The following is a 51,986-nucleotide window of genomic DNA, read 5'->3' on the forward strand; positions in this document are numbered from 1 at the left end:
GCGCCTACTGCTTACCCAGACACGTGGCATCTTCCTTTAAGCTATCCCACTTCCTTGTGGGGTTCTGTGATCTGGCCCCTGTTCTACTGAGGGGGAGCCTGGGGCTGGGTCCCAGGGCGTGATGGGGGGGACTGCCGCTGGACAGAAGGTGGCTGGGCACAGGGATGGGTTGAGGGCCCTGGGTCACAGACTCCCTGTCTCCCTAAGCTGCACCTTCCCCTCTGTGGGCCTCAGCACCCGCCCCCCCCACCCCCCCCACCCCCCGTCCTGGGCTGGATGCTTCCCGGAGCCCCTTTCTGGCTCCAGCTTTCTGTGGGTGGATGGAGGGGATGGTGGGCAGGTGCGGTGGGTTTTGCTGTGCTGGCCCTTGGGTATGCTGGTCGCTCATCCTCAGGGTCTGGTGACTGGAGATGAGCCAGGTGTAGCCAGTGTGTCAGCTGCGCTCTCGCAGGGCCGTCAGCTGGCAGCCTGCTGCTCTCAGAGACAGCTGTCCCAGATCGAGGAGCAGGCGTGAAGGGGCTTAACCCCTTAAACCCGGGAAGCCTGGTGCTGCCTGAGGCCAAGCTTTCCTCCCCGGCCGCCCCTGGCCCCTGCGGTGCAGACAGCACTCCGGCGCCAGTGCCAGCAGCTGCGGGAGCCTGTCCTGCCGGGGGAGCTTCCAGCCTCCCCGCTGCGGGGCTGCTGATCTCACCAGGAGCACCCTTTGCCACCTGTGCCTGCAGGCACCGGGTGGGGACAGAGCGAGGGGGCCCACGAGCCGCCTGCCTGGGAGCCTGCCAGCCCCGCCCCCTGGGGTGGAGGGTGGAACGAGTGCTTGTGCAGAGCCCTCCCTGCCCCCAGCTGCTCCTCCGTGGTCCTTATGGTGCTGCTTATCACCGTGTTGCAATCTGAGTTGCAACCCGTCATTAGCTCATCAGTTACTTCCAGAAATGCTCTGTTACAAAGTACATGTGTGCTAAAGTAACACTTTCCAGCTATAATTTTTTCTTGTGTTGTCTCCGTTTCCTTCTCCTCTGCCCACTTTTGCCTTATTTTTCTCTTCCCCACTGCCCCCGGCTTCCAGCTGTCAGCCTCAGAGCCTTGACCAAATGGTGTACCTTCTCTGAATCTTTGTGGGGTCCCCGGAGGCCTTTCAGAATTGGACCAAACCTACAGACCTTTCTTCCCCCAGAGTAGTGCTCACAGACACCCACTTTTTCCATGTAAATTTAGGGGGCCTTGTGGGCTCCCTGAAGTCCCAGCCACAAGTCTGAGGCTAAGGGCCTCTGTGTGTGTGTCTCCCTGGGTGGTGAGACCTGTAGCCCCTTGAGAGCAGGCGCCAGGCCTCGCACTGTGTAGCGTCTCGGCCCATGGGCCCAGCTGACTGTCGAGACCCAGCGGTGGACCAGGAGCCTTGCGAATGCCCTGGACTGCGGGTTGAACTTTCAGTCTCGCCCCAGCTCTGAGCCTACATCCTGTGGTCCGTCCAGGGTCTCTGTCTTTCTGCCTCCACCTCCCCAACACCCTTGCCTCCTGAGATGTGTTAAAACAATGTTAAAACAAAAAATCCACCCGAGAGATCATCTCTATCTGCTAGAAAATGCCGCCCACTCATGCTTCTCTCTCTTCCAAATAACTTGTCAAAAAAAAAAGAAAAAAAAGCCGTCCCCAAATTTAAAGTCTTGCAAGAGATAGTAAAACGAAAGTAGCCCAGTTCCTCCTCACGTGCCATCCCAGGCCCCTGTGTGTGTTGTTGGTGAAACCTGCTGTTTGAGGAGCTCGGGTGGGGGGAGCAGTGCCAGGTTATGGGGGGCACAGAGGGTCTGCTGAATGCCAAGACGTGGGCAAAGAGATGGTGGATTCCAACTCAAGGGGCCTTGGTGGCCCGGCATCTGGCCTTCTCCAGCCGCAGATGGAGCCCAGACAGGTGTAGGGACATAGCTGATTCAGGTCCCACGGTGAAAGGCTGGCCGAGCACAGGTGGACCCTGGGCGTCCCTTGATGTCAGCCCTGGCCGCCTCTGGCCCCAACTTCCCCCTTGCCAGCCTTGGCCTGTGAGGTAAGGCCCTGGCAGATCTGGCTCAAAACACCCACGGGAGTCTGGACGTCAGCCCAGCCCAGCGCTGGCTGGGTCCTATCCCTGGGGTTGCTGGGAAGGTGGTGGCATCATGGCGGCCCAAGGGAGAGGCAGCCGCGTCAGCAGGCCAGTCTGCGGAATAAATCAGCGTGACCAGGAATGCCTTCACCTTCCTCCCAGCCCCGCAGAGTGTAGCCCTGGCAACCCCAAGTGCCTGCCGATCTCTGCGATCTCTCCGCAGGCAGCCGGAGTGCCTGCCCCACGTCTCCCTCCTCTCCTTGGCTTCTGTTGTGACTTCACTTTTTCATTTCTCCTCCCTGCCTCCCCTTTTCTCTCCCCAGAGGCCATTAACTGTTTGATGAGAGCAATCGAGATCTACACAGACATGGTAAGGGTCGCTGCCTGTCCTGTCCCCGCCCCAGTCCACCTTATTGCCCCAGCCTCACCTCCTCTCTTCCAGCACCAAGAGCAGGCGGGGAGGGGAGTAGGAGCCCCGGCATTTGGTCACCTGAGCTGGGCTGGGCTGGCTGGGTCGTCACCCAGTTCCCCACCAGCGTGGCTCCTGGCAGCAGCTCTCAGCACGTCTCAGGGGCTGATGGCCCCTTCCCACCAACCTCTCCATGGCCTGTCCCTGTTTTCATTGGTAGAAGACATGGTTATTGGGGCGTGTGTGTGTCCAGTGCTTTTCCCCTTGCCCAGCCTTCCCCACCAGCATCCTGTTTGATCAGCAACTGGGGACAGGCCAGAGGGGTGGGGAGGCGGGGCCCAGTCGGCTCAGTCCCGCCCCACCCCGCCCTGCCCCGCCCCAGGGAGCATCCCCATTGACAGAAGAGGCCCAGAGAGGGGGCTGCCAGCCTGAGGCCAGGGAGCTGGGACCGTGGACCAGACCGGGTGGGCTGCTGTCAGTTCTGCTTTCTGCCTCTTCACGCTCCAGCTCTGTGTCGGCAGACCCCTCCCCCAGGCAGGAACATGGGGTCTAGGCAGATGCTCTGGTACCGTAGTTACAGCAGTGACAGCAGCGCCTGTTATGGAAGCAGACACTCCCGGCCGAGGGTTTGATCCTCTTCTCCAGCAGCGCTGTGCAGGGGGCGCTGGTGTTACCCCATTTGACAGTCAGGAAAGGGGGCCCGGACAAGGGACGTGACTTGCCCAGGGACATGCCTACACGCTGGAGTCACTGAGACCCAGAACTAGGCCTGGCTGAGCCAGGGCCTCGGCCTTCCTGCCGCCCTCAGCAAGGGGGTGGCTGTGGGGCAGCGCTGTGTGTGGAACGGTGGGCCAGGCAGCTGGACCCCACGGGGCGGGGGCGGGTGGGGTGCTCAGCCGCTCCGGGAGCTGCAGGCCTCCTTGGGGGAGGCTCTGGGTGTCCACAGGGGAGGCTGGAGAACGGGGGGTTGGCCTGTGAGAAGGGCCACCTCCATGGCCACTCTGGGGGCGGCAGAGGCCAAGAGGGAGGTTGTTCCTTGGGCAGTGGGGACACTCAGGCCCTCAGCCGTGTTTTCTCCAGAGCTTTTACCAGGAGACTGGGCTGGTCTGCCTGCCTCTCTGGACCGTCTTAGCAAATGCTTCCTCAGCCAGGGCTTCTGCCGAGTGCCTCCACATACGTTGTCTCTGGTGCCCCCCCATCTGCCCCTTGGACAGGACAGAAGCTGAGGCTGGATGGAGTGACTTGCCCACGGTCCCCGGTCAGGGCAGCACTCAGACTGGGCCTGTCACTCGAGAGCCTCCCTCTTAAGCCCTGAACCCCTCTGCTTCTCGGTACCCTCCTCGGCACACCTCACCTCAGTGTGGCTGAGGGGTGGGAGTCCACCAGCCTTGGGGACCTGGAGGGACCTGGTTGAGCTGGGGTGGGGTATTCAGATCGTCACTGCTCACAGCTAGCCCCTTCCCGTGTCCCACCCAGGGCCGCTTCACGATCGCGGCCAAGCACCACATCTCCATTGCTGAGATCTACGAGACGGAGCTGGTGGACATCGAGAAGGTGAGTGGCAGTGAGGGGCCCTGCCTGACCGACAGCAGGGAGGGGCTGCAGCAGCCTGTCCTCTGGGACCGGGGCCCCTCTTGTCCTGTGCGCTCGGGGGAGTCGTCTGGCGTCTGAGTACTGGGAAAGGGGCGTGGGCCGCTGGAAGAGCTTGGATGAAGGACAGGCCTGCGAGTGACGCAGGCTGCATTGTTGCCTCCTTGCCCCCTCCTCCCTCCCGGTGTCTCCCCAGGCCATCGCCCACTACGAGCAGTCTGCAGACTACTACAAAGGCGAGGAGTCCAACAGGTACTGGGCGCCGGGCTCCCCTCCTCCTGCCCGCCCCAGCCCCCAGTCAGCCCCTGACCAGCCACCACTGCCCCCCTCTTCTCTCTGCCCCACGCAGCTCGGCCAACAAGTGTCTGCTGAAGGTGGCTGGTTACGCCGCACAGCTGGAGCAGTATCAGAAGGCCATCGACATCTACGAACAGGTGGGGACAGGAGCAGGTGGGGACAGGTGCGGGCTTGCGAGCCCTGCTCCCTGCGGAGGGCACTGCGCCCCATCCTACACGCCCCACAGCGCCCTTCTCCCCGCTTCCCTGTCACCCTTCTCACCCTCACCCCCTGCTCAGCCTGGCTAAACGCTTTCTCCGCCCACGACCCCACTTGGTGTCACCGCCCTCTCCCCCGACGTGCCCTTCCCACACTCCTCACAGAGCTCCTGGGTGGTGAGGCTGACTCTGAAGAACCAGAGTCGGGGAGGGAGCGGGAAGACTTGCCCAGGCCTGGAGTGGGCAGAGGCAGCTGAGGCCCCGCAGGAAGGGGGCCGGGAAGCAGGGTCCCTCACCGTGGTGGGAGGGCAGGAATGTCGCACGGGCGCGCAGGCTCCCCTCTGCTGTGTGGGGAGGGCTGGACAGGGCCTGGGCCGTCCTGGTGGGTTCAGCCTGGCCAGGAGACAGGCAGGCAGCTGGCCTCGGAGGAGAGAGGGGCGGGCACCGCCTCTCATGTTCCTGCAGCCTGCCACCCGTCTGCCCGCCGACGTGCCAGCCTCCTGTCAGGCTTGACAGTGGGGCTGCCTCCTCCCACCATCTCGGGCGCCTCGGAGGCCCATGGACACCTGGCTTCAGCCCTGTGGCGACACCCGCCCCGTCGTGCCCTGGTCCTCGGTGGCTCATGTAGCAGTTGCCGACTTCCCCAGGGCTGGCCCCTGGCCTCCCTGCCCTCGAGGTCCACGACTGAGCCTCATCCGGGGCACAGACCCACTCCCGGCTGTTCCCCAGTGCCTGGCAGTGACATGGCCCTCTGGCTACCCGCCCCAAGCTCACAGCGCTGCCTCCGTGTGCCACAGGTGGGGACCACCGCCATGGATAGCCCCCTCCTCAAGTACAGCGCCAAGGACTACTTCTTCAAGGCGGCCCTCTGCCACTTCTGCATCGACATGCTCAATGCCAAGGTGAGCCCAGGCCAGGGGCCACCCTGAGCTTACCCCACCTGTCCTGTGACCGCCCCTGGGCACCTGTCTGTCACTAGGCCAAGTGGCCCCTTAGCAGGGGCCACTCCCTCACTCACATCTGGCCCCTGACCTTTGGCCTTGGGCGGGAAATGCTTGTTCTCGCTGGTGTGTTTTGGTCTCTGGTGTCACGTGCCTGGTCCTTGTAGCCTTTGAGTTTCCAGTTCCTGGCTTTCTCATTGCCAGGCTCTTTCTTTCATGAGAGCACGTTTTGAATCCTTTCTGCACCCTGTGAGGTCGGCACCAGTGTCCCCCGTTTATAGATGAAGACACTGAGGCTGAAAGCAGAGTCCCTTGTTCAAGGCCACATGCGAACTGTAGCCAGCGTTCTAGATCTTTCTGACTCCCAGTGTCACGATTTGAACCATAGCCTGTGTGCCCACCCCACCCATTTTCAGGGCTTTTTGGCAAGAGGGGTCAGTGCTGGGTGAGGGGGCGGAGAGTGGCTAAGGGGAGAGGCTGGACTCTGCGGAGCCCGAGATTTCTGGGGTCTCAGCCATCCCACCGCTGCCGCAGCCCTGCTCCCTGCATCCGGCAGGGTGGGTGAGAGCTTGGGCAGATCCCTGCTGCACCCCTTACCCTGTGCCCTGAGCAGGTCACTGCCCTCCCTGGGCCTGTTCCCCACTTTCAAAGTTGGGTCACCATCCTTGGACCCTCCGTGGGTCCCCGTGGTGGTTCCCTGTGAGAAGTGCCTGGCACCTGGCCTGACGTGTGAGGTGCATCATAGGGGGCGCTTGTTCTCACCTGCCCCCTACCCTGGGGGGACCAGGTGCGGGAAGGGCACCGGGCACCGGCCTGGGAAACCCTCCCCGGGCCCCCACCCTCCTCCGCCTGCAGCTGTCTCTGCCGCCAGGCTTGTGCTGAGCTCAGCCCGGTGGAGGTGCTGCCAGGCTCAGAGCCAGGTGACACTGGAGGCTGGGAGAGGGCGCAGAGAGCCCACACAGGGCCCAAGAGTCCCCAGATCCCCTCGGCTGCTAGGCCAGAGGCTCCGATGGCCCTTCTTCATTAGCTTGTCCCCTTCCTTCCTTCCCCCCGCTCCGTGCTCAGCTGGCTGTCCAGAAGTATGAGGAGCTGTTCCCTGCCTTCTCCGACTCCCGGGAGTGCAGGCTGGTGAAAGTGAGTGCTGCGCGCTCCGGCCGCCCCGTTCCCGCGTCTGGGCCTGGAGGCGGGTGGCCGAGCCTTGGGTGGGGTGGGCTCCCGTGAGCATGAGACACATAAGGCTCAGGCAGCGATGGAGCCAGGGGTGGAGCCAGGAGACTGCGTGATCACGCACACGCGTACACACACGCATGTACACACACAGGAGATTCTATTTCAGTGAGGTTGTGAGCGACTTCTGAAGCCAAGGGCAGGACTGGAACATGGTCCCTTCCTTCCTGTCAGCATGGAGCCCCCCCGGCTTTCCCCGACCTAGATGGGGTGTGTGTGGATCTAGTCCAGGTGAGGCCTCAGGCCAGCCTGGTCCCCGAGCCCTGCCTGCCATTTTCTTGCAGAAACTGTTAGACGCCCATGAGGAGCAGAACGTGGACAGCTACACCGAGACGGTGAGTGGCTGGGGGTGGCCGTCCTTCTCAGACACACAGTCTTGTGAACCTCACCCTTCCTCTCTGGCGCCGACCCCTGGCTGTGAATGCCTCGCTCCAGTCGCCCCAGGATCCTCACAAGTAGCCCCGAGAGGTGCAGGGAGTGTCCCCCATTTGGGAGCTGATGCGCTGAGGCTGAGGGGGCTGAGGAGACTCGTCCTTGGCGCCTCGGGGCCAGAGCTGGGATTCGAACCCACACCTGTGTGCCCCTGAAGGCCAAGGTGTGCAGCACTCGGAGCCCCCCAGTGGGCAGTTGAGGGCTGTCTCACGTCGGGTGCTTTGATGACCCCCGGGGTGCAGATGGGGAGGGAAACGAGTTGTGTCATGCCTCCTTCCTCCCCCAGAGAGGTGGGAAGGAGGAGGAGGGAAGTGGGGCTGAGGGGCAGGAGGTGGAGCTCAGGCGCGGCCAGCTCGGTCCTCATCCGGTCCTCTAGACTGTGTCTGTCAAGCGGGTCTCCCTGGGTGCCCCTCAGGAATCACAGGCCCCTAAACGACGGCAGAGACCCAGCTCACTCTGGACCCTCCTGCCCCAGTGTGGGTTCCCTCTCTGGCCTCTCCCTCCCCGTGGCATGCGGAACAGGCCTTTTCATGCCTCCAGGCCTCAGTTTCCCATCCTTGAAATAAGGAAGCTGGACTTCTTTCTTTTAAGCTGCAGAATCTTCCCGCACCCGAGGGAAGCCTTATGCCCAGCCGGTGAAGACACGAAAGGGAGCCGCTCTGGCTGGGGTCGGGGCTGCCACCTCCCTTGCTCCTGTTCAGGGACTGAGGCCGACAGGGACACAAGAGAATCTCGGGCCTGGAGATGGTGGCCTCGGGGATTGGGACAGGGAGGGAGCCTTGGCCAGGCATGGGACTGGCCACCCGTCACGTTGCCCGCTGTGCTCTGCGCAGGTGAAGGAATATGACTCCATCTCCCGGCTGGACCAGTGGCTCACCACCATGCTGCTCCGCATCAAGAAGACCATCCAGGGCGACGAGGAGGACCTGCGCTAAGCCCCCTGCCCCCTGGCGCTCTTCCTGCCCCGTCAGCTGTCCCCGGTGGCCCTCCAGCGAGGATAACGGCGTGAGCCCAGAGAGAGGTGGAGCCTGAGACCCTGGCTGCGGAGCCCTTCCCTCCCTCCCCACCGAGGAGCCTCGCTGGCCACTGCGGGCTCAGCGCTGCTTCGGGGCCCTGAGGCCGGGCCCGCTGGCCAGACGGTCACCCTCTGTTCTCGCTGCATCCCTCGCCCCGCCCATTTATTTAAGCCCCCAAAGGTGCCCTTCTCCACCCCAAAGCAGAATCTTTGACACAGATCTATTTGCTGAAGGTGCTGTGGGGGTTGGGGGTCAGCACCCGACCGCCGTCTCCCGAGCAACTGAGTTGGGAGGTTGGTTTCCATCTCCCCACTTTGTCCCCCAGCCGAGGCTTGAGCACACGTAGCCACCGAGATGTGCTCTCAGCGCTGGGGGTGGTCTCCCTCCCCCCAGCCTCCTGCAGCCCCAAGCTCTCAGGAGAGACCCCAGGCCCTGGAGCGCAGAGGATCGGCCCGCACCCACCCCTCCGTCTGCTCCTTTCCCTAGTGCTTTGAGGTTTTGTGAGTTGGAAGCTGCAGCTGGCTCAAGAAAGGAAATAAAAGACACCACTTTTGCATGAGTCTCTCTTCCTCCTCACCTCACCTGTGCTGTCCCTTCCCCTCAGGGCCTGTGTCTGTCTTCTGTCCCTCTGGTCCCCTCGGGCTCTGGGCACACTGTGGGAAAGAGGAGGCACGAGTCCTCTACAAGCTTGAGTGGGAGACGGGGCGGGGTGGAGGTCTGGGGTCGAGAGGCCCGGGGAGGGTGGGGAGGAGCTCCCGAGCCCGGGAACGCCTGTCTGGATCCAGCACTCTCTGGGGGCCTTGGTATCCTCAGCTGGGATGGCGGGTGGCAGTGCCGCCCCACATTGCTGGCTGGAGGAGGGGATGCAGCAGTGGGGTAAGAAGGGGTGGAGGAGGCCCCCCGAATCTCCCGTCCTCGCCCCATGTCCACGTTTCCCTGAGTGGCGCTTGTTCCTTCTGTCAGGGCAGGGAGGAAGCGGCTTTGGTGGGCAGAGTACAAGGAGCCAGTAGGTACGGGGAGAGGAAAGGAGATGGCAGGAGCCCTCTGCCCCAGAGTGGGGCAGGAACCACCCTCCTCCACACCCCACCACGCAGGCCTGCCTGTCAGCTGAGCAGCGCCACGTGCACATGCTCCCAGGGCCCTGGCCCCGCCCTCCCCACTGGGGGGACAGAGCTGGAGGCAGGCAGTGTCACCATAGGATGGGATGATGCCAGGAAGTGAACAGGGCAGGGACAGTGCAGAGAAACCAGGGCAGGCTCCTTGGGGAGGTGCTCCAGCCTAGAGCCTGGAGGAAGTCCAGGAGAGGTGCAGGTTCACCATGTCAGGAGAGAGTGACCTGCCCTGCTCCTCTGTCCCCTTCAGCTCCCCCAGCTCCAGTCGATTGATAATGGCTGCTTAGAGGCAGTGAGGACTCCTGAGCCCTGACATTGATTACCGATGCCTGCCGTGGGCACAGGCTGGAGGGTAAGTGGTGAGTCTGTTTCTGCCCTCAGTGACCTGAAAAGTGATTCTCAACCCTGGCTGTGCTTCAGATCATTGAAAGTACTCAAGGTTCCGTCGCACCCTGATCAACTGTTGTTTGAGTGAGGTTCCCCACCCTTTTGGGGTTTTTTGCTTTTTCCTGAAAGTTCCATAGGTGATTCAAATGTGCAGCTAGGGTTGGAAACTACAGGACGGTCCTTCCCTTTTCAAGCTACAGTTTACTTCCTTCCTTCATTCACTCAACAAATATTAAGTGGACATAGTTTCAAGGTTACCACGTGAGGTAGAAGAAGCCTGAAGAAAACCTTCTTCATAAGTGGCAGAACTAGACCCCACGTTCTGCTACTGAGCGAATATTTACCAAGCACCTGCTGGGTGCCGTGCCCTGGTCTGGCCCTGGGGACACAGCACACAACACCACGGCCGGAGCCTGCCCTCCGGGAGCTTGAAAGCTCACCAACACCAGAGATCCGGAGTTGACGCAAACTCCTCTCTCCTCACCGCCCTCCAGATCCAGTGTGCCCGTGAGAACCTTCCTCTTAGGTCTCTTAGGTAACGGGGTCCTAGGTGCTTGGCAAAGGGCGTCGCACAGTGCATGGGGTTTTAATACGTATTTACTGAACGCTCGCTTTGTGTCAGGCCTTGCGGCCCAGGTGCCGGGGATCTGACTGTGACCAAGGGAGAGCGAGTCACTGCCTTCATGGATTGTGTAGTCTGTGCTGTGCACATATGTGTGTTTCTGCATGGAGGAGGGTGACGAGATTACTCAAGGTGGCCAGAACAGTTGGCCAACTCATGGTTTCCGGAAACGAGATACAAGTGTACACAGAGTCCGAAAACCCCTGATGCCCTTCTAGAGACAGGAAAGCATATACAGGAAGCCCTCGGGGTCAGAAAGACCTGGCTTACGTCCTGTCTCCACCACCTAGTAGCATATCAGTCAAGGGACTTTCTCTCTCTCTCTGGGCCTCAATTTCATCCTCCATAAATTGGGATGATAAACCCCTTTCCAGGCTTGTTGCAAGGGATGTCTGGGCACGTAGTAAATGCTGAGTAAATGCATGCGGGGTAACAATAGCAGGGTGGTTGTGAGGATTCCATGAGATGATCAGGGCCAACGTGACTGGCACAAAGTAGGCGTTCGATAAAGGAGGGGGTCATTATTTGCCAAAACAGATGGCCAGATCTTTTTCCCTTGGGGTAGGAAGAATGCATTTCATCATTTTAAAGGTGATGTGATTAAACTAATAAACTATGGAGCTGTCTTGTTTGGGTCCCAGTACTGACTGCTTCTTACTAGCTGCGTGATCTTAGACAAATTAATTTACCTCTCTGTGGCGCAGTTCCTTCACCTATAAAACAGATATAGTACCTAGCTCAGCCGGCCTGTGAGTTTTAAATAAATTGACAGAGGGAAAGCGCTTAGAACGGGTCCTGGCACGTAAGGGCTATATTGAGTTTTATGATTTTTATCATTATTCCACCTTCCACACAGCCCACAGCGAGGGCCACCACCTCCCATCTTCAGACCACAATCGGGAGCCCCCTTCTTGGCTCTGACAAGGAACAGGAAGGAGCGCGCAGGCGCGTGGGGCAAAGTCTCGTGGGAAGCCCAGGCAGCCCCGCTGGCGGCCATCTTGGTAAAGGGCAGCGACGGCAGCTTCGCTACATCATCAGTCTGCGCGACGGCCGGGCACCCGGCGCTCCGGGTCGCTTCGGGAGGGTGCGGTAGGGCGGGCCGCGGCGGGGGCCGCCGGGGGTGAATAGTTGAGGGGCGTGATGGGGGAGGCGGCCGTGGCCGCGGGGCCTTGCCCGCTGCGCGAGGATAGCTTCACGCGCTTCTCGTCGCAGAGCAATGTGTACGGGCTGGCGGGCGGCGCGGGCGGACGCGGGGAGCTGCTGGCCGCCACCCTTAAAGGCAAGGTGCTGGGCTTCCGCTACCAAGACCTCCGACAGAAAATCCGGCCTGTGGCCAAGGAGCTGCAGTTCAACTACATTCCCGGTGCGTGGCGCCGTGGGGCTGGGGGGCCTGGAACGCGGTGTTGAGAAGGCTTCTGAGGCTCTGAGCCGAGTCACCATGATGGTTGAATGAGTCAGGGTGATTGAAGGGGTCAAGGGTGATAATCAGGAGGCATTGGGTCAGAGGGCAGGGATAATAGGAGCCTGGAAGTGGTTAGGGTTCCAGATTCCTCAGACTCAGGTTAGAAGCCTTCATACCATGGTGATGGTGATCAGGGCTCAGTCGGACCCAGAGGTCACGGTAATTAATTGCGGTGGTCAGAGATTACGGAGTCCTAGAGGTCAGGGGTCCCCGTGATTGGGGATATGGGGTTCTCGAGCCTGCCTGAAACGCGACCTTTAAACTGTCCCCTCCTAGTGGACGCCGAGATTGTCTCCATCGACACCTTCAACAAGTCGCCCCCAAAGCGGGGCCTGGTTGTGGGGATCACATTCATCAAGGTACCCAGGCCCCCTCCACCTGCCCATGCCCTCCCCACTACACACACGGTGGATCCCACTGATTCTGACCCAGGTCCTTCTTGCTGCGTCTACTCCCCCCTGAGGCCGGTTTCCTTCCCCAGGATTCAGGGGACAAGGGCAGCCCCTTCCTTAACATTTACTGCGAGTATGAGCCTGGCTCTGAGTACAACCTCGACTCCATTGCCCGTAAGTGTGGCCTGGAAGGAAGGAGGGGTGGGGAGGGCGGAAGGGGGGCCTGGCGGGTCCCCGTGCCCATCTGCCTGTGCTCCCCTTGCAGAAAGCTGCCTGAACCTGGAGCTCCAGTTCACTCCTTTCCAGTTGTGCCATGCAGAGTACGTAAGCCGCGGGTGTCACACGCTGAGTGTGTGTGTGTTGGGAGGGATGCTATAGCAAACTAGAGATCACAAACTAGTCACTAGACAGACAGACTCTAGTTTTGGTTTTTAGAGCATCATTTTAAGGCGGCCATGGACCAGACTTGGCTGGTGGGCCACCGTTTTGTTATCCCTGAATTAGATAATCTGAGAGTTAATTGAGCACCTGTGTTCTAGACATCTAGAAGTCTCAGGTTCTAATGTTCTAGATTTGGACATTCCAAGATCCTGAGATGCGAAATTTTCTAGAATTTAAGCTCTGAGATTCCAAGATTCAAAAGTTCTACAGTTTGCTTAAAGTCCTAACAATTCTCATATTTCAAGGAGATAGAATACAGACCATCTAGAATACTGAGGTTCTAGAACACTGAACTATGAGAATTCCATTCTAGAGTTCTAGATTCCATTCTAGAACACCAACAGTCTAGCACAGTGGTTGGCAAACTTTTTCTGTTAAGGGCCAGATGGTAAATATTAGGCTTTGAGGGCCAGTCTCTGCCACAACTTCTCAAGTCTGCCATTGTAGCGAGAAAGCAGCCATTGACACGGTGTGAATGAATGGGCATGGCTGTTTCAATAAAACTTTATTTACAAAAACAGGATTTGGCCTGCAGATCATAGTTTGCCAACCTCTGGTCTAGCAGGTGAGAATTCTAGAAACTGATGTTCTGGATTCTAGGATTTGGATGCTGTGCCATTTCATGAGTCTGAACATCCATGATGGCAATTTCTAAAAGTTCTACTGTTTCAAAGGAGTAGGAAAACAGAACTTCTGGAACAGTGGGGTTCTAGGTTAAAGAGGTTTTAATGTTCTGAGGTTCTGCAACCCATTCTAGAGCTCTGTGTTCCATTCCTGAATCCACATCCAGAATGAAGATTCGAGCAGGTGAGGGCTCTAGAAATGGAAGCTTCTAGCATGCCAAGTTTCTGCGATTCTGAGACTGGAAAGTTCTACAATTCTGTGATTCTGAGATTCTGTAAGGGCTAGTTTCTCCAATTCTGCATTTCAAGGAGATAGAATACTAAAGGGGCCGGCCCTGAGATTCTGGCCCTGGACCTGGTGTCTGGATCCCAGAATGTTAGGCAAGGATTTTTGCAAGAGGAGGGTTTTAACACACATGGACCCTGTCACGCTCCGGCTCTGCTACACTGGGGTTCTAGATCTCTCTGCTTTCAGGGTTCAGGTCGGGGATCAACTGGAGACCGTGTTTCTCCTGAGTGGGAATGACCCGGCCATTCATCTCTACAAGGAGGTGAGGCGGGGGGCGTTGGGTGGGCACAGCCCTGCTGGGGTCACCGTGGGCCGGCCACTGACTCCAAGCGGGGGCGGGTCTTCGTTCCCCCAGAACGAGGGGCTGCATCAGTTTGAGGAACAGCCCGTGGAAAACCTCTTCCCAGAGCTCACGAACCTGACCAGTAGGTAGGAGAGCCCCCAGAAGAGGCCAGCAGGGACCAGAGTAGGCGGCCTCAGAGGAATCAGGTGGTGGGAAGTGACCCCTAGAGAAATTGGGGGGTGGGGGTTACCTCAGAGAAGTCAGGCCCGGCGGGGCCTACAGGGCGGGGATGGATGCTTCTGGGGAGGAAGGATGTGGAGCTGGGACCTGGTGACCGCCCTCTGTCCACCCACCCACCCCCCAGCGTCCTCTGGCTCGATGTCCACAACCTCCCTGGCACATCCCGGCGGCTCTCCGCCCTCGGCTGTCAGAGCGGTTACGTCCGTGTCGCCCACGTGGACCAGCGGAGTCGAGGTGATGGCCGGGGCGAGGCTGGGGTGGGGGCTGAGGGCTGGGGGCCAGCCCTGAGTCCTCGCCCTCCACGCAGAGGTCCTACAGACGTGGACGATCCTGCAGGACGGCCCCATCTCCCGAGTGATCGTGTTCAGCCTCTCAGCCCCTGAGGGTGAGCCCTGGGCGTGGGGGGCAACTCTGCAGGCCCAGCTCCCCCACCATGTTTGTATCCCTCTCCCAGAGTGTCCAGCTCCCCAGCCCGCCCTCCCGTGTGCCCCACTCCAGCCCTAGAGCTACACCGTGCCCCTTCCCTCCCCTGTACTCTCCTGAATTTCACTTCCGGCTGCTCGCCCCGGTGGGCTAATCTCAGAGTTGACCTGCCTTTCCTTTGGTGGTCTAGCCTTCCTCCCCACATTCTGACTTCCTCTGATCCCCCTCGCTGGCCTCGTCGCTGTGTTTCTTGCTGCAATCTAACCCAGGCTTTTCTCGCAGACTCAACGCTGTCGCATCCCTCAGGGTCTCACCCTCCCCCCATGTTGCTCTGTCCCTCCCCCTGTGGTCCGTCCTTCTCTGGTGTTCCCTTGGCCTGACCCCTGCAGTCTGTCTTCTGTCCCTCGGGTTGGTCTTCACGCTGCTCCTCCCACTGTGGTTTGTTCCCGGACACTCCCAGTATGGTCTAACCTCAGACATTTCTGCTGTCGTCTAACCTTTGTCTCTTCCACTATGGTGGTCTAACCTCGGCCTTTTTTACTGTTGTCTAACGCCTGTTCATTGAGGTGTCTCATACCTCAGTCATTCTCTCGTGGTCTAACCTCTAACCCTCCCACTGTAGCCCAACCTCAAGTCTTTCCCCTGGGTTCCTCTGACTGAAGGGGGCGGGGTACGAGGAGGAGCCTGGAACCTGTCCCCTGAGATCCACCCCCACATTCCTGTTCCTTCTCCAGAGGCCAAGGAGAGGCCACAGGAGGACGAGTACAGCGTGCTTGTGACCAGCATGTTGGAGCCAGCAGTGGTGTACCGGTGAGGGGCCTGGGCGCATGGGTGCAGTCTGACCCCATACCTTTGCACCGGGCTCTAACCTCGTCATTCTCAGCAGAAGGTCTTTCTCGGGGAGGTTGTTCAGGGTTGGGCAGGTAAAGGTGTCCGTGATCCAGGGAGGGGAGTGCGAGTGTGTAAGTCTGGATATGTCAAGGCCTTGGGATGGGAGCCGAGATGTCCACCCCTCCTGGAGTCGGTAGGCAAAGGGTGCTGGCAGATGTTTAACAACCGGCTCCGCGTGTGAGAAAGCCTTGGTGTGTAGCATGTGCCGACTTCCGTGGTGTAAATACTCCCACCGTGGCAGATTTTGAGCCGCTGACATGGTGCCAACCGGCGTGCGAAATTTCTGAAAATTTCCCAGTCGGCTCTTGGGAGCTGTGGCACACGTGGTGGGCAGCGAAGATGTCCACGCTGGGGACGAGCTCTCCAGGCTCCGTGGATGTCCAGGCTGGGACAAGGGTGTCTGACCCCCAGAAGGAACGGTGTGGGTTTCCATTGGGAGTGAGATGGTCCCGCCTCCAGGGGGACAGGGTGGGTGTCCAGACTGGGGAGTAGGGGGTTGCCAGTCTGAGTGAACGATTTGAGTTCCCCTTGGTGGATGTGAGGATGTCCAGGTTGGAGACGAGGGTGTCCAGGCTTCAGGAGGAACAGTGTGTCCAGACCTGAGAAGGGGAGCACAGTGGGCGCCCCACCTAGGGCCTGGCACTAAGGGTGCAGGCATTGCAGTCTGACCTCAGTGTTCCCGCCGTGTCTGGGACCCTCAGGGACCTGCTGAGCCGGGGCCTTGAAGACCAGCTTCTCCTGCCCGGCAGCGACCAGTTTGACAGCGTCCTCTGTGGCCTGGTGACCGACATAGACTTGGATGGGCGGCCGGAAGTCCTGGTGGCCACCTACGGACAGGTGGGACCTGAGGGCTGGGGCTGCCACCGCCTGTCCCCTCCTCTGCCCCTCCTCCCCGTGTGACCCCCACCCCTCGCCCCTGCAGGAGCTTCTCTGTTACAAGTACGGTGACCCGGAGTCCGGGCTCCCCGAGGCCGAGCGTGGATTCCGCTTGCTGTGGCGGCGAAGCTTCTCCAGCCCCCTGCTGGCCATGGCTCACGTGGACCTGACAGGGGACGGGCTGCGGGAGCTCGCCGTGGTCTCCCTGAAGGGCGTGCACATCCTGCAGGTAGCCGGGCTCTCCGGCGGGGTTCCCTCGAAGCAGAGCCTGAGATGGGGGGTTTTGCACACCTGCTTTATGGAGGGCGTGTTCTCACGGGAACGTGTCAGTCGAGGGGAGAAGCCACGTGACAAGGGGGATCTACGGGCAGTCGGGCCTCAGCCCGGTCCCAGGGGGAGCTCTGGAGCCTGAGGCCGCCTTTGGGCGAGGGGCTTGTTGGCTGCAGGCCCCCTCCTGGGGGGGCGTGACCTGTTTCCAGGAGGCGTTCCTCTTGGCCAAGGACAACTCCCAGGAGAAAGGGATTCCGGTGCGGCCTCTGTCAGCCCCGGCCTGCCCTCAGCCTCCCCAACTCTGTCCTTCGTCCCTCATGCTTTGTCTGACTCTGTCCCTTCACCGTGACCTGGCCTGGATCCACCCCTCTGATCTAGCCTTGATCCTTCCGCTGTGTGTCAGGCGGTGACTGCCTTGCTTACCACACCCTCTTCTACGGGGGTGACCGGCGTCCCTCTGGCTGCGGGCTAGTCTCCGCCTTGCTGTTGAGACCCTGACTTCCGAGCCACACTTCTGCCCTTCCGCTGCGGTGTAACCTCCAGCCCTTCTACCGCCGGTCTCCAGCTGTCTGCTCTAGTCCAACCTTGAACCCTTCCACTTTGGGCTAACCTCTGAACTTTCTCTTGTGGTCAAGCCTTTGAACTGTGGTCTCTTGTCCAGCCTTCTGCTGTGCGTTGACCTCTGACCCCCCCATGGCAGCCTAACTGCCATGACACCTGTATGGTCTAATATGCAACCATTCCAATGGTCCATGGTGCAACCTGGAACTCTTTATTGCAGTTTAACCCCCAACAATATAGTCTGACCTCTGACCTTTTCCTTGGGCCCCAACCCTCATCCTTGAGGCTGTGATGTCCCTTTGTTTCCTGATCTGGTGTTTGCCTTCTCCCTCCCTCTGGTCTGGCTCCAGGATCTTTTCCTATGTGGTCTAACGTGGGTCTTTCTCCTGGAGTCTGACCTTACTGCCTCCTCTGCAGTCTTTGCCTGAGCCTTTTCCTACCATCTGTTCTTTAATGGAATGGTCTAGGTTAGACCTCAGGAGAAAAGGTCCCTGGTGGAAAGATCTGAGGTTGAACCACAGTGGATGGAACAAAAGTTAGACCCAAGTAAGACAGAATGAGGTTAGACCCAGTGGAGAGGTCTGAGGTTAGACCCTAATGGAAAGGGCATAGGTTAGACCACAGTGGAAGAGGCTATGATCCAGCTGTGGGAGAAAGCACTTCCCTTTTACTGTGGGACATCCCATCGTCCCTCATTATGGTCTGTTTCAAGCCATTCCACTGTGATCTCCCCCCTGTCCCTTCTAGTAGGGTCTAACCTCAGACCCTCCAACCAGGGTCTAACTCCATCCTTCATGGGGTGATAGATTCTTTGCTTCTCCACTTTGGTTTGCTCCTCCTCTATCCTGTTGGCCTGTCCTGTTCTGCGGGGTCTCACATTTGTCTCCCCTACTGTGGTCTAACCTCAGCCTCTCTCCAGTGGTCAAACCTCATGCCCATATAATGCAATCTCTCATATTTTATCCATCCCCTTCCCTTCCATTGAGGTCTAACCTCAGACCCATACATTTAGGTCTAGGCTTTGTTGCTCCCCCTGGAAATTCACTGAAGACCGTCCCCCTGGGTCTAACCTTCACCCGTCACAGGGACCTGTTCCCACCCCGGGCACTGTGGTCTGCTCTCTGACCTCCCGCCGTGGCCGAGCTCCCGCAGTTGGGATGGTCTAACTCCAGACAGTGCAGTGCCCTGTGGCCTCCCCGGCCCCCTGCAGCTCTGTGTCAGCCCCGCCCTCCTCCTCCTCTCGTTCCCGCAGCACAGCCTGATCCAAGCCTCGGAGCTGGTCATCACCCGGCTTCGGCATCAAGTGGAGCAGAGGAGACGTCAGCCACAAAGGCTGGGGGACACGGTGGCTCCAGGGCCTGCTGAGACCCCGGCCCCCTGAGCACCCACCCACCGCCCGCCCCAGGCCTGGGCACAGTTGACTGGGGCAGTCACCTCCAGCCGCTTCTGGTGGGGGAAGCATCCTGAAGGAGGGGATGGTCTCCCCAGGCCCCCCGGGGCGGTGGAGCTGTGGGTTCCTGTCCTGCCCCAGTGTGCCCTGTCACCCTGGCTCACACGCCCCTCTCTCTGTGCCTCGGTGTCCCCACTGGAAAACGGGATGATCTCACCCGACCCCCCTCCGCTCCCGATGAGAACTGGTCAGCTGACAGTTATTTTATACGTCCAGAGGAACCAGACTTTCTGTTGTCTTCATTCTTTGGTTTGGTGTGCATTTCATGAGCGCCTGCTGTGTGCAGGCTCTGTGTTGGGTGCTGGATTCGCCCGGAGGAATGGAGGGAGGGGGATGTGTGGAGAAAGGATCCTCGGTTAGACCCAGAAGCAGGACTGAGGTGAAATCACAGTGTTGACCTCAGAGGAATGAAGTGAGGTTAGTTAGGCCCTAGCAGAAAGGCCGAAGTCGAACCACCGTGGAGAAAACTAGAAGGTAAGGGAAAGAGCTGAGGTTAGATGCCAGTGGAAAGACAAGGAAATTGAGCCTCAGAGGAAAGGTTATGAGTGGAAAGGACTGTTGTGGGAAAGTCATGGTCAAATTGCAACAGAGGGTCTGAGGCTAGACCGTCTATGGGTAGTGCCGAGGTTGGACCCTAACAGAAATTACTATGGTTAGACCCTGCACCAAGGACCAAGTTTAGATGCCAGCAGAAAGTAATTGAGGTTAGACCCCAGTTGGGGAGTACTGAGACGAGACCCAGGCAGATAGGACGCAGGATGTAGCATGCTGGAAAGGACTGAGGTTAGACCTAACTGAAAAGCCCAGGGGATTACGGGACCAGGGAATTGGAGACAAGCTTGATTTCCCTGACCTGTGGCTGTAGGAATTCCCCCTCCCGTGGCCCCTTCTGTGGCCCCAGGAGGAGGAGTCAAAGGCCTACATCTTAGGGACCAGTGGACAGCGGGGATGGTGGAAGAAATCTTGCCCTCCCCCACCGAAGGCCAGGAATAGAATCCGGGTCGGGACTGGGGAGTCATCCCTGAGCAGGGTCCAGGCTGGTGGGGAGGGTGGGCTCCTTCCTCCCTGAGGCAGGGGTTGGCTGGGACTCCTGCTTCCTGGGGGAGAGAGGCCAGCACCACGGTCATTCTGGCCATCCGTCTGCCTCCTTCTATGGAAGTCCACCCATCAGTCTGACCACCCGCACTGACAATGAAGACCAAGCCACCTTTCTCCACACAGTGGGTTTTTAGGAGTTGGGAGCCCACCAATTCTTGGCCACCCCTGTCTTCATCCGTCTCCCAGAACCAGGCCCCAGCGTGGGAAATAGCAAGGAACTGGATCATCTCCCACCTGTCCTGGCAGTGGTCCGAGGGTGTCCAGCCAGGCCTGGCGGTGGGCACAGATCATTGGCACCAGCATGGTCCCCTCCCTCCTGCTGCCCACCTGCTGAGGTGGAGCACTACATCGCCTCCCATCCTGGGTGGGAGTGGGACCCTGGGGTGAATTTAGTCAGTGACAGTGTGGATCTGGGGCGTGTGTGCACGTGTGTGTGTCCACAGTTCAGGAGTGAGCCTGCAGGAGTCTGGGCCGCCCGCCTGGGCCTTTGCAGTTCACTTCCTCACTGCTCACCAGCTCCCCAGTCTGGAACAGCGTGTAGTGTAGCAGTTAAGAGCGTAGAGCTTGAAGCCACACTTCACCACGCTGTGCCTCAGTTTCCCCACCCGTAAAATTAGGGGCCTATAGCATCTCCCTCGCAGGGTTGTCATGAGGATTAGTTGTGTCAACATGTGTCCAGCACTTATAAAAAATTTTATAACAATGCCTGGCATGTGGCCAGGGACATAGAACGGACACTGTTATTATTATTAACGCCTGCCTTGGTGGTTGTTTCTGGCTCGCTTTGTAAGGTTATGTCTGCAGGCGCAGCATGTGAATTTGGATCTGGCTAAACATTCTTGCTCTCCCCACAGTTCTGCCAGCCCGTAACTATTTGTGGCTGTTTTTGCGTCTTGGGCCCTTGTATGGATCAGAGACTGTGTGTGTTGAGGGGGATGCCTCTGAATGACCATTACATCCCCGTAAAACACACCCCCACACGCACACCCACACCCACCCCAGCACACGTGCGCACGAGCGCCCTCCGCCGCTGTCCCTCGCTGGTGGTGCTGAACCCTGAGGGTGGGCGGGAGGGTTGGGCCACCTCCCCCTCCTCCTCCCCCTCTTCCCTCTCCAGGCCCCTCCCCGGCCTCCCGCCCGCCTCCTCCTCCTCCTCTCTCTCTCTGGCTCCTCCCCCTCCCTCCCTGCGCTCTCCCCCTTCCCTCCTCCTTCCTCTCTCGCAGACTCCCCCTCCCCGTGTCCCTCCCCCCTCCTCCTCTCCTCCCTCCATCCCCTCTCCCTCCCCTCCTCCCCAGCTCTTCCTCTCATTCTCCAGCTTCTCTCTCTTTCTCTCTCCCTCTCTCTCTCTTTCTCTCTCCCTGGCGGGCGGAGTCGCCCACCACGGCCAGCCCAGCGCTGGGGGGACCTGCTCCAGGCTGTAGTGGCAGGTAAGAGACCCCCCAGCTGCGGGGGGCGTGGGGGAAGGACGGTGTTACCCCAGGCAGGCTGAGGGGGGCCGTTTGAGGAGCGGGAGCCGCTTTTCCCTGAGCTCCTGTATGGGGGTCAGGGGGCTGCACATCCCGGGCGCGGGTACCAGAGCCCTTCCTGGGGGGGGGGCGCCACCAGCCGCCAACATCCTCAGCCTCGGGCGTTCCAGGGACATGGCGGGCTGGGGAGGGGGTGCCTTCTGGGCCCCCCGAGAGGGCGAGAACAGCCCACCCCGTCTGAGGCAGCCCCCCTCTGGCGTTCTCTACCTCAGCCCCCGCCTCCCTGTGTCTGGGTCTCCTCTCTGTCTCTCCACATCTCTCAGGGGTCTCGGTCCTCGGGAGTCTAGCTGCCTGTCTGGGTCTCCTCTCTGTCTCTCCACATCTCTCAGGGGTCTCGGTCCTCGGGAGTCTAGCTGCCTGTCGGAGTCCCTTTCCCTGTCTGTCTCTCACTCTGTCTCCCTCTTGCTGTATCTCTCTGTGCCTGGGTCTGTTCTGTGTCTCAGACTCCCAGGTCTCTCTCTGCCTTCCTCTTTCGCCATCTCTGTGTTTCTCTGTCTCTCGACTGTCTCAGCTTTCCTGGGTCTCTGTCTCTTCCCGTCTCCGCGTGTGTCTTCCTCTCTCTTCCCTGCCCCTGTCTCTCTCTCGCGTCCCCATCTCTTGTGTCTAGGTATCTGGTCTCGGTTTCTCTCTCCTCTTCTCTTCCTCTCCCTGGGAGCCGCTTAACTCTCCTCCCACACACCTTTCTCTCCGCCCCTGGCAGGGGGAGACCTGGTGGAAGAAGATCCCCCCGCAGAGTGGGCTCCCCCAGGAGGCGCGGAGTCCCCCCAACTCCTCTCCCTTCCTCAGCCGAGCTCCCTCCCACCCTCCCGGCTGGCAGGCGCCCCGTCCCTCCCCTGAAGACAGGGCTCCTCTCCTCTCCCCTGCCTTGTTTCTGGCATTCTGAGACCAGTCCTTTTTGCAGTCTAACCTGCACCCTTCGTAGCGGAGGTTGAGCCAGTCTGTGTTCAACCCCACCTCCCCATTCCTCTTCCTGTAGACCGAACCTGTCTTTCCTGCAGCCTGAGTGCCATTCCTCTTTTGCCGTTTGTCCATTTCTGGACTCATTCATTCTTGGACAGCCCCTGAGCGCCTTGCCTACTCCAGGCACAGCACTGGGCACAGGGTCGGGCCCGGCCATCCTTCCTGCAGCCTCCCCTCTGTCCGTCTCGTGGCGTGCCAGCCTCAGACCTGTCTCTCGGTGGGGACGGATCTCAAAAGCTCCACCACCCGCTGGGAGCTCCGAGAGGGAGTACATCCTCTGCCTTCCTAGAGGGAAGGGGGCCCGGAGAAGGTGGGGGAGAGAGAGTGACACGGGGCAAGGTGGGAGCCTGAGGCTGTTGCCTACGCTGGGGCGGGGTGAGGTCCTCAGGTGCCCACGTGGGCATCCAGATGAGCTAAGAAGAGCACCAGGTTAGGAGTCCCACCCCTTGAGTTTCCATCTCTGCTCTGCCCCTGACTTGAAGCTGCGGGACTTGGCCAAGCTCTTTCCCCCTCCCGGCCTCAGTTTACCCATCTGCATATCATAGCCCATGTGTGTGTGTTGGGGGGGATCCCCAGGCTGGGACATTGCCTGGTGGTGGCAGAACCTGGCTCACTCTGGGGCAGTAAGTGTGCACGTGTAGAAGCCGTGTCCCCACCCCACACTTTCCTCCGAGGGGCCGCAGGCACCCCCACACACACCCCGAGAACCGTCAGGAACCACCACCCTTCTCCAACGTGAGGGACACGAGGGAGGGGGTCCCACCTGGCATGCCAGACCGTGCGGATGAGGTCTCCAAGGCCCCAAGAGGCGTGTGAGGCAGAACTGGGGCACATACCACCGACCCAGCTGGCCCCCGGCCCACGAAGGTGGGGAAAGATGGCCCACCCTGCCCTCAACCCGATCCTTTTGCCCCTGCTTTCTAAACCCAGATTAGGTTTCAGCGCTGCCGGTGGATGGAGAGGCAGAGGCAGGAGGCTCGAGCAGAGGGAGCCCAGCTGTCCCCGGTGACAGGGCTCAGACCTCTTGGTCATTCATTTCACAAATATTTATCTAGTGCTTTCTCTCTCTGGCTGCTCCTCCCCTAAGGCCTCAGCAGGGAGGAAACTAGGTTTTGCAGGAAAAGGGGCTGAACCAGGCTCCTTTGCCCAGCCCCTGGGCAGGAGGGCAGGCACGAGAACATCCATTGGCTGACTCTGGTCTCCCTCGAGGACTGCAGCGGGAGAGACAGGTGGTTAGACTTAAGGGAGGACTTCCCAGGCTGTGGCCCTTCCATGAGAGAGGGAGTTAGATGCTTTAGTGGAATTCTTGGCTCCCTGTGCCCCTGGTTTCTCCTGAAAGCCGGGGAGGAGGGAGTGAGAAGAGAGCATGAGTCTTTGCTTTGGATCCTGGTGGGTTTGTAATTATGCCTAAGTTGTTGCTAATTAGGGGGCTGCTAATTAGATGTATCATTAGGGGCCTTGCCGAGGGGGCTAATTGTGCGGTGGCCCTTTAAGAATCCCCCGCCTACATACACACACACACACACACACACACACACACGCACTCCTTCTAGGGGAAGTTCTGCCAACATTCTGCCTCTCTCCCCCCGGAGGAGCCAGCTCCCAACCCAAGAGCACGTGGGTGTGTGTCGGGAGCAGGCTGTGGGTTAGACTCTGAGAAGAACTTTTCAGACAGAAGGGGAAGTTACTGGGAGCACTGAGGCTGGCCAGGAGAGAGGTCAGGGAGGGTGGGGGCTCAGAGGACCCCTCCCTTCCTTCCTCAGTCCCCTTTTTATAGGCTCCTGGTTACCATGGCAATGCAGGGGCAGGGCAGAGGAGCTGGAAGTCAGGGCCACTCTTGGAGAATCCGGGAGCCGCAGAGTTGGCGCTGGGGGACTTTGGGCAAATTATCTAACCTCTCTGAGCCTTGGTCCTCTCATCTGTGAAAAGGCTGCGGACTCCCGAAGGGGGATGGGATCTTTTGAATAGAGTGGTCAGGGGAGGTGACATCTAAGTGGAGAGCTGAAGGAGAAGAGGGAGTGGATATGTGGGGAAGAGTGTCCCAGGAAGGCGGAACAGCAGGTGCAAAGGCCCTGAGGCAAGAACCTGTCTGGTGTGAGAGGAACAGCGAGGCGGTGGTGTGGGTGGGGCCACGTGAGCCAGGGGGACAGGGAGAGGGATGAGGCCAGAGAGGGAACGGGGCGGGGGGGGGGGGGAAATTGTGCGGGACCTTCTGAGCCAGAGGGAGGACTCTGGGACTCTGAGTGAGATGGGAGCCATGGAGGGTTGTGAGCAGAGTGGGGGGCGTGAGCTGATTTGTGTGTTTAAAGAAAACCTAGACAAGACACAGAAATAGCCACTCAAACCCAGGCCCAGAGGCAAGAAGAGGAGTATTGAAACTGTAGAGACCCCACACCCACAAACGGGGCAAAAAACCCCACGTGGGGCCTCAAATGTCATAGCCACTAAGGAACTGTGCACCTCACAGAGACCCTGGGATACTGGAGAGAGACACTTGCCACCATTTCGGGGAAATACGTGAGTGAGAGACCCTCTGGTAGCCCCTCCTCAGCCCCACCTGTGAGAAACAAACAGACAGACACCCCAGCACCCGCCACGGCCCAAATCCCAAGCAGGAGCCATCTGAGCGTTTTTCAAGGTGGAAACTGTTAGAGTCACCTAATGAATTTAGGGCCTCCAGCCCCTTGCCTCACACACTAGATTATTCAGTCTGTTCTTTTGTGCCTGGCTTCATTCATCCCTTGTATGTCTGTGAGATTCATCTGTGTTGTTGAGTGCATCAGTAGCCCAATCCCTTTTCAGGGCTGCATAATATTCCACCGTGTGCATGCTCCATAGAGATTTCTCCATCTTACTGCTGATACGCATCTGGGTTGTTTCAAGATGGGAGCTTGTATAAATAAAGCTGCGATGAACATTCTCATAGGTGTCTTTTGGCGAACACGTGGCCTGTTTCTCTTGGGTACATACCTGGGGGTGGAATTGCTGAGTCCTAGGGTGCGTGATGTTAGCGGCAGTTTTCTGAAGTGGTCAGACCAATTTACGCTCCCATCAGCATCGCGTGAGGGTTGCTCTGTCTTTATCTTTCTGTGTCTTTCTCTCTTGGTCTCTGTCTGGAGCTGTCTGTGTCTCTTTGTATCTCTGTCTCTCCTGCACCCTCCATCCTCCCTCTGTTAGTCCTTAGTCCCCCCCATTCCAGGACAGGGGTCTGCCCTCCTCACCCAGACTTCCTCCTCCCCACAGGACCCCGCCACCCTCCATGGCTCCCCTGGCCTTGGTGGGGTTCGCACTCCTCCTGGGGGCTCCCCCGTGCTCGGGGGCAGCCACCCCGACCCCCTCCCTGCCGCCTCCCCCGGCCAATGACAGCGACGCCACCGCAGGGGGCTGCCAGGGCTCCAACCGCTGCCAGCCGGGGGTCCTGCTCCCCGTGTGGGAGCCCGACGACCCATCGCTGGGCGACAAGGCAGCTCGGGCCGTGGTCTACTTCGTCGCCATGGTCTACATGTTCCTGGGCGTGTCCATCATCGCCGACCGCTTCATGGCGTCCATCGAGGTGATCACGTCCAAGGAAAAGGAGATCACCATCACCAAGGCCAACGGCGAGACCAGCGTGGGCACGGTGCGCATCTGGAACGAGACGGTGTCCAACCTCACGCTCATGGCCCTGGGCTCCTCGGCGCCCGAGATCCTGCTGTCGGTCATCGAGGTCTGCGGCCACAACTTCCAGGCGGGTGAGCTGGGCCCGGGCACCATCGTGGGCAGCGCCGCCTTCAACATGTTCGTGGTCATTGCCGTGTGCATCTACGTCATCCCGGCCGGCGAGAGCCGCAAGATCAAGCACTTGAGAGTCTTCTTTGTCACTGCCTCTTGGAGTATCTTCGCCTACGTCTGGCTTTATCTCATCCTTGCTGTCTTTTCCCCAGGGGTGGTCCAGGTGAGCAAGGGCCCATGGACGCCTCCTTGATGCATGTCTGTCTGCAAAATCCAGAGGGGTGGCTTCCTAGGCTCAGAGAGTCAATGCGCATATTTGCAGAAACACCTGCTTACATCTGAGAGGGCTGCCAGGTATGGTTGTGCAGGTCGCGCACTGCACAAGGGCATTGGCCTGGAGAAGGCAAGTCGGGGCTGGAGTCCAGTGGGTGCTCCCAAGCCGTGTTTGGATGGTGCTGCAGGCCCTGGAAAGGGCTCATCTGCCCAGAGGGGGTGCCGTTTGGCAATATACTCATCCAGCCCATCCAGAAGGGGCACATTTTAACGCTCACAATGGTGCCATGTGTGCTAACAGAGTCCCCGTCATCTGTGTAACGCATGCTGCAGTTCACAGTTTAGCTAGATATATTCACGTGTTTTCCTACACTCCCTGTCTTTTGCATAATTTATTCTCAATTTTGCAATAAAACATCCTCCATTTGCATAATCCATGCTACACTCGCATAATCCAGCCTGGTGTTTTCTGACCGTGCTAATTGGTTTGGGTAACTTGGTGTGATCTGCATAATTTACCCATGAGCTTGCCTAGATACAAGCCCACATCTGCATAATCTAGCTCTGTATTTGCCAGATATGCACTCGTGGTTTGCATAATTCATTCATTATTCATAATTGATTTCTGATGTTAGGATAATTTATGCCACTTCAGTGTAATTTATACTCACATCCAATCTGACACGGGTATAAGCCCAGTCCACTGCAAAGACCACTTTGCGTAATTTATTCCAATAATGAAACAAAATTTAGACCCACAGCTGCATAATTTACGTCCACATTCACATCATCATTTGCCTCTCATTTGTCCAGTGTCTTAACCGGCAAGCTGCTTCCTTTAAAATATTTGCCTAATTTATTTCCCACAGTCCCACCGCTGCCGCCTACATTTGCATAATTTATTTATGGGACTGGCCTAATTCGTTCACGCACATGCATAATTTATTTGAGGCTGCCAAGGATTCATTCACACACGTGTCTAATCCATTCATGCGTATCTGTAAAGTCTTCCCGGTGATCGTTTCTTTCCAGGAAGGATCTGAAGCTAGAGGTATAAAAATTCTTCGCAGACGCTATAAAGGCAGAACTGAGGGGTCAGAAACTACAGCGAGGAAAGGGGGAGATAGTGGCATCAGAAGACAGAGAGAGGAGAGGGAGACAGCCAGTTACTGCGATTACCTCATGGCTGTAATTCTAAGCTTCCTGGCTGCCATGGCGAAAAGTACAGAACGACGAATCAGTTCTTAGGCGCTATTAAAAATTTAGGATGGTCTCCTGACTTAGGTTTTCAAAACGGTCTTTGACAAGGATCTATGGTAAAACTGTGAAAAAGAATTTTAGACACCGTGTGCGAGAGGAGGGGTAGGGATGGGGGCGGAGGAGAGACTCCCCCCTGAGAAGGAGCTGGCACAGATGTGGCAACAGAGGGTATAAAACGCCACAGCTCTGGGTGGAGAAGTAGCCACAGAGGATCCCCTTGGGAGTAACGTGGACACCAGAATTAGGGGACATTTTCACGAGAGAACTGGCATGAAATAAAGATGACCCCAGTTCCTCCCAGATGCAGTGAACTGGGGGACGGAGAAGATGGGTCTGGCTCTGGATTTTCTCCAGTAGTGCTGTTTTCACATCTGAACCATGGAGACAGGGGGACTAGCCCAATGGGTCCTGACCGTCATACCCAACGTTCTCTTTTTATAACAGATATTGCGTTACCTCCCTTTACTCTGCTGATGTCAAATTCTTAAATACTGGAGTCTCTGAGTTTGGTGCATGCACCCCGGAGCCAGAGGCCTGGGTTCAAATCCCACCTCTGCTGCTTCCTCGCTGTGTGACCTTGGGCAAGTTCCTTACCTGCTCTGTGCCTCCGTTTCGTGGGGCCCATCACAGTACCGACTTCAGAGGGCTGCCGTGAGGGTCCAGAGAATTGCTACCTGTGGAAGGGCTTAGAATCGAGCCTGGAGCAGAGTAAATGTGAGCTGGTCTTCCCGTTCATGAACATCCTACGCAGTTGGCTTCCCAAAAATCAGTATAATGCCCGGACTTGATATAAAGGAAAGTAACCTGGAATAGAACAGCCTGCATTTCCATATGTAAATGCCTCGGCGAGAAGCCAGCGCCTTATGATAATGAACAAGTTTAGGTTTAAGAGATAAAGGAAAAGATCAGAAACCATTCCTTGCAAGGAGTCTAGCAGAGGAGCAGGTAGCCACGAGATTAAAAACGAGCATATTTGGGGGCTGGCCTGGTGGCGTAGTGGTTAAGTTCCACGCCTTCAGCTTTGGCAGCCCGGGTTTGCAGGTTCGGATCCCAGGCTCACCTACTCCACTCATCAGCCATGCTGTGGCGGAGACCCACATACAAAATAGAGGAAGATGGGCACAGATGTTAGCTCAGGACCAATCTTCCTCAGCAAAAAAAAAAAAAAAAACTTATTTGGCGTAAACCATACCAGAAAATACTTCATATATACTTAAAAGAGCGTTGAGTTCTAGACTTCCATTATTATAAGCAGGGTTTTCACCAACCTGAATGTCCAGTGGGACGTTTGGAAGTCAGGCAGGATGTGGGACAATTCTGTGTTGTGTGGGACTGTCCCACAAGTCGATGGCTATCCCCCTGGGACCATATCCCCCTCCTCAGTTATGGTGGCAACCCATAAACACCCGGAGATTTCCGATACTCCCTCTGGGGGGCGTTCCTGCTCGCTGAGACCTGACAGGGACCCCTCCCCTCCCCGGGTGGGCACGTCCAGGAGCCCAGTCACAGTGGGTGCCTAGAAGGAAGAGGTGAATCTACTAAAATCACCTTTTACTTCCCTGCGGGCAGGACAGCGACTCCTAGGGGTTTGAGACTGTCTTCTGATTAAGAGAGCATCCCCCCCAATATCCACAGTGGGCAGCTCAGTTACAAGGCGGGAGAGTTCATTTTACAGCTTATGCTGAAAATTCGGCTGCTTTTCACACCTGCCTGGCGGCTTTGTGCCGTCTCACTATTTCCTAGTCCTGCCTTTTCTCGAAGCCATCAGTAAACAGCGACAAGGGGACAGGGCCATTGGATCTTAAAAGATATTTTCCCTGCCAGGCTCATTTTAAAGATACCCCTGGGGCCATCTGATTGTCAATATTCTTTAATCTTTTCTTCCTTATGTTTGATGAGAAAGGTAACATGGGAGCCTCTACGTGAATATTTTCAGGGCAAACTGTCGAGTGTTGGTGCATGGTTCTTGTCTGTGCCCAGGCCTCTGTCAGGCCGTGGGCAGACTGAGTCCTGGACCTCAATGAGCCCAAAATAATAGCGTGCATAATAATAATAATGGTGATGTTAATTCCCCCTCTTGAGTATTTCCCATTTGTCGGACAGAACCCACAGTGCTAAGTGCTAGAGGTGCATAAGCTCGTCTGGTCTTGGGGATGTCCCCATTTTAGAAGAGGCTGGGCCGGGCGTCCCTCTTCTGGAACCGGGGTCTGAACTCAGCATTGCCTTCTTTCTGGGGAGGTGGCATGTAGGCATGGGAACTGGGTTTAGGAGGCTGTGACATGCCGAGCCAAGTCTGTGCCTCTTTTAGAGTCAGAATCCCGTCCCCAAGGGCCAAAGAAATCCTAAGGCGGGAGAGTCTGGCAAGGGCTGTATTCGCTGGTGGTGGGGGGAACAGAGGGAGTTTGGGGAGGAGGTGAGCAGAGAGCAGGCCCTGGGCGATGGGTGGGGTGTGGAGAAGTGGAGGCCTCCCGGGTTGCGTGGGGGGCGTGGAGCAGGGAGAAAAAAGATGGAGGAGGCGAGAGGCAGGAAGAGAGACAGGCTCTACCCCTTGACGGCGGCTGGGACTGCAGGGTGGGGACCTGTCTTGCTCAGTGGGGGCTGAGGTGGTCCTGGCACTTGGGCAGCTGGGCGTGTCCTCAGCGTGAGAAAAGGTGGCAGGATGGATGGAGGAGGACACCAGGCGGAGAGAACTGGGGAGAGGCAGAGGTGGACAGAGACGAGAGCGACCAAGAGGGGGCAGAGAGAGGGATGGAGAGGGATGCGGGCGAGGGACGCGGGGGGCGCCCGGCGACGCCCGGGGCGCAGCGGCGGGCCGGCGGGCGGCGTGGAGCGCGCCCCCTGGCGGCGCGGCGGTCCTGACCCGCGCCCGCCCGCAGGTGTGGGAGGCGCTGCTGACCCTCGTCTTCTTCCCGGTGTGCGTGGTCTTCGCCTGGATGGCGGACAAGCGGCTGCTCTTCTACAAGTACGTGTACAAGCGCTACCGCACCGACCCGCGCAGCGGCATCATCATCGGCGCCGAGGGCGACCCCCCCAAGAGCATCGAGCTGGACGGCACGTTCGTGGGGGGCGAGGTCCCGGGCGAGGTGGGCGGCCTGGGGCCCGGCCCCGCCGAGGCGCGCGAGCTGGACGCCAGCCGGCGCGAGGTCATCCAGATCCTCAAAGACCTCAAGCAGAAGCACCCAGACAAAGACCTGGAGCAGCTGGTGGGCATCGCCAACTACTACGCGCTGCTGCACCAGCAGAAGAGCCGCGCCTTCTACCGCATCCAGGCCACGCGGCTGATGACCGGCGCGGGCAACGTGCTGCGGCGCCACGCGGCGGACGCCTCGCGCAGGGCCGCGCCGGCCGAGGGCCCCGGCGACGACGAGGACGACGGCGCCAGCCGCATCTTCTTCGAGCCCAGCCTCTACCACTGCCTGGAGAACTGCGGCTCCGTGCTGCTGTCGGTGACCTGCCAGGGCGGCGAGGGCAACAGCACCTTCTACGTGGACTACCGCACCGAGGACGGCTCCGCCAAGGCCGGCTCCGACTACGAGTACAGGTGCGTCCCCGGCGCCGCCTCCCCCGGGCGCCGCCTCCCGCGCGCGGCCTTACCCGGGCGCCGCCTCCCGCGCGCGGCCTTACCCGGGCGCGCGCAGACCTGCAGTCTGCGCCCATTCGTTCACTCTGGGGAGCCTGCTGCGTGGCACACACTTGTCCCAGCCCTGTGACACGCCCGGCTGGACAAAACACACAGCACGGCTGTCCGCTGGCCACAGGCCGCCCCTCCCACGTGCATTAGCTACCTGTGGCTTCCTGTGCTGGACGCCACGCTGTGTGACTTACAGCTCCACTGGGTGTATTGTTACCTGGTAGAACGAGCACCCTCCCCTCCACACACACGCGCACGCCGTTACTAAAGTCAACGTATTTATTGAGCGCCTACTGTATACCAGGGGTATACCGTGGTGAACAAGACAGCGAAGATCCCTACCCTCAAGTTGCAATAAAGTCGTAAACTATGAAACCTATAAAAACATCAGGTGATGGTAAGTGCTCTACGGGGGAATTAAGCAGGGTAAGAGGAGAGAGACGGTGCCCACGTTGTCCCCAGGTCTTCAGTTCCACCATAAAGCCACCCACCTTTGGCACCCTGCTGTGTCACTGCCCCAGCCCCTCCCCTCACCCCTCTCTGAGCAGACCTCTGATCCAGCCTCATTCGGCAGTTCCTACTGGGCACCCTCGACGTGCCAGATGCTTTTTTAGGGGCCCCACAGAGAACAATAAACAAGATAGATAACTCCTCTGTCCTCACTTGGCCCACGAAACTCTGTATTTGCAGTTCTTCTGTCCATACCACACTCGTTCAAGAATTAGAGCTTTATAGTCCATTGTGTTAACTGATGTGCAAAGTTTCCTGTAGTTTCTGCCATAATAATATTTATCACATGTCCACGATGCGCCGGAAGCAGATCTGGGCAGTGCAGGCCAGCGGTGAGGGAAACACATCAATCCTTGCCCACATGTGGCCGACATCCGCGTGGGAAAGCCCATTAGGAAGTATACACTGAACACGTGGAAATGTCAGGGGTAAGAAAGAATAAAGCAGAGCACAGGGGCGAGAGTGTTGGTGGCTGGGCTGTTCACGGGTTCCATCTGCTCAATTGCCCGCCGTACCTCCCTTGCATCCTCCCCCTGGGGTAAAGCTGAGGCTGAACTGTTCACAGATCTTTGGTTCTTTTTTAAATTTTATTTATCTATTTTTTCCCCCAAAGCCCCAGTGGATAGTTGTGTGTCGTAGCTGCACATCCTTCTAGTTGCTGTATGTGGGACGCGGCCTCAGCATGGCCAGAGAAGCGGTGCGTCAGTGCGCGCCTGGGATCCGAACCCGGGCCGCCAGCAGCGGAGCGCGCGCACTTAACCGCTAAGCCACGGGGCCGGCCCAGATCTTTGGTTCTGCCCTCACGCAGCAGCCAGTCCTCATCCCTTTGGCCCTTCTCTCGCTGGGGCTGAGTTCTCTGCTTCATAGATCTCGAGTTCCGCCTCTGTGCCTCAGCAACAGCTTCAGGAGCCCAGTCCCCCCTCTCTGCCCCCAACACGTCTTTGTATCTTTCCACTGCTTCTGACCTCTGTAGGTTTTTTCCTCCACTTCAGTCAGTCTAGGATCCTCTTGTCTGCCCGTGCCCATCCACCTCTCCTATCCTGCCCCTCCCCAGCCTTCCCCTAAGTGGGGCACAACCGTTCACAGATCTTTGTTCTGTCATCCTGTAGCAAGGATTCCCCTTGGGCCACCTGTGACTTCCTCCCTCCGTCCTCCCCCACCAGCCCACGTATCCCAGCCTCTTTCGATTGAAGAAAAGGCATTCGCCATATTGGGGGTTGCTGTCACTCAATCATTTCATCACCTTTCCACTCCTGCCCACATCTCTGGTCTGCATTACCCCTGTCTGAAGCCTAGAGCCTCTGCAGACGGAAGTGAGTACAGGTGTCACCTCCTGGGATGAGAGGCTGCCTTCTCACCTGCAAAGAACCTCAGGACTGAGGTGTTTGAATGGAAGGAGTAAATGCTGCTTGGTGGTGGAACCAAAGAGCTAGGAAGAGGTGACACCTTCCTACCCACCCCTGCTCTTTCATCCCAGTTGACATTCACAGGCCCGACATTGCTTATCAAGGCAGCTTAGCTCCAGGACTGGGAGGGAGGACACCTCAGTTGAGTCCAAGCTTAGCCCTGGACCCTGTTCCTTGGGCAAGTCCTTACCTCAGTCTAAGCAGGCAGGGCTGCCACGTACAGTTGTTGAGGTTGTGCACTGCACAAGAGCACCATATCTAAGGATGCTCTATTCACGTGGTGGCCACTGTAGATTTGTGTGTCTATTATGACAATTTCCTGACTCATGGAAATAAAGTGTCTTGAAGGAGAGAAGCCTTTTTCTAATTTGCCCACAGATATCACATGGGCTAGGATGGCCATGTGGGCCTCAGTTTCTCCAAATTAAACATGATCTCTGAAGCCCCCAAACAGCACAGCTGTTCCAAGATTCTGAGACTGAAGCCTCTATGATCCTGACACGCTAAGGGTCTAAAGTTCTAAGATTCCAGGATTCCCACATTTTGGTATTCTAATCCAGTCTCTGACTTGATGGTTCTCAGAGTTTAATCTTCTCAGATTCTGTGCCTCCAGTGGATCTAGCCTTCTATGATTCTGATACCTGGTTTCTACAATTCCCATGTTCTTTTTCTCCCAAACTTTTTATTTTGAAAAATTTCACACCTACAGAAGGGCTGCAAGGAGTCTGATGCACCTTCATATAACCTTCACCCAGATTCACCAATTGTTCGTATTTTGTTCCATTTGCATCCCTCTCTCTCTTTAATATGTAAGAATATTAATAATCGGGGCACTATATGAGCCTGAGTTGCAGACAGCATGACCCTCCACCCATAAGCACTTGAGGGTGCGTCTGCTAAGACTAATGACATTCTCTTGCGTCATCACAGCCCGATCGCCGCCCTCGGGAGACATAACGCTGACTCAGTCTCATTACCCCATCTACAGCCCTTGCCTGCACTTCCCCAGGGGCCCTGTGACATCCTTTACGGTTGTGTCTTCACTGCCTCCCTCTCTTCCCATCCAACCCAGAACCACACGCTGTGTTCAGCTGCCATGCCTCTGTAGTCTCCCTCAGTCCAGATCAGTCCCTCGGCCTTTCCGTGACTCTCACGACCCCGACGCTTTTGAAGATGATAGGCCAGTTGCTAGAACATTCCTCACTTCGGGTTTGTCTCCTGTTTCCTCATGATTAGATTCAGGTGATGCATTCTGGGTAGGAATCCATGCAAGGGATGCTGTGTCCTCCTCGGTGCATTGTGTCCAGGAGGCACAGGACTCCTGTTTGTCTCTTTACTGGTGATGCCCACTTTGTTAGCTAGAGATGGGGCTAGAATCCCCCACATTCTCCTATCGCTAAGCTTCCATTGCTAACATCCCATAACTTTAGGATTCTAAGATTCTAACGTTAATATGCAAATATCACTAGCTAACTTTTGAGTGCTTCTCCTGTATTAACTCAATCCTTATTCCACCACCAGGAGGTGGACACTATTAATAGCTCCATTTCACAGATGAGGAAGCCGTGGCCCAGAGGGCTGCAGAATCCTAACTGCCCGAGATCCCACAGCTGGCACAGCTGGCATGGTGGCCCAGCCCGGCTTAGAGCAGGTTGGCCCACCCGCTGGGTGCCTCGGCCACCACGGACCGCGTCCCCCAAGCTGAGGGCTGCAGCACCGGGGAGCCCCTTATCCCCCAACTCCAGGTCTTGTCCTCGGTTCTGCCTCTTAGCCAGGATCTTGGGGCCCCTCTGCGCCTCCCGCAGGGCTGTGCTTCTCTTGGGGAACTGGAGCCCAGGACCCCTTTCTTCTGAAAGTGACGATAGTAATGAGAGTAAACACATCGGTCATATAGCACGTTTTGGAGACGTTGCTGAGCACCTTCTGTGCCTGGTGGGAGGGGCCTGGAGGGGAAATTGTACATTTTCGAGATGCGTTAACATCCCAGAGCCGTTTTGGTGTCTGCAGCCCTGCCAGGAGCCCACTCGTCCCCTGTCCCCTCAAGGTTCACCCTGACTAATCCAATGTCACTGCCTCATTCCCTCCCCAGCCTCATGATAGAGCATCTTGCGTGTGCTTTAGAGATTTAAACAGACTCTCTTTTAAACCTAAGCCAGCTCACGTCCCTGCTCTTCTCAGAGGCCTCCTGTGGTTCGTGTGTCACTCGGAGTAAATGCCAAAGTCCTCACCAAGGCCCTGTGACATCTGCCCGTTCCCTCGGTGACATCATCTCCCACCCTCTCCCCTGGCTCCCTCTGCTGCAGCCACACTGGCCTCCCCGCTGTTCCTCAAACACTCCAGGCCCTCCTGCCTCAGGGCCTTTGCACAGGCTGTTCCCTTTACCAGGAATGCTCTTCCCCAGATCTCCTCCACATGGCTCCCTCCCTCAGGTCTCTGCTCAAATGTCACCCCCTCAGAAAAGCTCTCCCTGACCACCCTCACACAGCTCCCTCTCTTCACTCTCTACCTCCTTCCTCTTTCTCCATAGCCCCATCACCACCTGACATTATGTTTATTATTCGTGTCAGACACTAGAACAGAAGCTCCACCAGGGCAGAGATTTTTCTCTGATCTGGTTTTGCTGCTGTTTCCGCAACACTAAGAACAATGCCTGGCATACAGCAGGAGCTCAGTAAATATTTGTTGAATGAGTGAACTGTAATGAAATCATTCACTGTGTGATCGTCACTGAGATATGGCCCTCCGTGGGGCTGTGACCCCGCGAGGACAGGGCCTGTTCACTGCTGTGTTCCCAGCACACCCAGCACAGGGCACAGAGCAGGTGTTCAGGGAGTGTTTGTTGAGTGAATAAACGATGCCAAGTTAAGGAGTGAGGACTTTCTCTTGGGTACCCGGGAGCGCAGAAGGGTTTTTATAAGAAGCGCGACAAGGGCAGTTCTGGGCCCTCCATCCCTGCTACTCCAAGTGTGGTCCAGGTACCAGGACCGTTGGCATCCCATGGGAGCTGGTTAGAAACCTGCAGTTAGCAGCAGAATCTGCGTTTCAACAAGAGCCCCCAGGCGACTCGTGTGCACATGAAGGTTTGGGAATCCTGGTTGTGGAACATTCCAGGCTCCCTCTCCACTCTGGGACTTTGCATGTGCTGTTCACTCCTGCCCACTGAAGCCCCCGCCCCCCCCCCCCGAAGCCTGATCGGGCCCCCATCATCACCTGTTTAATGCCAGCCCTCATGGGTCCTTGGTGGGAGGGGACACCTCTGTCTTGCTCCCCTCCTGCATCCCCTCCCCCCGGGAAACCCACCCTGATTCACCCTCAGTATTATTTCTTTAACGCCTGTCCAACCTCATACTTGTGAGTTCTCCGGTGGCGCCGCCCCCTCCTCCGGGAAGCCCGCCCTGACTGCCCTCCCCCCCCCCGCCCCCCGACACAGCCGTTGACCGAGCTTCGCCCCTCTCTTCCCCCTCCTCCGCCGCAGCGAGGGCACGCTGGTGTTCAAGCCGGGCGAGACACAGAAGGAGCTGCGCATCGGCATCATCGACGACGACATCTTCGAGGAGGACGAGCACTTCTTCGTGCGCCTGCTGAACCTGCGCGTGGGCGACGCGCAGGGCATGTTCGAGCCCGACGGCGGCGGGCGGCCCAAGGGGCGGCTGGTGGCGCCGCTGCTGGCCACGGTCACCATCCTGGACGACGACCACGCGGGCATCTTCTCCTTCCAGGACCGCCTGCTGCACGTGAGCGAGTGCATGGGCACCGTGGACGTGCGCGTCGTGCGCAGCTCGGGCGCGCGCGGCACCGTGCGCCTGCCCTACCGCACGGTGGACGGCACGGCGCGCGGCGGCGGCGTGCACTACGAGGACGCGTGCGGCGAGCTCGAGTTCGGCGACGACGAGACCATGTGAGCGCGCCCGGGGGCGGGGCGGGGCCCGGGTGGGCGTGGCTGGAGAATGGGCGGGTCTCTGGGGCGGGCCTTGTGAATGGGCGGGGCCTAGTGGGGCCACGCCCCGTGAGGTGGAGCGGTCTGGGAAGGCGGGGCAAGGCCCAGAGAGGGGGCGGCACAGGGGAGAAGAGGGAGGAGACAGGAGTAACGGGGCGTGGCCGAGATGATGGGATGGCGCATGGGCGGGGCGTCGGAGGTGGGCGTGGCTGGAGAGTGGGTGAGTCGCTAGGGGCGGGGCCTTGTGAGGGGGCGGGGCCTCGGTGGGGCCACGCCCCGTGCAATGGAGAGGTCTGGGAAGGTGGGGGCAGGGGAGAGGAGGAAGGAGACAGGAGTGATGGGGCGTGGCCAAGGTGATGGATGGGACGTGGGCGGAGCCTGGGAGAACTAGGCTGCCAGTTTGGGGAGAAGAGGTGGGACCCGAGGAAGAAGGGCCAGGTGAGGAGAGAGGGGAGAGGAGGTAGGATAGGGGCCTGGGGAGAGGAGTGTGGAGGGCTTCATTGGTAGCTGGTGAGATGGAGCGCTGCCTGAGCTGGGGGCCCCAGTGGAGATGAGGGGAGTGCCTTGTCGAGGGGGGACGGTGTCTGTGGAAATGGAGGGCGAGTGTGTGGAACCGAGACGGCGCTGGGCCTAAGGCGATGGGTGCGGTCTGCGTAGAGACGCAAGGAAATAGACAGGGACAGCAGAGGAAGGCGGGGCCTAAGGAGATGGGCGGGGCCTAAGGAGATGGGAAGGGGGCCTAAGGAGATGGGCGGGGCCTAATAAGATGGGCGGGGCCTAAGGAGATGGGAAGGGGGCCTAAGGAGATGGGTAGGGCCTAAGGAGATGGGTAGGGCCTAAGTAGATGGGAAGGGGGCCTAAGGAGATGGGTGGGACCTAAGGAGATGGGGCGGGGGCCTAAGGAGATGGGCGGGGGCTAAGGCGATGGGCGGGGCCTGGGAGGCGGGCCCGGGGAAAGGATGGAGCTTGTGGGCAGGAAGAACCACCTGCGGAAAGAGCAGGAGACCTAAGGGGAATATGGGCGCGGCTTTGGGAAAAGATTGACCCCCTCAGTGGGGCTCTGGGAAGGGGGGGCGGGGCCTGGGGAGACACCGGGGAAACTGGAGGGCTGGAATTCAGGAAAGTGGGGTGGGGTCTGGGGAGGTGGGCTGGATACACGGGCGTCCGTATGTAGACACAACCAACACACACACACACACTGGCACATACGGACACACAAAGTCACAGACGCGCACGCCAAAACAGAGTCAGGGCTGTTCGCAGGCCCAGACACCCGGCCACCCCCTTCCACAGATGTCCAGTCCCCCCCGTGTGTGCCTGCAGCCTCACATCCCCCACCGCCTGTCTGGGATGCAGACGGCGCCTCCCGCTCCGCCCGCTCCCTGCCGCCCCCGCACGCCCGTCTGTCTCCCTCCTCCTGCCGCCCACGCCCCTCCCACCGAGCAGAGCCCCCACCGCACTGCTCTTTCCCCTCCTCCCAGCTCCGCTCAGCCTCTCACTGCTCTCCCTGTCTCCCCCTCTCTTCCTTCGCATCTCTGCGTCTCTGTTAATCTCTAGATCTCTGTCCCCAGCATCTAGCTCTCTGACTCGTTGTGTTTCAGCCACAGACTCTCCATGCCTTTCCCTCTCTCTCTCTCTCTCTCTGTCTGAGAATTGAGAACTTGAGTTGGGGGCTGAGGGCAGCACCCCAGACCCCATCTCTCACACCCAAGAGGCAGGGGGAATGGGGAGAGCTGTCTTTCTGCATGTTCCGGTCCTTCCTCTAGTCTAACCCGCTTCCCTCCTGCTGTTGCGACCCCACAGGTCCCTTCCTCCGCCACACGGCTTCCCCAGGCTGGGACACCCTCTGTCCCCCGCCCCCGCCCAAGCTTCCAGCTGTGGCTTCAGGAGACAGAGAACAGGAGGCTAATTAGCGTTTAGGGAAACACATCCGTCTTCTGAGGGGCAGGCGCTAATTAGAGGTGCTTGGAAGCAGCCGGGCTGGAGGGGCGGCCCCCGGCAGGATCAACACAGAGACGCAGGAGAGATGCCCAGAGATGGGGTGGTGGGGAGAGAATGCAAGAGAGAGACAGACGGTCACCGAGAGACAGAGGAGACCTACAGAAAGAGAGACAGGGAGAGACAGAGTCGCAGAGAGAAACAGACAGAAAAGAGACAGAGAGCATGACAGAGACAGAAAGAGAGACATTCTTCTCTCAGGGAAGGAGAGCAGCTCCTGATGCTACAGAGAGAAAAGAGAGTTTGGGTCAGCCAGAGATGACGGGAGACAGGATGAGAAAGAGACTGGGTCAGAGGTCAGAGGTCGTGAGGGGCGGGAGAGTGGAGTTGCCAGAAAACAGGAGGGCAGGCGTGAGGGTGACAGAGTATCAGGCTGGGGAGGAAGGCTGCTTCCTTTGATCTCAGGAAGTCCTGCCCTGATCTAGCTCGAGTGCCTCTTGCTGTCCCCCACCACTCGAGTTTCTCCTCCTCCTGGGGCCCCTGAGGGCACACCTGTCAGGGCGCCAGTTGTGGCGCGTGTCACTGCCTGTCAGTCACTGCGTGACAGTGGATCGCAGCGTGTCTGCGAAAGAGTGAGCATCGGAGGTGTGTGTGTATCACTCTGTCAGCGTGTCACCGTGTCAGCAGCTGTCTGCGTGTGTCACCGTGTGTGAAGAGCGTGTCTCGGGAGACCCCGCTCCTTGCGCGGAATTGTGGCATTTCAGCACCGCGGACAGCTCCCAGCCCACCTCTAGGGTGGGAGTGGGGGGCGCCCATTTCTTTCCGCCCAAAGAACATTTAAAATATCCAGAGACTGGGAGGGGGCGAGGTTGGAGGTGGGCATGTGTCCCCACATGACCGTCTTGTGTGCGTCTGTCTTTGCATGAGTGCCGCTGTGTCCTGTGCATTTGTGTGTTGAGATGGGTCCGTCGAGTGACTGTGGTTGAGACCGTTTTGCTTGAATTGTGTTGACTTTGGTTATTCCATTCCATGGACACTGAGAGACCGAGATGGGGAGAGAAGAACACAGATAAAGAAAGGCAGAGGGCTGAGGAGAGGCTGGGACAGAGAGAGTCAGAGAGATGGAGAGAGAGACACACAGAGAGACTGAGAGATGGGCAGAGAGATGAATGAAGATCAAAAGAGACACCAAGATACAGAGAGAGAGAGACATTGAAGGGAATAAACAGACACCAAGAGGCATAAAGAGCGAGATATAAGGAGAGTCTACGTGGTCCCGCAGCGGGGGTCTGCAGGTTGGCGATGTCGCCCAGGCTGTGGGGGGATGTCGTGCTAACGGGCATCTGGTCCGTGCGATTTTGCCACTGCATAGGGAATGGCTGCGGGGTGTGATGGTGTGTGGGTGTGGGCGGTGTGATTGGCTGTGCTTCCTCTGCTGGGTGACTGTGTGGGCTGGGTGTTTGTGTTTCTGGTTCTGGGGCCAGGCCATGTGGTTCCTGCAGCAGAAAGAGCTACTAGTGGTGGAGCTGTGGGCCTTCTGGGGTTGTGGGTCTTTGTGATTGAGGGGGTGGGCTGTGTGCCTGAAGGGGACGGATAACTTATGGCTGTTCCTCCCCTGCCACCCCCTGGTTACCATGGCAACAGGGATGCTGAGAAAATCAATTAGTACTCAGTTAACCTTCCGCATGTGGTAGGGAGGGAGGGCAGGAAGCTGAGGGTCTCCTGGGCTGAAGGATTAGAGTTCGCAAGTGTTTACAGAGGACGTACTGTATGCCAGGCACCGTTCTAGGCAAAGAGCGTAAATAAACAAAGATCACTGCCCTGGTAGAACTGATGTTTTAATGTGAGGAGGCAAATGGCAAACAGTAAACAAGATAAGCACATTAGATGGTGTGTTCGAAGGTGGTATGGAACCAAGAAGACACAGAGCAGGGTAAGAGAGCCAGAGGTGCTGGGGTGGGGGCATGGACGGAGTTCAGTATTAAATAAGGGGGTGGAAGTGGGCCTCATTGAGAAAGAAGGTGAAGTTTGAGCAGAGAACTGGAGGAAGTGAGGGAATGAGCCTGGGGGAAGAGTGTTCTAGGTGGAGGGAACAGCCAGTGCAAAGGCCCTGAGGCACCAGCAGGCCTGGTATGTTCAAGGAGCAGCTAGGAGGCCAGTGTAGCTGGAGTGATTCAGCAAGGGGGAGAGGGGTGGGAGACCGGAAAGGGAATGAGGGCCAGATTGCACAGGGCTTTGCTGGCCATTCTAAAGACTTTGGCTTTTATTCTGGGTGAGATGGGAGCCATGTGAATGTTCTGAGCAGAGGGGGGGACCTGATCTAACTTAGGTTTTGTTGGGATCTCTCTGGTTGCTGTTGAATAAACCTCAGCTTCCTCTGCTGTTTCTGGGCTTGTTTCTGTCAAATGGGAATAATAAGAGAGCCTTCCTCCGAGGGTGGTCCTGAGGATTAAATGAGATTTTAGAGCCCGGGATGGAGTGGGCGCTCGAGAAATTGGGTGGCTAATGAGCGAGTTATCTGGGTGTCCTGCCTCCCCCTTCCCCAGGAAAACCCTTCAGGTGAAGATAGTTGATGACGAGGAATATGAGAAGAAGGACAATTTCTTCATCGAGCTGGGCCAGCCACAGTGGCTGAAGCGAGGGATTTCAGGTGAGGGCTGAGAGGTGCGTGGACTGTGGGGAGGTTAGGGGTCGGGGGGGACCCCTCGGGGCTCCACTGTGGGCCCTCTTTCGAGCTCATGGATCGGAGCTTCCCGGGGAAGGGATCTCACTTTCTCTCTGTCTCTGTCTCTCCCCAGCACTGCTGCTCAATCAAGGTGAGTGGAGTTCCCTCTGGGCTGTGACTGGGGTGGGGAGGGAGATGGAGGGTCAGAGACTCAAGCTACAGGTCAGGTGTGAGGCAAGTTGGAAGTGAGATAAAGATAGATTCAGTGGGTGAGGGCTGGAGCTGGCCTTAGCGTTGGTGGGGCCACTGTGAGTTGGGGTTACGGTTAGGGGTTTGGGGGCCAAGATTATGTCTTATTTGTAGTTAAGGTTGGGGGAAAAGTAAGTCAAAGAATCCAATTTGGGTTTGGGGTGGGGTCAGAGGGCATCAGGTTTAGGGTTGATTAGGACTGGGATGCGGTCGGGATTTGGGAGCTGGGTTAGGACAGGGTCAAGGGGAGAGTTAAGATGGAGGTTAGTTTGTGGGTTTGAGATGGGGTCATATTAGAATTGGGGTCAGATTTAGGTCAAAGCTACGGTTGGAGTCTGAGGGGAGTTTGAGGGGTTTGTGGTTAGAATTGGGACCAGGATCAGAGACTGGGGTGAGAGTTGGGGCTGAGGTCAGTGGCTTGGAGATAGTGACAGAGTAGTTTCAGAGTTGAGATCAGAACTGGGGTTTGGGGTTAGGATTGGGGTTAGACTAAAGATCATATTAGTCAGGGTAAATGATATATATAAGCTGCTGTGACAAATAGGCCCCCAAGTCCCAGCAGCTTAGCACAATAAAAGTTATTTCTTGCTCAGGCAAAGTTCTATGAAAGTGTGCTTGGTTGGTGGGTGGCTTTCTTCTGCCATATGGCCATTCCATCTTGTGGCTCCACCGTCCCATGGAGCTTTGGTATTCTCCCTGGACCCTCCACATCCAGCTGGCAAACAGGACAGAGAGAGAATACAGAGGGCCCCAGGGGAGGTTTTCATGGGCCAAGCCTAGAAGCACTGTCTATCACATGTGCCCACATTCTATTGGCCATAATTCTGTCACATGATCACATCCAACTGCAAGGAAGGCTGGGAAATGTAGTCCAGCTGTTTGCCCAGGAGGGAAAGGGGGCAGTTTGGGTGATCAAGTGCTTTGTTAGTGATGGTGTCAGAGTTGGGGGTTGGGGTCAGGTTTAGGACTGGAGTTCAGATGTGGGATTTGGCTTGGGGTGATTGATGGTTAGGTTTAAGGGCGAGATAGAGCTGGGATTGGGGTTTCGGGTTGGGGTTGGAGTGAAGTCAGATCCGGGATTGAAAGCTGGGGTTCGGAGTCAGAGTGGGTGACAGAATTACATTTGGGGTCACGGTTAGAATCAAGCTCAGGGCTGGGCTTAGGTAAGGGGTCAGCGGACTCTGGGGGGATAAATGAGCTCAGGGCCAGGTAGAGGGGCCAAGATTTGTACCGAAATATGGAATCCCCCTCCTTCCTCACCACCTCAGTCACACTCTAGGATGCTTTCAGAGCTGGGATTTAGAGCCCACGCCTCCTCCGTGAGGGTGGTGGTGATGATAATGATGTGGGTGTAATAAAGAAATAAATAATAATAAATAAATAAATAAATAATGAAGAAAGTAACATTTTTGACTATTTATCATGTGCCGGGGACAGTCCTAAGCACTTCACATGAATTAACTCCTTTAACCCTCGCAACCACCACATGAGGTAGGTACTATATTGTGCCCATTTTAGAATATGAGCACTGGGGCACAGAGAGGCTAAGGCATCGCCCAAGGTCACACAGCCCCCACCCTGTGAACCCCATTGCCCACCAATTAAATTTCATGGCCCAGCCACGGGAGCTGGGTCTCAGGTTGGGGAAGATGGGGTCCGACGGGAGGCTGGGGCAGGCTGGGGTGGGGGCAACACCAAGGAAGTGTCCCAGAGGAGATCAGACAGGGTTTACTTTATGGGAGGTGGTAAAGGAGGGTGGGAACAGGTAGGCCTGCCTGGAGTCTAACTCCCATCCCTCCTGCTGCAGGGAACGGGGACAGGAAGCTGTCGGCCGAGGAGGAGGAGGCTCGGAGGATAGCAGAAATGGGCAAGCCGGTTCTCGGGGAAAACTGCCGGCTGGAGGTCATCATCGAGGAGTCGTATGACTTTAAGGTGATTTTCTGGGGCTTCACCTTCCTGGAGTCTTGCCTGGGTCGTTTCCCTGGGGAGGGTCCAGGAGGGGATCAACTGTGAGGGTCACAAGGGAGGGGCGACCAGGGGTCCGAGGCCATCCTCCAGGTCCCTCCGTTAGCACCGCGGACAGCATACGCCTCCCTTTTCCCCTCTTGCTGTTAGAACTGGGGTGTGGAAGGCTGGGGACCCCTGAGCAGGGGGTGTGAGCCCCCCGCCCCAGTATCCCTCATGGAGCTGCCCTGGGGTGATCGACTCTCTCGTCCCCAGAACACGGTGGATAAACTCATCAAGAAAACGAACTTGGCTTTGGTGATCGGGACCCACTCGTGGAGGGAGCAGTTTTTAGAGGCAATCACGGTGAGCGCAGGTGAGTGGGGAGGGAGGAGGGAGGAAGAGAGGGACGGAGAGACAGAGAGGCAGGGAGGCAGAGAGAGACACAGGGAGACAGAAAGAGGGAGAGAAACGAATGGAAAGACCGAGAGAGGGAAGGAGGGATGGGAGAGAAGGACAGAGAGCAATAGAGAAGAGAAGGAGGATGGGAAAGACAGGGAGAGACAAACACAAAGAAAAAGACAGAGACAGAAAGACAAAGGAAGAGAGAGGGAACAGATGCAAACTGGAGAGACGGACACACAGAGAGGCACGCAGAGAATCGTGGAGAAGGACAGAGATGCGGAGACAGCACGAGGGTTGTAGAGAATGCAGTCCGTAAGCTGCAGCTGTCTGGAGAGAGGCAGGTAGACAGGGAGACAGAGAGAAAGTCTGCGGCGGAGACAGAGGGACGGGGTGGAGAGCTACAGGGAGGAGGGGTCCTGATGTCAGGCAGTTGGAGGGTGGGAACAGGTTAAAAGGTGTGGCCTCCCCAGACAGATCCTGGGCTCCTCTGTTGCCATGGCGACAGTCACCACGCACCCAGCTCTCTCCCACCTGTGTGGTTCCCACCCTCCTTAGGCCTCAGATGGGCCCACACTGCCCCCCTGTGGCCAGGGACACTATGACACTTGGGTTCACAGACTATCTTGGAGACCAGCGCTGGCCCTTTGTGATACAGATTGGGGAAACTGAGGCCCAGAGACAGAGGAGGGAGTGATCTGAAGTCCCACAGGGAATCCAGAAAGGGCCGAGGTGGAACTCAGGGCTTCTGTCCCTTATCTGGTAAGAGCTGAAAACACACAAGGAATTGTGGTTGGAAATGAAAACACATGAGGAACTGTGGGTTGAAAGAAACTAGTCTGTGGGATCAAAAGAAACCAGGCTTCAGGAATGGAAAAATACCAGGTAGCAGTCTAGCGACACCAGATTGTAGGCCTAATAGAAATGAAGTGGCGTCTCCCTCTGAAGTCGCATTCTTTCGACATCTATTTCTGCGAGATCCTCTGTACCCGGCTCTGCACAGGACATTGCTGGGGACAAGGAGATGACCATGACCACCCAGGCCCTGTCCTCATGGAGCTCACAGTCCAGTGGGGCAGACAGATCTGTCACAAGAGAGTGACAACCCAGAGTGGGCAGGGCTGGGACGGGGGACCCCCAGGAGCTGTGGGAGCCCAGATCGGGGTGTCTGACCCAGCTTGGAGGTCAGGGAAGGCTTCCTGGAGGAGGGGGCCTCTGAGCTGAGTCTTCAAATGGGAATAGGAGTTAGCCAGGAGGGGCGAGAAGATAGGGAGGCGTTCCAGGCAGAGGAAAGACCAAGAACAGAGTCTGGAAGTGTGCGAGATTGCGGGGGTGACTGGTTTCAGGTGTGAAGACGAGGCACGGGATGAGGCTGGAGGTGAACAGGATCCAGACTCTGCAGGTCCTCACAGGCCACAGTCGGGAGCTTGGGTGTCATTTGGGGCGCACGGGGGGGCCGTGGAGCGGTTTGAATGGGGAAGCCCCTGGAGCTGAGAGGGCTCGTGGAGGGAAGAGGGAGAGGGCGGGACGGGGTGTGAGTTGGGGCTGTTGGAACTGGCAGGAGATGGGCCGTATGTGCGGGGGTCTTGGAGGATGTGGTCAGGAATTCGAGCTGCATTCCGAGAACAGCGGGGAGCCAGAGCGGGTCCTCGAGGGGCTTAGGAAAGATCAGAGGGTTGCATGAAAGTGACACTGTGGGTGTGAGAGGGTCCTGGGGGCCCAGCGTGTGTCGGCCACGGGGCTGTAGAAAGCCAGGGATGCGATCAGAGGGAGTGGCGGAGCGCGGGGGGAGTGAAGCCATAATGTAATAAAAACAGTGACAATAACCACGACGATGACGACAGTGAAGACGTGTTGAGTGCCAGGCAGCCTCGAGGTCCATTTCCTGTGTGAAGTCATTTAATTAATGTGTCCAGAGTATCTGCATCAGGCTTGATCATTTTACGTTTTGTTCCACAATTGCCTTTTGATTCTTTTTTGTGTGTGTGTGAGGAAGATCGGCCCTGAGCTAACATCTGCCAATCCTCCTCTTTTTGCTGAGGAAGACTGGCCCTGGGCTAACATCCATGCCCATCTTCCTCCACTTTATATGGGACGCCGCCACAGCATGGCTTGACAAGTGGTGCGTCGATGTGCGCCCGGGATCCAAAGCTGCTAACCCCGGGCGGCCACACCAGAGTGCACGCACTTAACCCCTTGCATCACCGGGCCAGCCCCTTGATTCTTTATGTGAGCACAAGAAGGGCTGTGCTCGCTCCCTTAGGGGATGAATCTCGTCCCATTTTGCACTTCGGGGGGCTTCGTAATTCCTTCACCTCCCTGCCTCAACCGTCAGCTCTTTGCAGGCTGGACTTGGTTTGGAGTATCTTGAATCCCCCCAGGCACCGGAAAAGGCCTTCAACAATGACACAATAGCAGTCACGCTGGACATGTGCCAGGCAACATGGAGAGCACTTCACGTGGCCTGCCTCATGTCACGTAAAGTCATCACAACCTTCTTTGAGGCAGGCCAATTATTACTCCCATCTCTTCAGCTAGGGAGGCTCAGAGAGGTTAGGACACTGATATAGGATCACACAGCAGAGCCAGGGTTTGACACCAGAGAGACGACTCCAGAATCATAGACATAACCATGAGTCTCCCTCTAGATGGGAAACGCTGGAGAAGTAAGCAGAGGCCATAGCCTGCAGGTTCTGGAATGCCAAGCCCAGGAATGTGGGCCTGTGTCTGAGGACAGTGGGAAGCCAAGGCAGGATTTGGGGTAGGGCAGGGAAAAGCCCCAAGTGATGGAGCCGTAGCAGCCTCTCCCTCCCAAGATGGTGTCCACCGTGCTCTGACCTCTGCTGTGTCTCAGCGTGGCCAGTTAAGGATGCATTCTGTGGCAGACGACAGAAAACTCGACCCCAAGTGGCTTAGACACACTACGGTTTATTTTTCTCACAAAACAAAAAAAAATCTGTAGGAGACAATAAAGAGTTAGCAGCAGCTCAGTGATGTCATTATACACCCAGGCTCCTTCTTTATTTTTCTTTCCCATGCTCAGCTTTTGCCCTCATGGTTGCAAGATGGCTGCTGCTTCTCCAGGTGTCAAGCCCACATTCCAGGCAGGAAGAAGGAGGAAGCAGGGAAGCAGGAAGGAGCAGCGTGCCTGTTGCATTTGAGTTCCCAGTTTTAGTTTCCAATTCCTTTTTACTCAGGGGAGGGCCTCTGAGGAGCCCTTGGGTGGAAACATGGGAGGTGGCGTCATGGTCTGGCGGCTGGCCTGGCTTTTATTCCCTGACTTGCTCTGAGCGACTGGTCCGGGGTTACGATGTTTCTTATCAGCCTCCTCCCAGATGTAATGCTTGGCACACTCGAGTCTTGTCGGGGCTCCTCACTCATCGCTTTACGCGTCTCAGTCTAGGGCGAGGGAGACAGAACATTTCTTTTGCGCCTTCCCATTACACGAGTTACCGTAGGTCAAAGGCGGGTCAAATTCTGTCACAGTCGGTGACACAGACAACTCTAAGGAGGAGGCATCCTTTACAAGGCTCGGGAGACACATCCGTATCACAGCACCCAAATCAGGATAGCTAGATAGAGCCTTCCAGAAACCCTTGTTTAGGTCTCATTGCCAGACTGGGTCACATGGCCACTGCTGCAAGGGATTCTGGGGAAGCAAGTATTTCGCTGATGACGTGACTGCCACTCGCTGCAAGGAATTCTGGGAAAGTGGTTATTTTTTTATCTGAGGACATGGCTGTTGCTAGCCTCAATGGATTCTGGGAAAGTAACTCATGTTACCTAGGTATACAGCTCTCTCTAGCTATAAGGGATTCTAGAAAAGTGAGTCTAGTTGAGCATGTGGCTACTGTTGGCTGCAGTAAATCAGAGGAGGTGACTATTTCTAGCTGCAGTCATGGCTGTCGGTAGCTGTAAAGGCTTCTGGGAAAAGGAATATTTTTAGCGAAGGACATGGCCATCCTTAGCAAGGGATTCTGGGAAAGTGAATCTTTTTCCCCGGGCCCATATACTCTCCTAGCTGCAAGGGATTCTGGGAAAGCAGTTTATTTTATGGGACTCTCTGGAAGTTAAACAAAACCGGGGCTCTGTAGGCGAGGAAGGAGGCATGGGTGTGTGCCCCAGCTGGGTCGTATGCCCACAGGGGACGAGGAGGAGGAGGAGGACGGGTCCCGGGAGGAGCGGCTGCCGTCCTGCTTTGACTACGTCATGCACTTCCTGACGGTGTTCTGGAAGGTGCTGTTCGCCTGCGTGCCCCCCACCGAGTACTGCCACGGCTGGGCCTGCTTCGGCGTCTGCATCCTGGTCATCGGCCTGCTCACTGCCCTCATTGGGGACCTTGCCTCCCACTTCGGCTGCACCGTTGGCCTCAAGGACTCCGTCAACGCCGTCGTCTTCGTGGCCCTGGGCACCTCCATCCCCGGTAACCCCCAGAGACCGCTTGTTGGGGTAGGGTCTCAGAGAAGCCAGGCAGTAGAGCCTAAGAGAAAGGTCCTACAGAAATAAGGTGGCAGGGTCATACAGAACCCGTATGGTGGGTCCCATAGAAATAGGGCAGTGAGCATAATAGAAACTAGGCAGGGGGCCCCCTAAATTCAATATGTGAATTGAATCCTCCCCAAAGGCAAGCCGGTGGAATGTCCCACAGAACTAAGGTGGTGGGAAATGGCATAAAGCTGACGGTGGATTCCGTGGAAAGAAGGCGGCAGGGCACTGGAGAGACAGGTGTGGGGAGAGGGGTCCCGTAGAAATGAGGTGGGGACCCCTCAGTGGGTTCCACAGAAACAAGATGTCATCCCCCCTCCGCCCCCCCCTCCAAGAAGCCAGATGGAAGATTCCATAGAACTATGTGGGTGGGCATGATAGGAACCAGGCCAGTGCATCGCAAAGCTTTAACTAACATGAGGGGGCAGAGTGGAAACCAGATGTTGGAGGAGGAAATACACTCGTGGGGCCTCAGAGACTAAGCATATGTCCCATCAAAACACAACGGCCATGGCACTCTCTTCCCAAATAAACCCGAGGGAGGGTCCCTTAGGAACCAGGTGGCCGAGACTGCACTTCCCCCAGGAGTGGGGATAGCAGGTGCGTGGGGAGCTGCCACCTTTGTTTTCTGCATCAGTGTGCTCACCAGTCAGGTGGGGGCGCTGTAGGCCTAGAGAGCAGATTGTGGGTCCTGGAGAGAGCCACTACTGGCAAAGGGTTTCCTGGGGCCTGCCCTCCATACGAGAGACTCGTACGAGGGACTCGAGTTATTAGCAAGATGTTCAGGAATGGCTGGAGGCCATAGAAACCAGGCTGTGTGCTTGATGGAAACCCAGTGGGGAACTGATGGGAAAGGTGTGCATGTGGATGGGACCTGACCCTCACATTTTATCCAGCCAGGTGGCAACAGGATGATTGGGCCCATTGACGAACAAGCAGTGGGTTCATGGGAAGCAGAAAGTGATTCCCATGGAAAGCAGGCAGCGAGTCCCATAGAAAGTAGGCAGCAAGCCTCATAGATTGCAGAGACTACCTCCCACAAAAGTCAGGGAGTGAGTCCCACAGAAAGCAGGCAGCGAGTGCCATAGAAAGCAGGCAGTGAGTTCCATAGAAAGCAGGCAGCGAGTGCCATAGAAAGTAGGCAGCAGGCCTCATAGATTGCAGAGACTGCCTCCCACAAAAGTCAGGCAGTGAGTCCCACAGAAAGCAGGCAGCGAGTCCCACAGAAAGTAGGCAGCAGCCCTCATAGATTGCAGAGACTGCCTCCCACAAAAGTCAGGCAATGAGTCCCACAGAAAGCAGGCAGCGAGTTCCATAGAAAGCAGGCAGTGAGTTCCATAGAAAGCAGGCAGCGGATCCCATAGAATGTAGCAATGGGTCCCACAGAAAGTAAGCTGCATGTCTCACAGAAAATGGCAGGGAGTCCCACAGAAAGTAGGTAGTTGGCCCCACTGAATGCAGATAAGTCCCATAGCAAGCAGGCAGCGGGTCCCATAGAAAGCAGGCAGTGAGTTCCATAGAAAGCAGGCAGCGGGTCCCATAGAAAGCAGGCACAGGGATGGTGGTCAGCTTCGCCTCTTGGGTGGGGTCAAGGGCCTTAAGCCCTGTGCGAGCAGAGCTCCAGGAGTGGAGGGGGCCTGCACTACACGGGGGTCTGGAGCGGGGGGATGGTGTTGGGTCGACGGGGCCAAGCAGCCCCGGCGCCTGCGGGTGGCGGGCGGAGCCCCTCCGACGGCCGCGCCTCTGCCCCGCAGACACGTTCGCCAGCAAGGTGGCGGCGCTGCAGGACCAGTGCGCGGACGCGTCCATCGGCAACGTGACGGGCTCCAACGCGGTGAACGTGTTCCTGGGCCTGGGCGTGGCCTGGTCGGTGGCCGCCGTGTACTGGGCGGTGCAGGGCCGCCCCTTCGAGGTGCGCACCGGCACGCTGGCCTTCTCCGTCACGCTCTTCACCGTCTTCGCCTTCGTGGGCATCGCCGTGCTGCTCTACCGGCGCCGGCCGCACATCGGCGGCGAGCTGGGCGGCCCGCGCGGCCCCAAGCTCGCCACCACCGCGCTCTTCCTGGGCCTCTGGTTCCTCTACATCCTGTTCGCCAGCCTCGAGGCTTACTGCCACATCCGAGGCTTCTAGAGCGCGCCCAGAGACTCGGCCGCCCCCTGGAGACAGCTGCACCTGCTGCCTACTCGCTGGTCTCCGTTGGCCTCCAGAGAGCCAGCCTCCTCTTCTGGGACTCAGCCTCCCTTCCTCCTGGGAGTTGATCGCCCCTCTCCTCTGCCCCCACTAACAGCCTCCTCTTGCCCTTGGGAGCCTCTCCAGGTCCTCTGGCGAGTGACTGCAGCCCATTCCTGTTAGCTACTGTCTACACCCCTGGGGAGATTGCCACCTCGAGGCCCTTCCCCTGAGACCCTCCCCCCAGCGACCTTCTAGAGAATCTATCATCTCTCAGCCCAGACACCCAGCCTTGCCCCGTCCCTTAAGAGCTCCTTCCGCTAGAGGAGCCCACCACCACGGACCTGTGCCCCAGGGCCTCAGAACTTAGCCCTCCCTGGGGGACCCTTCAAGGAGGCTGATCCATCCCAGAATGTCACAGATCTCAACCCTTCCCTGCAACCCTAAGGGAGCTCCGCGCAGCCCCAGAGTTGGGGGAGGAAAGGGCGGGTCGTGCATAAGGAAGGGGCGTGCCTTCCCTGATTTCTCTGCTGGGAGCCTTGGGAGGACACTCATCCTCGAGGCTTGGAGAAGGGGAGGAGAGCAGTCTGGGGTTTCAGAGCTGGAGGAGGAACATTTGGAACCTGCAACTTCTCACATTCCAGCGCCCCCAGTCGCCTCCACTACCTCTGAGAGCCCAGCCACGCCTTGGAGGGGGGGCTGTGTGTGTATATAGTGTGTTTGGGGTAGGGGGGAAGCGGGAGGGTGCATGTCTTGGGGAAGGGGGGGTGACAGACTTTCCTTTTGAGAGGGCAGCAGACTCCCCCAGCCATAAGAATCAGCTTTGGGGAGGAGGCCAGGAATCAAAGGGAGTCCAGCCCATCTCCCCTGACAATCTAGAAGGCTCATTTTGCCCTCAGTGCCAGCCAATCCGGGCAGGACCCTCGAAGAGGAGACCGAGGGTCCCAGAGGACCAATGCTACAAGCCAGCAAATGCTGCCACATCTCTGCCTGATGGGGAGCAGGGTGGGAAGGTGGGACTGGGGGCAGAGAGTCTGGGTGGGCATTTTTAACTTTGGAGGCTACCCATCTGTTGGTAGGCCGTCTGCATTTTCTTACTGTTGATGTTTCCTGCCCAAAGGACACACTTGGGGTGTGGGGAGTGCTGCCCACTTCTTGGGACCCTGAGGATGACCCTGCAACCCCCATAACACCCTGCTTCCCTCTGGTTTTTAGCGTTCTGTCGTCCTGTTGTGCATCACCCCAGCATCCCGGACCTGTGACCCCCCTCCCCCCTCTACTCCTAGCTCATCGGCACCAGTCGCTGTCTCTTTTCT

At 57.6% G+C, this 51,986-nt stretch overlaps 3 protein-coding genes across 5 annotated transcripts in view; all 3 read left to right on the top strand.

The window, feature by feature from the left end:
* NAPA (NSF attachment protein alpha) overlaps positions 1–8,737 on the top strand; it is a 26,156-nt gene extending 17,419 nt beyond the window's left edge. For both annotated transcript variants that reach the window (XM_004440198.3, XM_087421451.1), the window contains exons 4-11: positions 2,398–2,444; positions 3,960–4,037; positions 4,270–4,325; positions 4,423–4,507; positions 5,365–5,469; positions 6,574–6,642; positions 7,020–7,070; positions 8,001–8,737. In XM_004440198.3, coding sequence (XP_004440255.1) covers positions 2,398–2,444; positions 3,960–4,037; positions 4,270–4,325; positions 4,423–4,507; positions 5,365–5,469; positions 6,574–6,642; positions 7,020–7,070; positions 8,001–8,102 — 593 coding nt within the window. In that variant the 3' untranslated portion in view covers positions 8,103–8,737. The remainder of the gene's footprint in view (positions 1–2,397; positions 2,445–3,959; positions 4,038–4,269; positions 4,326–4,422; positions 4,508–5,364; positions 5,470–6,573; positions 6,643–7,019; positions 7,071–8,000) is intronic.
* Positions 8,738–11,417: 2,680 nt separating this feature from the next.
* Positions 11,418–18,731, top strand: KPTN (kaptin, actin binding protein). 2 transcript variants are annotated; one of them, XM_087421452.1, is made up of 12 exons: positions 11,418–11,667; positions 12,043–12,125; positions 12,248–12,332; positions 12,424–12,478; positions 13,698–13,773; positions 13,867–13,940; positions 14,159–14,268; positions 14,342–14,419; positions 15,192–15,267; positions 16,050–16,185; positions 16,271–16,453; positions 18,313–18,731. In XM_087421452.1, the coding sequence occupies exons 1-12, from the start codon at positions 11,445–11,447 to the stop codon at positions 18,418–18,420; spliced, it is 1,287 nt and encodes a 428-aa protein (XP_087277578.1). In that variant the 5' UTR covers positions 11,418–11,444; the 3' UTR covers positions 18,421–18,731. The 2 variants fall into 2 exon arrangements, with proteins under 2 accessions (XP_087277578.1, XP_004440462.1); XM_004440405.3 differs by having other exon boundaries at positions 11,419–11,667; positions 18,308–18,731.
* Positions 18,732–25,348: 6,617 nt separating this feature from the next.
* On the top strand, positions 25,349–51,398 carry SLC8A2 (solute carrier family 8 member A2). Its single transcript, XM_087421453.1, is given in 11 exon segments — positions 25,349–26,027; positions 27,080–27,141; positions 27,143–27,199; positions 30,210–30,874; positions 36,356–36,778; positions 41,302–41,405; positions 41,554–41,571; positions 43,477–43,601; positions 43,890–43,989; positions 48,160–48,438; positions 50,255–51,398. Coding segments are annotated over 11 exon segments (2,889 nt in total). The 3' UTR covers positions 50,632–51,398.
* Positions 51,399–51,986: the final 588 nt, after the last annotated feature.

The sequence above is a fragment of the Ceratotherium simum genome, chromosome 33 (assembly GCF_057802395.1).
Source record: "Ceratotherium simum simum isolate JZ-2026a chromosome 33, ASM5780239v1, whole genome shotgun sequence".
In the NCBI taxonomy this organism is placed as follows: Eukaryota; Metazoa; Chordata; class Mammalia; order Perissodactyla; family Rhinocerotidae; genus Ceratotherium; species Ceratotherium simum.

Coding starts and splice junctions, on each gene's coding strand:
- KPTN (XM_004440405.3), top strand. CDS start 11,445: ATGGGGGAGGCGGCCGTGGCCGCGGGGCCTTGCCCGCTGCGCGAGGAT. Junction 12,126..12,247: donor TGGGGATCACATTCATCAAG/GTACCCAGGCCC, acceptor TTCCTTCCCCAG/GATTCAGGGGACAAGGGCAG. Junction 13,941..14,158: donor CTCACGAACCTGACCAGTAG/GTAGGAGAGCCC, acceptor CCCACCCCCCAG/CGTCCTCTGGCTCGATGTCC.